Source organism: Cavia porcellus, unplaced genomic scaffold (assembly GCF_034190915.1).
Source record: "Cavia porcellus strain 051 isolate PalLab524CR breed Dunkin Hartley unplaced genomic scaffold, mCavPor4.1 scaffold_1, whole genome shotgun sequence".
Taxonomy (NCBI): domain Eukaryota; kingdom Metazoa; phylum Chordata; class Mammalia; order Rodentia; family Caviidae; genus Cavia; species Cavia porcellus.
Window position 1 is genome coordinate 203,771,064 of NW_026947484.1, and position 66,377 is coordinate 203,837,440.

The 66,377-nt window shown below is 40.1% G+C and overlaps 1 long non-coding RNA gene and 1 pseudogene across 1 annotated transcript; one reads left to right on the forward strand and one right to left on the reverse strand.

Annotated features, from left to right (window-relative positions):
- The first annotated feature begins 8,960 nt into the window (after positions 1-8,960).
- LOC134474336 (uncharacterized) lies at positions 8,961-10,548 on the forward strand. The gene is made up of 4 exons (XR_010045126.1): positions 8,961-9,074; positions 9,420-9,518; positions 10,209-10,250; positions 10,389-10,548. It is a non-coding gene; the product is annotated as an uncharacterized LOC134474336 (long non-coding RNA).
- Positions 10,549-28,000: 17,452 nt separating this feature from the next.
- Positions 28,001-51,709, reverse strand: LOC100720619 (protein lin-9 homolog; annotated as a pseudogene).
- Between the last annotated feature and the right edge of the window lie 14,668 nt (positions 51,710-66,377).

The window sequence follows — 66,377 nt, forward strand, 5'->3', positions numbered from 1 at the left end:
TATAATACACACAAAATGAAAACTCCACTTTTGTCATTTTGAAACTTTTAAATGTTCATCATAGGATAAACTTCTTACTTATAAGTATATTTAGCGTGTTTTTTATGCATCCTAGCAATACACTGACCTAACAAATGTGGAGAAGCAGAGGTAGACACATAAAAGCAGCATAAAATCTATCAACCTTGGTGATATACATACAGCAAGACAGACCCATGATTCGTTCAAAAAGAGAGCATGAAAATATGCAGTCATTACTGAAAATAGAAGAATAAAGCAGATGTGCTGTAACACAAAAGAGAAAGTTGTAGGTCTACAAAACATGAAAGTTTAAAAAAATAATTTTTGCATTGAAATACAGGAGCATCTTATAAATTCTCAGCCCTAAAACATTAAACGTTTCTTACCACATTGTTGAAATGCATTGCCTATATTAAAGGAAGATATTTAAATTGATTCTAAATCAAATCTCAAAGATCTGACTTAAGAAGATTTCACACACCATACAAATGTATCCCAACTGCATGGAAGAACTCTTAAGCATTTTGCCCTGAACACAAAAATGAACTGATATCCTCAGAACCCTGAATCATTAGGAAGAACCATAATTGAAATTTCTTGAGAGTAAACTCAAGTGAACTCAAAAGCCTCACTGAAAGGTCTGGAAAACCCATGCAGAGGAGGGCAGAGAGGAGGAGCTGATCCAGGCCTGATGTGCAAGCTCTGCTGTGGTCCATCCTGTGAACTGCAGTGATGTTGGAAAGGCACGCATTAGTGTTTTTGTATGGGAGTAAGGGGACCCAAATAAATACTCAACTCGAGTCACCAAATATGTGACAATAACATAAAACTGAGGCCCAGAAAGGCTTTTATGGAAATGCTTCTGAGGCAGTGATTAGGAGCAAACTCAGCTGTTTAGAAAGTCAAAAATGTTTGTACTCTGTTTTATAGCTATGCTGCACAGGTAGCATAGTTTGTTTTGAGCTTGGCAGAAAGAAATATTTTACTAATGTATATCCAAGCAAGGTGAGGTGACCTATGCATGTTATTCCAGTACTCTGGGAGGTTGAGGCAGGAGAATTCCTGGAATTTCCATGTCAGCCAGGGCTACATACTGTTCTAAAGCAGCCTGGACTACATAAAGAAATCACCTGAGAGACAAAAGCAACATTTTGTAGTTATACAAAATGTCTTCATTGTCCACACAGTACACACTAGAGAAGCCAGCACACCAGAGATGTGTGTATTAGAAAAATGCTTTTGCAAAACGAAAATGTCACTGAATTTATTTTTAATGTGAGAGCCTTCTTAGTTTGTGCCAAACATTAAAATCCACCAATACAAGCCAGGGTCAAAAAGAGGGAGGTGCATACAGTATAAAAAATAAGATCAGAATCATTCACATCAAGGACTCTCATCACATCTTCGATAGCAACAAAGACAAAGTAAATCAATCCTAATGAGATCACCCAGTCCATAACTGCCCCTAAGTGAGGCTTCACAGTATGATGGCAACCCAAGCTCATGGGGATCACACGGAAGTGGGCCAGTGAACACCTGACACAGACATAAGCTCTGCAAATATCAGCATTTTTGGGGTTGGCTGTCCAGTTTTACTGATGTTTTAGAGGGAGTACAAAGCTGATTTTTCAAGCACTCACAGGAAAATGAGAGTGGTCATGCAGAACTGATATAATATGTGTCTATCTTTATCTATGTCTCTGCCTCTATCTCCTCTCTATCTATGTAAATGTATAGATACATAGATTTATATATAGGTATACACGTATAGATATAGACATGGATATGGATATAGAAATAGATACGGATTTGGATTTGGATAGAGATAGATCTACAGTTCCAAGCTGACCACATGAACCAGATTACACTACATAAGATGTAAATAATACACATAACACCATAATATGTGGGAAGGGCACCACAATTATTAGCAACCAATCTAGTAGCTGCCCATTAGATTCAATCATAGAAAGGGAAACATTCAAATTTCAGCTGGCTTTCCGTTTTCAAACTTGTACATTAAAAACACATTTAGTTTTTATGTAAAAATGTATTTCCTATTTCAACATGGTATTTTTATTAGTATATGATTTCAGTTGAAAAACATTACATTCCTCATGAGATATTGGTAAATGTATACAACACATTTTAAATTAATATATGTTTAATTTTGTTGTTTATTTCTATTTGGGACTTTATATAAAAGACCTTGTTTATTTTTCTCAAGCTCTTTGTAATATTCCATTCTTCTGCTGCGTTTCTAGTACTTTGATTATTATATGCCTTAGCGCATATATATATATATATATATATACCATGTGTATTTGGAATTTTATGCACTTTATTTATTTATATGTCAATTTTGTTACCCATGTTTTACAAGTTTTCTGCCATTATTTCTGTGAGGTAGTTTTTTTCTGTGGTTGTTGTGCAGCCTCCAGTTTTGTATCTGACTGCAGTCAATCTGACATTCTTCTTGGCTTTATCATATGACTATTGGTTTGATTTTTCATGGTTTCTTGCTCTTTTGAAAATTCTTTTCATTTCATGGCTATTTTCCTCAATTCTCTATTTTAGATCTGATATGCTATCTTCCCTTTCATTTAATCTGTCATGTTTACATTCAATACTCTTTTTTAATGTTCAGAATTTCTGTTTGAGTGTGCTTTATGGGTCCTGTTTCTTTCCCATGTTGAGTACTTACGGTTTCCATGAATTCACAGAACTCCCCCATTATTTCAAACGTGCATTTGCTTCCATGTGTTCCATTTTGATGAACATTTTTTTGCAAATCAGAGACTATTATTTGCATAGCTTCTTCCATTCAATTTTTTCATTTCCATTGTCATCATTTCAGAAAATTCCAGTGTTTGACTTCCAATCTCTCCTGCCTCATTGTGCTTTGAATTTATCCTCTGTAGGCTTAAGGTCCAGGGTTGCATTTTGCTTTTATGACTTGTCATTTTCTATTTTCATATTTTTATTTCATTTTGTTTTCTATGTGGATGCTTGTATATTCCGTGTGCATGATAGCTTTATCCCTAGTATTGAGGCTTCCCTAGAAAATGTCTCTTTCTCAAGGATATCTTCTAGATGTAGATGGTTCTTGATCTTTGTGTATTTCCCAAGAATTTACTTTCTCATGTACTGAGGGTGACAAATTCTGTCTACTTGCTTCAGCACCCAGAACTTTGGTAGTGGTTATGACCGCATAGAATTATACAGTTATCATACAAGTGAGAAAGGTAACTCCAACAGGAATGATATGCTGGCTATCACAGTACAGTTAGGAATAACTATAGTCTCAAGCACAGACTTACTACTGGCAAATTGTGGTAACTATCAACCTGATAATTTTAACCATAGGACCAAATTCTACATTTAATAACAAAATCTAATCTATACGTGGCAATTTTACGTAATGATTTTCTTCTAAGTGTACTTACTTTGCTGTGTTCTGTGATGGGATTAAGAAGGATGGGGATAAGATAGAGATATGAATGATGTGAAATACAGTAGGAGCAAGGCTGGAGGGCAAAGACGGTGGCCCAAGTTTTGAGTAACTAGAGAGCACAGGAGGAAACACAAGAACAGGAAGAAAAGGAGATTTAAAGTAAATCAAAAAAGAAAAGACAATATTTACTCTGATGAAAGTATCATACAATCATATGAGATATTGGAGAAAAGCAAGAAAGAAGATAAGTAGAGAAAAATAAAAAGAAAGATATCGAAAGCATAAAAGAGAAAAAAGTCAAACAACGGAAAGCAGAAACACAAAAATGAAAACAATATAAAACAAAATGAATAGCAACAACAACACCAACAAAAGAAAGCTTCAAGTAGACAAAAAGAGGAACACCAGTCAAACAAACAGAAAGAGAAAAGTCCTAAAAGTCCTCCGGTGTCTACATTTGAGGCAGATCTAAGTCAGAGCCTCAGAATGTGTTGTGTACTCATGCCAAATTTGCAATAGGAATTTTCCTAGTTATGGGGCTGATATTCGCCTCTGGATTTAGAGAATGGGGTTGCAGCAGTTTTCCCAGAGTTGTGTAATAAAAAATGGTGACCACACCAACCCCCTTCTACTTTGCATATCTGTGTGCTGTGGCACAAAGTAAATTCACAAAATTTACCAGCTGTTGGCTTGTTCTCATGGTGGCCTTGGGTTTTTCCTTTACCCTGGAACCATCTGCCCATCATGTGTACCTAGTTCAATGCCATGCCGTGTTGCTGGCATCCTGCCTTTCCTAGATCAGCATGTGTACCCCAGCTGGGGTCTTGCTGTGTTACTGAGATCTCATTTCTCAGTGGGAGGTTGCATATGTACACAACACATTCCTATTATGCATCTTTTATTTTATTTTTATTTATATTTTGGGCTTCATAAGAAAGAAAAGCCATATGATATTTAATCATGCATGCTTGATTGACTTCACTGAAAGTATAAATTCAAAAAGTGTACATTTATCTACAAATCGTTTTTTGTATCAGAGTATTATTCCATAGTGGTAATAAAAGTACCACATTACCTTTTTCCTCGCATTTGGATATCAAAGCCACTTTTAAGATTTATCTCTTAAAATTGTGGTACCATACATATGGGTATGCTACATGCAGTGAAGGCTGTCTGTTGTAGTGGGCTAAGGCAGCTCCCTACCCACCACCTCAAGGTTGCCTCCAAAACTACTCTTGTTCAGTGTCCCTGGTATCTAGGAAGGGCCATAAAAAGCAATGATAGTGGCAATGAAGGCCCTCTTAGTACCATATGAATCCAGAACTCCAGGCAGGTCACAGGTCGATAGTCCATGGTTGTGACCCACCCACTGAGGGATTTTGGCTCCTCATTGCTTTTCCAGGTTGCTGGCTAAGCTCACAATAAGAAAATGGTCTGCCTCAAAGACAAGTCTGGAATTAGCCACAACAGGGTCACTGTGTGACACTAACCTGAAGCCAATGGGCTCCCTAGAACAAAAAATGTGGCTAGAGCAGAAGTGTTGGTTTGAATGATCACTCAAGATTCAGATCAAATACTCACACCCTGTGACCCAAAGAGAATGGTATACAGAGTAGGAGAGTGAAGCCCCAGGGGACCTGCCTGAACCCCATTGTCACCCAGCCAGTGCTCATTCTTAGCTCTCACTGAAGCCTCAGCATGCAAGTCTGTCAAACAACCACACTGCGGCCTGTGTATGTGGTTGTTAACCTCTGACGAACTGAGAAAGAGAAAAGGGCAATTTTTGAGTGTCTTTTATGTCCTTCATGCTTTTGAAAATGCAGGCCGACCTGTCAGGGATGAGAGAGGATCAGGGCATGGTCTATGGCCTGTCCTATGACCCTGGGACAGCATAGATAGGGGCTGAGTGTGCTCAAAGCAGACAACATTCTGTGGAGAATGTCCACTTTCAGGTGCACCACTGACCCCTGGTCTTTACCAGGTGTAAAATGAGCCACAGAAGACAAACTAATAGTAAGCGTTTTCCAGCTTTATTTTTGTTGTTGTTGTTGTTTGGTTTGGTTATCTTTTTTGCTTGAGTGTTTATTTTCTTTAGACCAAGTATTCCTCTGTATATTAGTCTTGATTAGAACCAACTATTCAGGTCACATTCACCTCAAAATGCCTTTTATCTCACCTTCCTTAGTTCTGAGATTGCAAATAATGTGGTGCAACACCTGGAATGCTCTCTGCCTATGTGGGTATGTTGGAGAATTCAAGAGTCCAGAGAGATAATGGGAGAAACAAGACAATTTATTTAACTTTGCATGTACATATCGCTGCAAGCCTTTATGTTCTAAAGGTTTGAGCCTGGAACAAAGGAAGTACTGCAAATTTCTACTTTTCATGGAAGTGGGTTGGTGGCAATTTGGAAATGTTAGGGTGCAAGCAAAGTCACAGAAATGAGACAGAGACAGTTATTTACTCAGTGACAGGTTTACAACTCGGTATTGAAAGAAGTAGATTTTAAAATTTTATGATATCACTCATTATATTTACAGGAACAAAGTTATCAGCTTTATACATATCTCTTGAAATAGGGAAAATTCCCTTGATACCATAGCACTGGGTTAGAGAAACATAATGGCCTGCCTTAATAGTATTAGAGCAAAGGTCACTGGATACAGCGAAGAGGATTTTAGGAGCAGTTGCTCAACACTATGAGGGAAAATAACTGCTTCCCCACTAAATTTTGCTTCAGATACAGTGAAGTAAGCTTGCCTCCCTGCACCACACACTGGACTCACAGGTAAGATGTCACAGTATCTATGAATTTCAGCTGCTGACTAACAGGCAGTACTGATCAGATAAGAAAGAGGCACAGTAACTACAGATGTGGAGGTCTTGAACATGACAAGTATGGAGGTCTAAGCCTGTCTCTCCTGCCTCATTATGGCCTGACCTTTCTCTACATTGTGCAATCCCAACTTGTGCGGAGGGGAAAACATCTTGTCACATATTTGGAAGGCCTGTGGGCTACAAGCTCACTAGTCCTGGAATTAACAAACCAGGGATCCTCCCACCCAAGGAGGGGCAGACTGGAGACTATAAAATGTTTCCACTTATTAGTCTCTCTAAGACACCTTCGTCCCTTCTACCACCTTCCTGGAGGGCAGTAGCTCTGAAGCCATGGAGCTGTTTCTCCTGTGTCTGCTCGGTATCCTCCTGGGGCCAACAAAGATCCAGGCTCAGGATTCTCTAACAACAATCACCCCACGTTCATCTTTGAGCATGTTCCCCCGGCAGCCAGATTTCCAATATAAAGAGGTAGGTTTCAGGAAGAGTGGTGGATCTGTGTGTTAAAGATTAGAAAATGAACAAAGATGATGGAGATGATATGAATGAATGCAGGGACTGTTGGGTAGGAGGACTCAGGGAATCTAAGTCCTGTGAACTTGTGATTGGGACATCTGTTGTCTTTTCTCTCCAGTAAGAACAATGAGGTTCTGAAAGACCCACTTGTCACACAGGGTCTCTCCATGCCTGACAACTCAGAGCAAACTCATAGTCGTAATCAATCTTGTTATAAGTTTCAAACTACTGCTGTCCCCTCATAGCAACTCATTCCTTAGGCTTTGTTATTGAGTGGCAGACTCAAGGTACCAGCAGAGTTAGCATGGGGCAGTGGACCTGGAGAAATCTCTGGGTTCTGTCTGTCATGAGATCCTTACAGTTGCAGGGAAAGTGGTACGTCTTGACTTCAGCAGAGGCCCCAGTCTTCAATGAAACCGACCCCGAAGGAGCATGGCAGAGCATGACCTTGGAGCTGAATGATGACAACAGCTATAATGTCACCATAGTCTGGTACAGGTAAAAGAGCCACAAATTGGGTTCAGAGGGCCATACTAATGTCATAACCAGAAGTTTAACAAACTCAGGGAAATTTTCCTTCATCTTCTTGCTTCGTATTGAGTCAATATTCCTCCCCTTTTAACTCTGTTCCTCATACACTTCCAGCTTCGTCTTCTCTGTCTTTGCAATGCTCCATGATTTTTTATTATCACTCTTTCACCCTTTCCTCCATTAACATTCCTACATGGCTGTAGGAAAAACACAGTCAGGAGTAATGTAGTAGAGAGTGGATTATTCTGGTAGGGAGGAGACATGGGCTCCCTCAAGACCAGGCCCATGCTACATCAGGAGGTATAAATGAAGTAAACTGAAAGCACTACCCTTCCTGGGATGCTAGCAGGCTTCCCCCTGAAGCTAACGCAGGAAATTCAGAAGTTTGAATTCAGCCTGTGAAAATCAGAATATACTATCTCAAAATTAAAAATTAAAAAATGGCATTATGAATGTAGCTCCGTGCCATGGGGAAGTGTTCAAACCCTTGGGCCACTAATGTGATCATCTTCACCTCCATAAAATAAAAGAAGGAACATCTGACCCAGTAAATATTGCTGGACTTGCTGAGTCAGGGAGCTTCACCTTAGGGTGCAGCAAACCAGCCAGACATCGGCCAAGGACCCTGAGTGTGGACTGATCAGCATCTGAGAAGTGAGTGCTCCCCATTCTGAATCTGGGGCATCTGACCCAATCCAGGGCCTGGACTTTGGATCCTCAAGTCAGAGAATCTTATAATCCATTGCAGGGAGGTGCTAAAAGCATTTTGAAAAATCTGTACACAGAAGATGTCTATAGAATAGGACAGATGTAGAATCAGAGAGCAGATCATGTAGTCGTCCTCAAGCAGCACATTTGGGCTCTAGTCACAGGTTTGTTTGTATCTGTAGCATTTGTAGATTGAGAGTCATGGTAACGCCTGGATCTATGGTGTATTGTTAGTTGGATTCAGGTGAGAGCTGAGTTATGGTAATGGTAACAGGCTAATGAGCTAGGTTACTGCTTGACATTCAATGGAGACTCAGGGGACATTAAAAAGGGTAGCTGCAAACTAAGTGTACTGGATCTGTACATGTGATGTGTGTGCATATCACATTTCCCTAGGGTGATAGATGAGGAGACACAGAGTGTTTAGTGGAGGGTTAGACAGGCCCTAAAGAAAGGCCATACCATGAATGTTGGCCAGATAGAAGCCCTGCCATGATGGGGCACAGGCTGTTTGAGCTTGAGGTTCAGAATCCTACTGAGGCACTCATCCTTCTTTTTGGAACCTAGGGAGACCAAATTTGTGTTCTCTCCTTGTTCACCTTGACCAATTCCACTCTTACAGCAACTCTACCTGCCTGAACCACTACGATGTTGCACTTCCAACTGGGAAGCCTGGTGTATTCACCTTTAAAAATGTAATAAGTGAGTCCTTGGTGAGGGAGGTCTGAGCTTGGTTTTGGGGAGCAGATTCTTTCCAGAAGGAACAGGTTCCCTGTCCTTCAACACAGATGTATCCTGTGCATGAACTTGATGCGATTGGGTTGGGGAGGAAGCGGAGAGTCCTTTCCACCTTCTCAGGAGAGGATGAACCTTAGCATACTCATTGTAGGTTATAAGGGATTTGAGAACTTCACTGTAAGAGTGGTAGCTACTGACTACAAGCAGTTTGCCATGGTGATGATCCAGTTGAATCCTGAAAACTTTTACTGCTACACACTTTTCATCTATGGTGAGTCATCCCTGTATCCCCTCAGCAATGTGGTTCATGGGAGCTGTAGAATGTGGCTGCGAATCTCAAGAACCCAAAGTTTTCTGCAGTTCAAGCTCTTCTTTTAGGGAAAAGTTTGTTCTCTGTACCATTTATGGAAAAGGAGGTTCTTTGTTCACTAGATTCACAGAGAATTTATGTAGTGAGCCTGGGGTGACGGGCACAACTTTCATTACAGAACTAGGTTTCCTGAGGTAGGAATTCTGAAAGTTTAAAAGCATTCTGAATGACATACCAAAACATGGTATTAAAGATTTATATGTACAGTTGTCTCTTTTGCCCCTCTTCCTGCCATCTTGGACACAGGGAGGACCAAGAAGCTAAACTCTGAAGTCATAGAACGGTGTCGCTGTATCTCCAGGTCTCTGGGACTCATTGATAAATTTTTCTTTGCTGAACTCCAAGGTAAATATGAAATAATGTGAATGGAATATTGGGTGTTTAGCTCTGATGCCACTGCACCAAGGAAAGGCCACAGCAGATACACATCTCCCAGTCTCGTCACTGGAGTGATGATGGTTTCTTCCATGTGTCCTCAGGTCTGTGGGCAACAAGTTTTCCCTGAGACAGTATAGCAAAGGCCACCCAGATGGTAGTTTTGAGCTCAGGACCAAGTATCCCTAGCCTCATTAACTTGGGACACGTCCTCTCCATAAGTTGTGTCCTGCTGATCTGAGTAACCTCCTTTCTTATGTCTTGGGTTTGTCTGTTAAGAATCATCTCTCCTCTCTCCTTCAGCTAGCTCATTACTGATGTGGGAGATAACCTTAATTTCAGGGGGCCTAGCCCAGTAGTAAATTGAAAAGGATACCACGCAGAAACAGGTAGTGCTGCTTGCTGTACAACTGATTTGGTATACAGGCCAGGACGTATCATTTCCTGAGCATCTTTGAGGTCCAGTTGACTGATTTTCCCATTCTTGAGTCTGGAGTTCAACAAACGCTTAGATTCTGAGAACAATGATGAAGAGGCAGTACAGGAGTCTTGAGCCTAAGATATGTCTCTGTCTGTCTGTCTGTCTGTCTGTCTGTCTGTCTGTCTGACTGTCTGACTTTCTGTCCACCTGCCTGCTATCATATTATTTCTCTTCCACAGAGGAGTGCATTGCTGACTGACTGTAAATGAGGCAGCGAGACAGTGAGTACGGCTGGTGGAGCGGATGGGAAGATGGTGTGGGTTGCACTGTGGTGGTCAGGCCTGCCTTTAGTCTCTCCCCCTATCTACATTCATGTACCACAGTGATTTTAACCTCTAAGGTGCCTCCTCTCTGTGCAGATGCTGTACTTCTGTCACTTCATTCCAAGTTGTGAACCAGCTTCGTCATCAGGCACAATGCCAATGAGAGAACTGGAAGACACTTCTCAAAGCATAATACTGCCAACTGTCCTTTGAAATACTACTACAATTTTGGAGCCCAATTTTATGCCCAAATACACACTTGCTGGCATTAATGCATTGGTGTGCTCCTTATATACTGGTTCATGAGATTTGGATAAGACAATGTAAACCTAATCCAGGATCATTCTCATGGTTCACCATCCCAAGAACCATTCTGATATAATGGTGCAGAAAAAGCACAAGACAAGAGTATCAGAATCCTCTTGCTTCTTTGCTGCTACTGGAAGCCTTGTGTAGGTCCTGTCAGGCTATTGTACATTCTTATCATTCCTGTTGGACAGGACACTTTTAGTCCCAGCATGCACTCCACCTCATGATAGCTTAAAAGGGTGTGGGTCAGTCCAAGAGTAGCACTGTGGAGGTCTGAACTCAAGTTCAACCAGGGACAAATTCAACAGGCCCTACAGCAGCATCACCATCAGTGCAGGGGAACTGGATGGTGGTTTTACTACAGGAAAGTCATCCCAAGACTTAACAGGATTCTGTGGATGTTAGGTGCTGCTGCCCAAAGCAGAAATAGCAAGGGCAGAAGCACGCTTCTCTTCTAGAACAGAAATGAGCAAAGGTGAAATTCTGCCCCTTTGTCTGAAACCTGTGTATGCAATGCCCTTCATTTGACCATAAAGCATGGGTATTGTTTCCATTCAAACAGTATTCACAGTTTTACCCCCAACACCATGAAGTCCACCCTGGAAGGTTACATTCAGATGCTAGGGTTTGATCAGGGAAGTTGGGAAATGTTCTTTTGGGATCCCATCCTGCTGGGAAAAGACTCAGTGTCTGACCTGAACGGTTCTTTCTGTATACTGGTGGCATTAACTGCCCATCTAAGAAAACACAGGAATCACTTCCACCCTTTCCAACTTGTCAGGGCAGCATCCAGAGCAGACAAGTTCTGAAGGACACTAGATCCCATCTTACAAGCCCAAACATGTCACTTTCATGCTGGACATGAGAGTTGCAAGCAATGACCACTCTCTCCTTGGTCCCACCAGTGAACCATGAAGGTCCAAACCAAGCTGCTGTCCTCACTATGAGTTTGGCTGGACACCTTTACTCCCAGCGCTGAAACCATAAAAGTGATGGCCAGTTCCAGATAATCACTTATGTGGCAATACTTCTTGCTCACCTGGGGACACCTACAATGGGTCCTCCAGCAGCAACTCCATCAGGGCTGTGGGACAGGAGGGTCCTGGTGTAAAAAGAAGTCAACCAAAGATTTAGCAAGATCCTTTGGGTGCAGCGTGGTGGTGACCACCACATATAGTTTAGGGCAAAATCATACTGCTTTTCTAGGCCATCTGTCAATTAGCTGTGGCCACAAACCCTCCATTTAACCCCAACACCTGGGGACTGTGCACATTCTGACTATATTCGGAGCATTTCCCCTACCGCCACGATGAGAGGACCACTATGTAGTACATTGAGAAGCATGGTCTGGGCCAGTGGATATGAGGCATATGTTGTTGTGTCCCCATCACTGGGGTAAGATACCCATGGTTGGGCCTATGGCTGACATCAATGGCCCTGTCTCCATAATTGTGACAGCAGCTAACTAACTGGTTAGGCACAAAACACACAAGTGTTTCCTGCTTCTTCTCCCCTTGTCAGGATAACAGCCAGAGTTGGCACTGCTCAGAAGAACCCTGGTTGCCCACCTCAGAGACCGCTACATGTCACTTTCGTACTGCTTGTTAGATGTCCAGTCTATGACCACCTCCTCTGGGCCACCTCCATTGAATCAGAGAGGGCCAAACCCAGGTTATCCAATCGCAGTCAGATCTGGGTCAGACTCAAGGGTGAGACACTTTTCATGGCAGTTGTGTTTTAAGTTGCAGTGAGGATAGTGTTTGACCCAGAGGGCTCCACACTTTGAGATGCGTATGAGGTTTGGTAGCCACAGCCCCAGGTGCTGGCTACTGACACAGAAGTTTCAGCTAGAATCCCTGGCTCTTGTGATAGGCTTTGTGCAGCTAGCGTTTCTTCTAATGTTGCACAAAAGAAGGCAGGTTTCTGTTGTCCCTTGCTCCTCTTGAGGAGTATTTGATGTCAAATTAACTGAATACAGCAATACTTTGTGCTTCCTTCTGGGATGATTACAGACATGAGCTACCTATTTCCACTATAACAAGTTTCCTCAAGTTACCAGCATACACTGTGTATTTATATATACTCTTCTAATTCCAGTGATGGCACCGTAACCATAACCTAATCCTGCGTTGACACGTGTTAGAATGAAATGAGAAAAGGAATAGGAGCAAGCTATGCCTGGGAGATCACAATTACACGCATCCCTGATAACTACTAGAGCTTGCATAAGAAGGTCCATCCTGTGTAAAATCTCAGGAGAAATCACAGTCACCAGTTTCATATCCCAAACACTTGGCAAAGCTCTACTTCTGTTGTGATCAAAATGAGTCTTGCTTTGTTGTTCAATGTTGATGCTACCTTGATGACTTTTTTCCTATAGAGAGCCTCAAACTGTGGTCATCACTGGGTACATCTCTACTTGTTGAAAAAAGGTACAGCAGACTGCAGAACCAATACACCAGCTTTGGCTGTATTCATAGAGTCCTTTTTCAGTGAATCTGAATCTCAGTATGTGGTAGCAGGTGCTCAGCTTGTGCTGTGTGACTCTTGTTCCTGTACATCTACTAGTTCCTGAAGTTCTCTATAGAACCAAATACATTCTCTCCAGCAGACCTGCCCTAATGCCATCCTTGGTTGTTTCCTCCATACGCTTCTCTCTGATCCTGCTCTAGTTCTAGTGTAGTTCTAATTTAAGCATCAAGATTATAGGCACAGCCTCCATTCTTTAGGGCCAGGAAAGGACAGGAAAGGTCCACCACTTGTGGCTGCTTCTGAGGAATGGACCTTTCTGTCCCTCTACCACAACCATTAATTAGAACCTAAGACAAAACATGGGAGTATCCAGAGGGTGGGCTTCAAGAATGTAGCTATATAGACTGTTGAGAATGACCCTTGAGTGTTATACAAGAAATGAGAAAGGAGGTATTTATAAACTTTTTCCACTTTCCCCTCTTTCACAATGTGAGTATTGTTTGATTGATGCCAAATATGAGGAACAGGCCAATACCAAATTTCGTGATGTCTTGTGTACTTCCGAGTCTTAAGAATTGTGACAAATAAAGATCAAATCTTAAGCTAACACAGTGTGTGTTGCTTTTGCTAGAGTATCACAAACTGAGAAGGGTGTGACTGACATGTTACTTGGAGAGAGCAGCAAACAGTTCGATTTTTACGTTCTCCTAAGTAGCAGAGAATGGAACTTCTAACACGAAAAAGCACAAACCACGACAGCCCCTAACCACTATTCTGGGCTCCGCTCATCTGCAAAGTAATCTGTGTGTCTCGCACACCTGGCCCTACCTGCTTAATATCTTGGAGTAGGTGACAAAATTAGCATACATGAATTCCTAGCAGACACTCTGGTAACATTCAAATCATAGAAACAATTCTGTCTCCTTACCCTTCTTTCGACTATGACACTTTCTGACACTTGAATTGGAACATCTTGATAGCATGCAATCTGATCTGGAAGAATGTTTTTGAACTCCATATGATTAATTCCCACCCAGACATTTTATCTTAACCAATAATAGGAAGGACTGGTTTTCAATCTCCTTTCTGTGGTTATTTTCTTCCAGTTTTCCTTCTTATCATTCTATATTTTAAGTGAATAAGAATTTAACATGGGACTATTTCCTTGATTATTAAACTTGTTCCTGAATGGCATCGTAAGTGTTGTTTGAAACATGTAGAGTGTGATTGAACACAAAAGAGGAGTCATATGCTCACACAGCATTGATGGAGTCACAAATTCAGGTAGCTGTAAAGGGGAGGTCCATGTTTGAATGTTTCTGAGAGAGCAAGACCCTGCTCACATCTTGTTTCTAACACACAATAAATACCTGATTTTTCTCTTATTACCTTGGCAAAGTGATTTCATTTTGAGTTATGATAGTGTAGCAATTTGTTGTAATAGTTTTATGACTTGCAAGATTCTTAGGCCACCCACATGATGTTGACAATAACAAAGGTATAGTTGGAAAAATTGCACTTTGGAGTCCAAGGGATGTCACCGCCAAGGAACTTTTGACACAGGGAATCAGTGACCCAAGACAGTCACAAGGAACCCCAGAGAGTGGGAATCAAGAGAACCCAACAGTATGGGAGGAGGTAGCATGGTGCAGGGAACCCCAGCTCTGTCAAGAGGAACTGGTGCACGAGAGGAGGTGCATCTAGGGATACAGATAGAGACTGAGAGTCCTAGAAATCTCAAGTCCTGGCAGTCCTTGGCTAAGGGCCTAGGGAGGGACATAGTATGTGGTATTGACTCTGGGCTTCTCAATGCCTACTTGACAATCCATTGACCCAGAGAGATAGGCTAAAAGTTTGGCCCTGTGAAATGTTTCTGGCCTGTTCATCATGTCACTAGAGCCTCATGAGTGGTGATTCTGAGAGTCATGGAAACAGAGCTTGTCACTCTGGCAAAAGGTGGGTCATTAACATGCTATTCCCAAAGGCCCCTGTATCATCCAGATCCATTACCTGGCAACTTGCAACAGGGTAATAAGCAGTCCAAGGTCATGGTGACCATGGATGTTCTCAGCACTGTGTTCCTCTGGTCCTCCCAATCACTCTACTTCTCACTCCTTCATCACTGGTCAGGTTAATAATGCTCTTTGTATCTTTCCTGATGTGAGTGAAACCTGCTCATCAGAAGTTTTTTTCCTGCAAATCAAGTGAAGACCAGTATGCATTTGAGATGTAAAATCTGAATCTCCTGGGGAACTCTAACTATCCTGCCGTAAATTAGATCTGTCCAATCCAGACTTTGGAGTTCAGGTCATCAGTGTCTCCCCATAGGGACCCTCCAGTAGGCTGATCCTAGGTCCTCCAGATTTCTCCAGGTTTCTGGTTCCAGAAAATCCCTGGAGGGAACTGATACAGCTGCAGTAGCTGCTATGGAGATGCAGAGGTAAACCTTCTGGTTTTAATACTGGTTGGTCCCCTGACAAGCTTAGCCTCAATGTCTGTAAGCTTTCTGTAATTTTTTCGTGGAAATCTGGTATTCATAATGTGCCAGCATGTGAAATGCCAGGTTGCCCTATAGGACCAGGGCAGGTCCCACGTAAGAGTCATCATAAGATCCAGGGAAGGCAGGAGAGTGTCTTTCATCCAATGCTTGGTGCAAGACTTGCAGCCTAAACAATTACAATTCCGCACTTCTAGAGAGTGTGGACTCTTGAATCCCCTCCCTAAGTAGTTCCCAGGGTATAGGCTTGGGTATGAACTGGTACACCTCCTGTTTTTTCAACATAGGAACCTGATACCTAGACTAAGTTCAGAAATAGGTCTACTTCATGGTGGTCACCAAGTCAGAAACAAATTTCTCCTGCCACTCCCCGTTGCACAGCTCTTTTCAAGCAGACTTCTAACCACAGCCTTGATGAATTCCGAATGCAGCTCATAGAATGTTACCTCTTGAACAAATCATTCAGCAATGAATGTCCTGACTCAATGAAGAGCCCACATACACCCCAGTTAGATTCTGCGCATCTCATTCTGTCATCAAACTGTGTCTGACAGCGTTTCAATAATTAAAAAGATAATTTACCCAACATTATCTTGGAGACACTATCTTCAATCATGATAAAGCCATTTTCGGGTGTTTTGTAGGAGGAATGAGATGGATTTCTTAGAGAATTAGGACACGCTTGATCGGTTAGATTAGGTATTCATAGATGAATCATACATTCCACTTTGGAACTCAGAACATTTATGTTTATTAAGTGTACATCAGGTCTTCCTGGAAGATTGGGCCTCCAAAGCTAGAAAATAAATTTTATGTGAATGAAGAGCTGGAGGTCTATCTGCCACAAACTACAGTGGAAGAGTAGTTTGATAAATAAGAGAGGGGACAACTTAACACTTCAAAGAACTCAACCAATGACAGGAAATATCAAAACTATAGTAGACTTACAACTGGGAAAAAGTGAGAGGGAAGGTGTGAGGCAAGAAGCAAACCACGAGACAGTCTTCTCCCAGGAACAGTGTCCCAAAACAATGGCATCTTTTTATTATTATTATTATTTAAAAAGAAAAAAAAGAAAGGAAATAAAATTTTAAAAAGACAAAGCAGTAAAAGGGTGCAAATAATACACAATTTCAAGGAAAAAATACAGTAAGATATAACTAGTTAATAGGTTACATATTGTCGTCTTTGAAATAGTTGTCCAAATTATAAAATTAAAGCATGTAAAGTGAACATTCATACAATGAGATTGCACACAATGCCAATCAATGATCCAACAAAAGTTCGGTAATATGGATTTCCATCCTACACACTCAAACATACATGCAGTTATATCCCTTAGACCATCTTCCTTTCCTCCTTTTTTAATAACAATTACAATTGTGGGTTTTTTATTTTTTACTCCCACAATTCTTATCATTTTTTGGAGAGAATAAAACCTAACGTGGCTACACAAAACAGAGTCAGTTAGAACAAACGGTTGGGCATAGTACATGATGTAAAAATAGAATATCAGGTGATCTAAAATGGTTACCATTGTGCCTCTTGCTATTTTTTTTTAAAGTCGCCTATATTGGCATGTATAACAGAATTAATCAAAACAGTACAGAAAAAGACCAATAAAACCTTCACTGGAGACCTTACAGGACTTCAAAAAAAGATAATAGTCAAACCATAATGGGCATCATAGTATCTCTCATTGCCTTCAAAGTGCTTGCCTATACCCTCAAACTTGATACTATCAAACAAAACAATATAGAATAATCAGACAGAACAAGATGGGGAGAGCAATACTGGGGTTCAAATCAGGTTAATAGGAAAATAAAAATGTTACAATAATATGTCCCACTATTTTTTAATTTAGTTTTCCCTTAATTGAAAAAAAAGTAAGAAAAAAATTGATTAATTTTTTTAAAAAAGGATGGGATTGAGGTAAAAGAGGACATTGTATTAGAACAACACAGGTCAGAAACGAACTATTTTAAGCATCATTGTGTTTCATCCCCACATAATCTAACATAATAGTAGTCACCATAGTGCCTCCTTCCTTGTATTATTTGAGTATAACTTCATATACTCTAGCATCAAGCATATCAAGTCAGTCTGAAGCTATTCAGGAGAATGAAGAAATTACAGAGTATTTAGAACCACTTAACAGAAAACAAACAATGGTTTCTATATTATCTCTTTGCCTATAAAAAATTTTGTTTATACTATCGCATATAGTAAAATATAATAAGACACCACATGTTAAAAACAGTGGAAACATATATACAACAGCTTGATGGGACTTCAAAGCAAGATGATATTAAATCATCACTAGCTTTTATGATGTGTTCTTTTCTTCAGAATAGCTACTTGTACTATTACCGATACTAAAATCATACAACCCAGATTAAAACCATTGCAATTAGTGATAACATTATATGGATTTAAACCTATATGATTGGTAATCATGTTTACCATATAATTTTATGTATTCTTATCATTTCTTACACTAGGGAAACTATTCGGTATTTATACATGTGAGTTTGATTTATTTCACTTATGAGTATGGTCTCAAACTGCATCCATTTAGCAATGGCACGTTGACAATGACACCTTTCCTCCTAGGTTCTCTGAAATGGGTAAACAAATTCATTCAGTGCGTACCTGATAACACGAAAAGATTGGGTTTTACAGTTTCACAATGAAAAAGATTACACTTATTTGCAGTGATTCTACAAATTATTATTTTTATGTTTCTCAAATATGAAGCCTTTCTCAACTGACCCAAAACATTCACAACTTTGTCACTATTCTAAATGGTAACTGGGCTTATTTCTATACTCAGGAAAACAGTAAAATCTTCATGTTTTCATCATACTGACTTGAATTGCCTTTCAAACATAGGATAGTCCTCTATTTCAAAATAAATTTTAAAATGAATGAAATATAACATTACAAAATAACAAAGCATGGTATAAAATGTAGTTTAAGCTTAAAAATTATTAATTTCTCATGATTATCTGTGTACTTTAAATATCGAACTATGATGAAAGGAACAATTCAGGGATGTTATAAATCTCGCCATTGTAGTTTTCACGAGGCTCATTAACAATGAGTGTCCTATCTTGTTGAATAGATGTAATGTGGAGGAACCATATGGTCAGTTGAAGCTGACCTGCTTGCCATCAGTTCATGGCCAGAGGGAAGGAGACAATGGCAAAATAGCTCTTGGGAAGTTACAATCAATGGTTCTCTCTGTGTTCATCTCTGTTCCTCTCAGCTGAAAGAATACCTAACAACAAGACTCAAGGTACATAGTGCTATTTACAGCAAAAGATATTTCCCAAATCAAAAGCAAAGGAAAAATGAGCATTGGAACATGCAGGCCTGTGTTCCAAAATTAATTGACTTCAGTATAAAAGCAAAGAAAATTATTGTCTCTCTTATCAGTACAATCAAAAGGGGGAGTTGCTGCAGTTAAGAAAAATCAGTTGATTTATACCAAAGCTAAGTGAAAAGGGAGCAACTTAAATCATCATGCATGCAACATTTAACTAAGAAGCATCATGCATACACTTTTGGAGTAGTGCTTTTCTCAGACTATTGCCACAGCTCAGGTGTATAATAGCCCTTCAATTGACACATGAAGTTAGACTGGAGGGAGCTTGCAAGCATCTCTCCACAATGCTGATTTTTATTGATATATGTATACACAAGGTACCAGAATCAGATCTTTTTACGGTATATCAAAAGAAAATTCACAGAGATCTGATGAAATAGTCCATCCTTTTTAACTTGGAAGTATATGTATGGGTCTATTCACAGAATATTACTTAGTGAGAAACATTGTTCCAGTATTCAGATGTTGTCATAGTTTCCCCATGTGAATCCACTAATGCAGGAGAAGCATCACCTGTCAGTGAATAGAGATTATTTCCTTCGATCCACTTCATATCTTCTCCATCACCAGGAGTAAGATTAACTCTTGCACTGAAAACAGATTTTGAGGCTGTACATTTTAATCTTTCAGTTAAATTTTTGGATGGATTCAGCAATTCATGAAGTTCATCTCCAGAATATTCTACTAAATCCATAAATGTAGATCTCTCATTAGATGCAGATGATCTTTATATAAACATTACAGCAAAGATAACTGAAAAACGTGTGTCAAAGATTAGCATAAACTCCACACCCATGTAGTTTATTATATTGCAATTGTACCTATCCTGATAGCCACACCATAAACACCAGAGAAGTTAGCACAACAGGCATGAGAGCACTTATAAAGTGCCCATATAAAAAAATTTTACTGTGTTCTTCACACCAGAGTCTTTGTGACAACATTATCAAAATCCAACAAGCAGCCACGCCTGGCCATAGGTCTGCAGAGGAGGAGCTGGGCAGATCTGGGGTGCCCTCACTGGCCTCTCTGCGTGTCTGGAGGACTCTGGATTTCTGCACCCAGACTGCTGGAGTTCCCTCAGGCTTCCAGGTGCAGTGAAGGAGAGAGGTGGGTTTGAGGCTTCCACATCAGCCTCCCCATTCCCGGCTTCATTTGGAGACCTGCTGAGCTCCCGATAGGTGGGCTGGCCTACACTACCAGCCTAGCCCAGCCTGTTTAGCTGCTGCGCCTGGCCATAGGTCTGCAGAGGAGGAGCTGGGCAGATCTGGGGTGCCCTCACTGGCCTCTCTGCGTGTCTGGAGGACTCTGGATATCTGCGCCCAGTCTGCTGGAGTTCCCTCAGGCTTCCAGGTGCAGTGAAGGAGAGAGGTGGGTTTGAGGCTTCCACATCAGCCTCCCCATTCCCGGCTTCATTTGGAGACCTGCTGAGCTCCCGATAGGTGGGCTGGCCCACACTACCAGCCTAGCCCAGCCTGTTTAGCTGCTGCGCCTGGCCATAGGTCTGCAGAGGAGGAGCTGGGCAGATCTGGGGTGCCCTCACTGGCCTCTCTGCGTGTCTGGAGGACTGTGGATATCTCTGCAACCAGGGAGGGTCCACAGGTTCCTGAAGCACTGCGGCCTGTGGTGAGTACCCTAACCCGGCTGCGATTGAAGAACTGTGGAGCTTCCAAGGGGCAGGTGGGCGCACAGTGTCCCTGAGGCCCAGCTTGTCTGGAACTGCGGAGTTCTGAGCAGGCAGAGGAGGGCCACTGGTTCTGTAGGTCTAATGGCTTGGAGTAGCGCGGCGCCAGAGTCCCAGTAGCTCCAAACATAGAAGGGGATTTTCAACAGATCCTGAGGAAGCTTTCAAATAACACTTGAAACACAGAAATATAGGAAAATGACAAAACGAAAGACCAAATTACAACCTCAAACCTCCAGCCCATCTCAAGAAACCCTAGGAGCGATGTATATAGAAGAAAATATATCCCATCCACCTCATATATCGGACACAATAGCCACTGAAATTGACAAGCAACTCCAGGAAGCTTTAAAGAAATTCAAACTCGAAATAATCTCCCAGATAAAAGAAGAAATGATAAAAGAAATGAAAGAGATTCTAAATATATCTAAAGAAAACACAGATAAAAAATTGGAGGAACTAAACAAAAAGATAGAATCCCTAGACGAGCAATATAAGAAACAAACAGAATACATAATGCAGATGCACAGAGATATACAGGAAATAAAAAACTCCACTGAAAGTTGTAAAAACCACCTTAATGAAAGTGAAGATAGAATTTCAGACCTTGAAGACAGGATTGCAGCTAGTGAACAGGAAAGGAAAGATCTTTTGAAAATAACAAGGAACCAGGAAACAACAATTCAACAACTGCAAGACGATGCAAAGAAGAATAACATAAGAATGATAGGGATTAATGAAAGAGAGGGAGACAACATGAAGGATGTCAGGAGGATATTTAGAGAAGTAATAGCTGAAAATTTCCCAAGCATGAGATCAGAAACTGACATCAGGATCAGTGAAGCATATAGAACTCCAAACAGTCATAACCAAAATAAAACTACACCCAGACATATAATAGTCACCATCCCAGAAATCCAACACAAGAATAGATTATTAAAAGCTGTCAGAGAGAAAAGACAAATCACTTATAAAGGAAAACCTATCAGAATCACAGCAGACTTCTCAGCCCAAACGATAAAGTCAAGAAGAGCATGGAGTGAAGTATTCCAGATCCTAAAGCAAAATGATTTCCAACCAAGACTGATATATCCTGCAAAACTATCATTCAAAATAGATGGTGCAATACGATACTTCCATGACAAAGAACAGCTGAAGAACTTCATGAACACCAAACCAACCCTGCAAAAAATATTGAAAGACAGTTTAGATACACAAAGGAAAAAACCACTAAGCAAAGCAAATAATTAAACAGAACCGAAAGATAAAGATGCAACAGCAGAGAGATAACATTCCTACAATTAACCAGCATTTAACAGTAATAACCATTAATGTAAATGGTTTCAATGCACCAATCAAAAGAAACAGACTAGCAGAATGGATCAAGAAACAAAATCCAACCATATGCTGTTTACAGGAAACCCATCTAACCCAGAAAGATACTCACAGACTGAAAGTCAAAGGATGGAAAACAATTCTTCATGCAGCAGGAATCCAAAAAAAGGCAGGAGTAGCCATTCTGTTTGCAGACAACGTGAACTTTAAACCAACAATGACCATAAAAGACAAAAAAGGTCACTACATAAGGGGAAAACTCCAAGAGGAAGAGATAACTATCTTAAATATATATGCACCAAACTCCAGAGCACCCAGTTATATAAAACAATTATTAACAGAAATGAAAACTCAAATTATCAGTAACAAAATTGTAACAGGAGACCTTAATACACCACTGACACCAAGGGACAGATCAACCAGACAGAAAATGAGCAAAGAAATAACAGAACTGAATCACACCTGTGAACAAATGGGTTTGATAGACATATACAGAATATTCCACCCAACAACATCAGAATACACATTCTTCTCAGCAGTACATGGATCATTTTCTAAAATAGACCATATATTAGCTCACAGAACATATTTAAGCAAATGCAAAAGAGTTGAAATCATCCCTTGCATATTATCGGATCATAGCGCTCTGAAATTAGAAATTAATGACAAAGGATACTGCAAAAATTCCGCAAACACATGGAAACTAAATAACACACTCTTGAGTAATCAGTGGGTCACAGAAGAAATTAAAGAAGAAATTAAACAATACCTAAAAGAAAATGAAAATGCAGATACAACTTACCGGAATCTGTGGGATGCAATGAAAGCCGTTCTGAGAGGAAAATTTATTGCACTGAGTTCCCACATCAGGAAAACAGAACGAATACAAATAAATAACTTGATGCTACACCTCAAACAGCTAGAAAAAGAAGAGCAAGTCAAGCCCAAAGCCAAAAGAAGAGAGGAAATTATAAAAATCAGAGCAGAAATCAATGCAATAGAGACTAAGAAAACAATCCAAAGAATCAACGAATCAAAGAGTTGGTTCTTTGAAAGAATAAATAAAATCGATAAGCCCCTAGCCAACCTTATTAAAAAAAGGAAAGAAAAAGCTCAAATTCATGCAATAAGAAATGAAAAAGGAGAAATCACTACAGACCCAATAGAAATACAGAGGATCATCAACACCTATTTCGAAAACCTCTACTCTCAAAAGTTTGATAACACAGAAGAAATAGACAGATTCTTAGAAGCATATGAAGTACCAAAGCTAGATCAAGAGGATATAAAACTGTTGAATAACCCAATCTCTGCTAATGAAATTGAGAATGTAATTGGGTCCTTGCCCACCAAGAAGAGCCCAGGCCCAGATGGATTCACTGTAGAATTCTACAAGAAATATAAAGAAGACCTAATGCCGACACTCCTCAAACTATTCAATGAAATTGAAAGGGAAGCAATCCTTCCTAAGTCATTCCTGGAAGCAAATATTACTCTAGTACCAAAACCTGAGAAAGACCCAACTATAAAAGAGAACTATAGACCGATCTCCCTAATGAACACAGATGCAAAAATCCTCAATAAAATATTGGCAAATAGGATCCAGCAAATCATCAAGAAGATTATACACCATGACCAGGTGGGATTCATCCCAGGAATGCAAGGATGGTTCAACATACGCAAATCAATAAATGTAATCCACCATATCAATAAAGCCAAAAATAAGAATCACATGATCATCTCTATAGATGCAGAAAAAGCCTTCGATAAGGTCCAACACTTATTCATGATAAGAACTTTACAGAAAATTGGAATAAATGGTCTTTACCTCAATATAATAAAGGCCATTTATGACAAACCAACAGCAAGCATCATACTAAATGGCCAAAAATAGAAAGCCTTTACTTTAAAATCGGGTACAAGACAAGGATGTCCTTTATCACCACTCCTATTTAATATAGTACTGGAAGTACTAGCCAGAGCAATTAGGCAAGAAAGAGAAATAAAAGGGGTAAAGATAGGAAAAGAAGAAGTTAAATTATCATTGTTTGCAGATGACATGATACTCTACATAGAAGACACCCTAAACTCCATTGAAATACTCTTAGATACAATAAATAAATTCAGTAATGTGGCTGGATACAAAATCAATACTCAGAAATCAATAGCATTCCTATACACGAACAACAAAATTACAGAGAGGGAAATAAGAGAAACTGGACTATTCACATTACCAAGCAAAAAAATGAAATATTTAGAAATTACTCTTACGAAAGAAGTGAAAGACTTATACAGTGAAAATTATAATACACTGAAAAAGGAAATTGAAGATGATCTCAGAAAATGGAAAGACATCCCTTGCTCATGGATAGGAAGAACAAACATTGTGAAAATGGCCATTCTCCCAAAACTGTTATACAGATTCAATGCAATCCCAATAGAAATACCATCAACATACCTTATAGATCTAGAGAAATCACTCCTAAATTTCATCTGGAACCAGAAGAGACCTAGAATCGCAAAGGCAATTCTAAGCAGCAAAGACAAAGCAGGAGGCATCACAATCCCTGACTTGAAGTTATACTACAAAGCAACAGTAGTAAAATCAACATGGTATTGGAATCAAAACAGAGCTGAAGATCAGTGGAATAGATTAGAAGATACAACCACAACTACGAACACACTCAACCACCTTATTTTTGATAAAGGAGCCAAGCAGGTTCACTGGAAGAACGACAGTCTCTTTAATAAATGGTGCTGGAAAAACTGGCTCTCCATTTGCCGAAAACTAAAGCTAGACCCATGTCTATCACCATGTACTAAATTAAATCTAAATGGGTCAAAGATCTGAATATTAAAACAGAAACACTAAATCTATTGGAAGACAAAATAGGTAGAAACCTTGGAGACATAGGAGTAGGTAAAGAATTCATGAACAGGACTCAAACCGCACGGGAAATACTTCCCAGAATCAATAACTGGGACCACTTCTTATTAAAAAGTTTCTGCATGTCAAAAGAAATCTCCAGCATAGTGAAAAGAAAACCCACAAACTGGGAAAAGATTTTAGTGAACTCTCTCTCAGACAAGGGCCTCTTGTCTAAAACATACAAAGAATTAAAGAAACTCAGACCTCCGAAATTCAAAGATCCAATCCAAAAATGGGCATCTGAGATGAATATGCAATTCTCAGATGAATAAATGCAAATGGCAAATAAATACATGAAAATATGCTCATCATCATTGGTCATTAGAGAAATGCAAATTAAAACCACACTGAGATACCATCTCACTCCTGAAAGAATGGCCAGGATCAAGAAAACCAACAACAAATGCTGGAGAGGCAGTGGGGAAAAAGGAACTCTCCTGCACTGCTGGTGGGAGTGTAGCCTGGTACAGCCTTTGTGGAGATCTGTCTGGAGATTTCTCAAAAAGTTGGGACTGGAAATCCCATTTATTCCAGCTATTCCACTTCTAGGCATATTCCCAGAAGAACTGAAAGCATCACACCACAGTGATATATGTGCACCTATGTTTATAGCAGCACAATTTGTAATCGCCAGATCTTGGAAACAACCCAAGTGCCCATCAACTGAGGAATGGATAAAAAAGTTGTGGTATTTCTATACAATGGAGTATTATTCAGCTATAAAAAGGATCACATTGAGATATTTATCAATAAATGGGCGCAGCTTGAGACCATACTCATAAGTGAAATAAATCAATCTCGCATGTGTGAATACCGAATAGTTTCCCTAATGTAAGTAATGATTCAAATATATAAAAATATGTGGTAATCATGATTCCCCATTAGGTGGCCTTGAAGCCTTATAAAGTTTTCACTCATTAATTAGAAAGGCTTTATTCTGGGCTTCTTGATATGAAAATATTTGAAGTTAGAGTATATGAAGTTTTACCCAAATATTTCAAGGAAAAAGACACTATGGTAACTACTATTAAGGCAGGTTATAAGGTGGTGAAGTACTAGGTTATTGAAACAGTCATGCTGTGACCTCTATTGTTATATTGTTATGTCCTGTTTTATCTCAATCTCCCCCTTATTGTTTCAAAAAAAATTATTTAGTCATTTCTTATGTTTGTCTTAATTAAAGAAAAAATTCAAAAAAATTAGGATATATAAATAGTAACTCTTTTCGATTTCCTATTAACTTGTTTTGAAGTCCTGTAGTACTCCCACGATCTTGTTTTGACTGATTAGACTCTGTTCCATTCTATATGATAGTATCAAGTTTGAAGACATAGGCAACTACTTTGAAGACAATAAGATTCACTAAGATACCCATTCTGGTTTGACTATTGTCTTCTTTGGAAGTCCTGTAATGTTTACAATGCCTAAGTTTTATTGGTCTTGTTCTCTACTGTTTTGTCCAACTTTATAATATCTAATAAGATAGACAATTCTTTTTAAGGAAACAAGGGACAACGTTGATAACCATTGTTGATAAACTTGTACTCTCTTCTACATCATGTGCTATGTCTATCCTTGGTATTGACTGACAGCTTTGTTTTGCCATATTTGACTGTATTCTCCCCCCCCCAAAGAAAGTAATAAGCACTAAGGAGTAATAAAATCCATGATGTGTAAATTTTGTTGTAAAAAAGAGAGGGAAAAAAAAAAGAAAAAGAGCTCTAACGGATATAACAGCAAGTGTGTTTGGGGGTGTTAAATAGCTGACTTTATCAATGTTTTTGGAACATTGAACACAACTGTTTGCAGTCTCCCTGTTTGAATGTCCACCTTGTGTTCTTTGATACTGTGATTTGAGGAACTATTTTCAAGAAAATTGTGTGTAATCTACTAGCAGGTAATTTCTTACTGTTATGTTTTTTTGTTTTGTTTTGTTTTGTTTTGTAGTTCTGTATTGCATGTACCCTTACGCCGCTTTGGTTTGTTTTGTGTTTTTCTCTTTTTCCTCTTAAATAAAAAAAAAATCCAACAAGCAGCACTTGTGCAACTAGTAAATGACGTAGAAGGAGAAAATACCTGATTTTTCTGTCTCCACACTGCTGCCAGCACTGGTACAGACCACAAAGGACCTTTGAGGACAACAGGAAAGCAGAGCACCCATGCAGCACATGCTTGAGTGTCACTGTTGCTGGCCCAGGTCTCATGTGACTTTTGCAGCAGTCAGTACGTGATAGGACCTGTACTCTCATAACCCAAGCCAGCAGTCTTAGGTTAATTTCAAGTGACCTGCTTTAGAAATGAGGAGACAGGCCAAGCTCTAAAATACTAGCCTGTTCTATTTCTACATTTCCCCAGGCAGAGGGCTAAACAAAGACCACCCAGATGGCAGTGAAGACCTGTGCATTGGAGGCATGCCCCCTGCAGGGCTGAGGTATTCCCCTAGCACACAATCCAGGTTAGTCAGTCTTGGAGAAAGGTTTAGAAAGGGTGAGAGACGAATAGCAATCTACTGGGATTGCCTGGGAAGATCAGGATTACTGGAAGAAGATCATAAATAAAATAATAGGACTGGGAATATAAGCCATGTGATGTAAGAGGGTTTATCTCCACTATCAACAGCTCCACCAATGGGAAGGGTCAGTGAGGTTGAGAATATACCAGAGCAAAGTGAATTCTGAATCACAGAGCTTCTCCTTAGGAAGAAGACAGGCAGACCATTGTCAATTTGGGCTACTGCTTAGGGGATGATAAGAAGGCAGGAAAAGAAGGATCAGATCTTGTGCTCCTGCATAGCCCAGACTGTGGTTACATGTGTAGCAGAGGAAGTGTGGAGATCCCCAAGAGTATTATGTGGGGTTCCCAAGTGGGAGATAAGAGAGGTGGATTAGATGAAGTCATGTATGTAGGAGTCGAGGCTCAGACACCTACAGTGAGTTCTGGTTCCTTTCATTGGGTGAATTGGATTTGGATCACTTATGAAGCAAGCAGCAAAAGGAGATCAGGTCTTTTTCCTTTTATAGAGGGAGTTCATGAGTAGTGTGGAAGGAGCATAAAGCTCAACTGTGGGTAGCTTGGCACAGAGCCGACTAAATGATCAAAGGAATTTGCAAATAGACATGAGAAAGAGAGCAGCAAGATAAGAGCAGGGGTCAGTGCCCGGTATCTGAGTGTTGGACAGGCAGCCCCATCGCTGGTCTGGGAACTGATCTGTGGCCTGAAGCCCCTGATCTTGAGCAAGCTCCTAACAGTACCACTGAACTTTCTGCAAAATTTTGTCTAGATCCTTGTTCAGATAGTTCAAGCTCTAATCAAGTGTAGCGTTTCTCTGCTGAACTTCAGTGCCAATGAACACGGAATAGATATCAGTTTTTCTGCCTCTGTGTCTATTTCCTGTTGTTTCCTTATATGTTCTCCCTGAATCATGAGAAATTTGGATAATCTAGTCACTTGAATAAGGCATTCTACTGGAAAACCACCCAATATTTCTGTGTCAGAGCCAGAAATTATACTTCTCCGAGGTGACTGGCCTTGCAAAGGACCACAGTCTGTAATCAGTGACTGGAGATGGGAAGTGTAACACAGCCATGATGGGGTCACAAGAAATCAAGAAAGCCACTGTTTGTTTCCAAAGCATGGGCATGGCTTCATCAGGCTCATTACTAATAAATTCATAGTCAGGGATGGTAAGAATGTCAAAGTCGGGGCTGGGGATTTAGCTCAGTGGCATAAGCGCCTGCCTTGCAAGCAGGCAGTCGTGAGTTCAATCCCTGGTACCGATAAAAAGGAAAAAGACAAAAAAAAAAAAAAAAAACAAAGAATGTCAAAGTCTGCTCTATCAAAGATCATCTTTAATACAAGGAGTATTGAGAGGGTCCATGACATCTGTGTGTTCTGTGAGTAGAACACCATGTATGACACACAATCGGGCTATAACTTTGGTCCCCATAACCAAGGGCAAAGGAATTTCATCTGGTAGAACTTTGAGTTGTGAGGCATGTGTCATTTCCTTTGTTGTAAGAACCTTGTTTTCTGTCATTTCAGTTTAAATGTTGATCTCTCCTCCTCAAACAAAGTGGAGAAAATCTCTATGGGTTCTCCATAAGATGTCTGATTTTTCCTCATTCTACTCTTATTTACTTTCTTACTTTCAAATTAGGAATAAAATCCTTTAGACATACACAGCAATCATCATCTTCTTCAAAATGTGTTTCATCTATATTTGAATAGAACCACTCATGTATACACCGTTTCTGTGTGCTTGGAAGCATGAGTAGGTTCTGTAATCTTCTGTGAGGCTTTGGCATCTGTTGTTCATATTTGGGCTGTAAGAGTCTATGGAACCTTTGCAACTCCCTGACTTCGCATAGGTGATCTTGTATTTGTTTGTCTATCATCATCCTCATCAGAAAAGAGTTGACTTCAGTTTGAATTTCTGAAATGAATTTCTACAGCAGGACTTACATATCTGTCTTTCCCACCAGGGGTTATCTGTAAATCACTTTTCATTCCATGTATTAGATAAGCTTTCCTTTTTTAAACTGATGAGAGTTTTGCTGAAGAGCCCTCATCAGCCAACTGGTTGATCTCTGCATCTTAAAGAAACTACTCAACTTTTTCAAAGGCTATCTCCTGCATAAATTGTGGGGCTAAGTTTCTCTTCGTGAGGGAAGTTCCAATGCAGAGGCCTTCTGAGCTGCACTTCTTCTGCCCCTCCCTGCACACGATGTATGGCTGGCACACCACTGTCCCAGGTATCTGCACCAGGGGAACTTCCTTGAGAGCCCAGAGGCTAGGGCACAGACTGTGCATTAGCCTGGAGAGGACACCGTCAGGAGTCCTGTATACCCATGTTTCTAGCAGTACACTTTTGTGTTTGTAAAATCTTACAAACGATAACAATATCCATGAATTGATGAATGGATAAAGAAGAGGTATTTTTTAATAATACAATGGCATCCTACTCAGCCATAAAGAAGGGTAAACTTCAGATATTTATATCTAAATGTGTGGACCTTGAAACCACATTCTTAAGTGTACTAAAGCAAACACACATGTATAAATATTGCTTTCTTTGTTGTGAGAAGTTAAAAATGTAAATAAGGCACAGAATATATACTAGATATAATAAAATAGAAAAAGCTCAAATGGGAAAGTGTCTGAGTTACTTTTCTCTCATTGCTGAGACAAAGCACCTGCCACCCAAATTTAAAAACAGCAGCTTATTATTTCACAGTTTGGAGATTTCAGTCCATAACAGACTGGCCCCAAAAGAGAGAGGAACATAGCAGAGAGGCAATAGTTCATGGCCCTGAAATACAGAAACCACAATAGGAGCAAAAGAGAAAACAAGCCTCTTTCCACCCCATTTATCTTGTCTGAATACTGGGGTTAGGATGGCACAAAACTTGTCGGTAGCCTTATCCAGAAATCCTTCACCTTTAATCCTGAAACCCTTAATCACAGCATTGCACTATGCATCAGTCAAAGACTCTAGATTCACCTAATTCTGAAAAGACCCATCAACAGCTACATGTACCTTTGTGAGACCAGTTAAAGACAATCATAATAGAAGGAGAACTTGGATGGAGGGACCTGGAAAGGAAGGAATGAAAGAGAAAAATGAGAAAGATGGAAAAATGGAAATGCAACTCTCTAAGAGGCAAAGAGGAGTTGAAGAGAGGAAAAGGGAATGGGGAAAAGCACAGGAGTAAGATAAATCATGTACAGATAAAAAAAATTCTTGTTGTGAAAGTGATAATTATGTATATTTAAAATATACCAATAAACTTAATTTATAAATTTCCCAATTACTGATTAGAGAATAAGTAGTGAAATATGGTTGAATAGTTTAAAAATAATTACAAACTCACACACGTGAAATGTGTGTGATTACATTCATTTTTTGTAGTAAAACAGGCAATGGCAAGATGAAATCCAAGGTGCAGTTATGATTTTCACAAGGCTCATCAGGAATGAGTGTCACAGGTGATGACATAGGAATGCTCTGCAGGAGAGAATGGGTGAGGGACAACAATCTGCTCCCTGTCAGCATCATCTGTATGCATGGTCTCAGGGGGAGGATCAGGCAGAAGGAATTTTTAGAAGTAATACAAACTTCTCTCCAAATGAAGTACCAATAAACTTCATTGAAAACAGAAGAGTGTCTTTTACCATGAATCTGGTTTCATTTGTACAAGACAGAGTCACAATGTAAGTACAGAATACAACCCTTTTCCCCTATCTTATATCTGGTCACATAATCTGCATCTGAATTTGCTAACACAGGAACAGTTTCATCTGAATGAAGAAGGAATGCTTTTCCATTCACTTTAAATATTCATCAAAATTAACAGAGTAGTTTTGGTTGTTCCTTGGTAACTCTATGAGGCTTATAATTTATTGTTTCACTTACATCTTAAAATGAAAGTTTGAGTTGCTCAATGTAATATCCAGACTCAGCGAACACATTTCTCATCATTTGTAGCTTCTCATAATTTGTGTGTGGTGAGTGATGAGAGCAGAGGAAACAGAACCTGAACAGATCACCAAAAAAAATCTGGAGATATGCATGAAGGATTTATTCACTCAAACACTTTGAACCCAGCCTATTTTATTGAGTTTACAAAGCCCTCTTCCTCATGGGTATCTAGAACTTGCCACAGTTTGATTGGCTCTCTGGGCTGTCATTCATGGGTCCTAGGTCAAGTCACTCTAAACCAGGCACACCTGGTATTGAATGCTATCAGGGATGTGACCTAGATCCTCAATCTCCCAAACAAGTACATAGCAAAGGCTTAAATAAATGAGACAAGTGGCATGATTTTAAGGCTCCAGGAGAATCAAAACCCTCTACAGAGTACAAGACTCAGTGGGCTAAGTCAGGGAATGTCTCTGGGTGGCCCATATTTATTTAGTGTTCACACAAGGAAGGGTTTAAATGGAATATGCAGGAAACCTGAGCAGTGCCCCTTCAAGCAACAGGCTGTGCTAATTAAGTAGAACAATCCTAGGAGAAAGTCTCCAGGTGAATCTGGCTACAGAGTGAAATGGCTGTAGCCAAAACCTCCATCCTGTTAATTGGGGTTTGAGCTAGGTGTCCTCAACTGTGGCCTATCTTGCTCTTTGAGGTATCACTATGTTCTCAGTTCAGCCATGCCCTAAACCTGCACATGTATTCAGCGTCAGTGGCCCAACAGTGCACATTCTTTTTGGTGGGCTTTGTTTTCATATTTTCCTCTCTGTCCGTCCTTGTCAGGACCTTACCTCTGTTTTCATAGTCTGGGTATGAAGATGATCACAAAAATGCACCCAAGGCTTAGTGAATTCAACAAGGGGATTGTTGTGTATCTAGTGCAGTAATTTAGTGACGCTAGACTGAGAAAATATGTATGTGTATGACTGAGCATATATTTTATATATTAAATAAGGATATTGATTTAAATTAGATAAACCCCTCCATCTTTGGTCTCTTTTGCACTTTATTGAGGGTCGTGAGGGGTAGCTCTCTTGATTCCGTGCACTTGGTTGTATCCATGACATGCACAGAATCTCACTCCCTGATTGTTTTTCGTAGGTCCTTATGCCATTTTTCTTCTCTGGTGACTTTCTGTATCTAACCTTATCCTTTTGAGTTCTCCTTCCAGGAAAGTATTAACTCTTCCTTTTCAGGATTTTTAAGAGAGCATAGTAAGGCCACTTTGTATTATTTTGCTTCCCACAGATTCTTTTCCACTGCATTTCCCCCATCCCAATACATCTGTCCCTGATGTTGGGGAAATGAGTGAGGAATGACATGGAATCTTTAAGCTGAGTGATGTCATTTTTGGGCAGGGAGAAGTGGGTGGAGGTTTCAGCATACAGTTTTTTCAATTGTATATTGTTAAAAGGAAGAAGGCACCATCTGGGGATTCAGTTGAAGCATTGAAGTTAGTTTTGGTACTTTTATTGTTTCTGTAATACAGTCAGAGAGAAACCTGAGACTCTATAGCCTACAAAGCATAGCAAGAGAATGGTCGCTAAGAGGCCTTACAATGCAGCAATCAAATGGTCACACAAGGAAGACATTGTCTAACTTGCTGTAAGTCCTGGGATGTTGGGGAATCTATAGCCTACTGTCCATGTAACTATTAGGCTGTTTGGCTGATTTGATTATCCTACAAGATAATGTGAGCCCCGGTTTCTACCTGGTGGGAAGTGTTACTTTTTGTGCAGCATCATTTAGTCTTGTACAGATGGCCCTTGGTGGGGAAGCATTCGTGCCAGAATTTGATGATATTCCAGCAAGATTTCTGAAAGCAAACTGCAACAAATCTTGACATCTTACAAATTACACAAGTCTCACAGCATTCTGGGGCCAATCAAAATGATTAGCATTGAAGTTGGTTATCTGCAACAAATTACGTATTACTCCATATGACTTTACTTAACAAGGTGCTTAAGACTAAGTGAATTTGACACCTGCATAATCAAATAACCTCTTGCTATATATCAGTGACAATGAAGGCATTTTGAGGTTTAGTTTGGAACTATGTACACAGGCAATCATTTCCTCTGTGTAGGGAACCAAAATGGATCATGGTCTTGTGTGATCATGTGACATCCTGTGAGGCATAAGAGATTTTTCCCTTAGGTTGCCTTCCTTTGTAGCACCCTGGACATTCGTGATTTCTTTGTTCTGGGGTGCAACAATCCTCCTGCTTACCAAAGCTCATTACTCACCAAAGTTTGGGTAACGCATCAAAGTTTTCAGATGACCTAGAAAGTATTTTATTATACCATGGGTCTTTTAAAATCTTGCAGTCAGAATACTGACTTTTCTTTTTATTTCTGTTATCATTTTAACTCTGGCCTCCAAACCTCAGTTGTTGAACTCAAAGGAGATCACTTACACCAGTATTTTAGTGGGAGCACTGTGGTGAACTGGATATTCCTCTCTGGATATTAATAATCTTGAAATATCTAATATACTCAAACAGCTGTTATTTCCTTACTAATAATGGTTGCCTTAGAGTTTGAAGCCATGTAGAATGTTAAAAGATAAGTCATGTAATGTTGTACAGGGAAAATAGAGATCAAGAGCAGCATAACATTTTAGATTAACAATTTTGATGACACTATTATATTATGTATGTTTAGATTATTAATTTTTAATTTCTAGAGTGATATTATCTTGACTGCATAGTGTTTGAGGTCTAAATGTCCTAACATATACATAGCATAGATATAACAATCATATAAGCAGGGATTGAAAGTCACATCTTTTGACTGGCCTTTCAGTGCTGGGGTGGCATGCACATTGCATTAGCTGAAATGTGAGTGAGTGGAAGTCAGATACTTGGACATGAAAAGTTTACCATTATAACCGTTCATAGTCACCAGTTTGCAAAATGGTTTTCAGTTTTGTGTCTTTAAAAATCTGTACACTTGGGAAACATGCAGCCTTGAATATAACGTGAAGTCAGCAATGTCCTGCTACAGGAATACAGAAATCTATGTATGTGATATTCATCTACTTAATTTTTACTCTTAAGGTGAAACCCACACTCTTTTTAACAGATTTTACAGTGTGAACTTCACTGACAAGGTTCCATTTCTTCAAGGCAGTGTAGGAAGTTATTGTCATATGCAGACATCTTCCTAACCCCCAGGACTGGTTTGAGCCTCGGCAGGCATTATGTCCCCAGGTTAGCTGTGAAACCAGTGAAAGATTTTGGGTGAGTGAATGCTCAGGGATGTAATGGGACCCTCATGCTCCATATTTCTCTGCTTCCTTTCCCAAGAGGAGAATGAGCCTGACAGAGGTAGCCGAAATAAAGTGAAATTGGGAGAATTTACATTTGGACTTTCCAGAGACAGTGGAAGATATTCCTACACACATTCCATTTTTCCCCTTTTTTTGTTTTAAGAGATTAAGGCAAAACAGGACATAACAAAGCATATCAGAAAAGAACAATGTAAACAACACAGAATTTCACTAGAAGAAAACCCCTAATTAAAGGTAACTACCACAATTCTCTTTCTTTGAAATAATTGAGTATAACTGCACACACAATACTATCAAACATGACAAAATAGTATAAAAAACATTTAGGAGAATGAGAGTATTACAAGGCCTTTAGAACCAAATAACTGAAAACAAACAGTGGCTACTATAATATCTCTATTTCCGTACAAACTTTGTTTATACTTTCAAACGTAATACAATCCAATAAGGTACAACATGATAGAGCCGATGGAAACAGAAGAGCAAAAGCATGGTCAGACTCAGAGTAAGATGATATTATACCAGTACTGGCTATTATAATGATTTCTATCCCTCAAAATAGCTGTTCACACCATCGGGTTTAGCTCAGCAGCATAAGTGCCTGCATGGCAAATATGAGGTCATGAGTTCAATCCCCGGATACCAAAAAAAAAAAAAAAAAAGAAAAAAAAGCTACTCCTATCCCTGTGATGAATTAATGGAAGAATGTGCCCAAGTGTCATCCAATGAAAACTGGAGCCTGAAGAGCTAAAATTTCCCACTCAAGATTGGAGTATCACACTGAATGAGAAACGGCTCAGACAGAGATGTCTCAATAATCCCTTCCACCAGTGCAAGGGGGAAATCAGGCCAGATTCTACACAGCCCTTCTGAATCATGTACTTTTTGATTTATGACAGTAGCCATGCTTGTGTTTTGTACATGGATGGGAATGTTTTGTGTTTTGGTACGAAACGTGTTGTTCCCACTGTACACCTTAATCTCTCCGCAGCTGGAGAAAGCGACAGAGAGTTTCCAAAAAAAGAAATTATTGCAATAAGGACAAGAGAAAATAAAGAGGCATCAAAATGCATCAACACATAGAATTCCTTCCAAATTTATTGGCATTTTGTAATTCTGAATGCTTTGCTGTCCACATAGACATTAGAGTATCCAGAACACCATATATGAGAACATTTATAAAGTGCTTCTATAATGAAAACATCATTGTGTTCTTGCATAGCATTAATACCATCATAGATTGTGCCAAACTTATCAAAATCAACCAGTTCAAGCCAGAGTCAAGGAGGCAGAGAGAGAGAGGAATACTTCCCAAAAGAGTCAGTCTATAGCCACCACACCTGCAATAGACAGGACAAGAGAAGACAGGAAGCTTCCACACTTGGGCCGAGTTAATAAACTGGATCAGCTATCAGATGGGTCCCAAAGTCCAGGAGGTAGTGTGAAGGATCTGAGTCCTTGCCCAAATTGTGAGGCTGTGGCAAGCAGCCTCCTAAGAGCTCCTTTGAAGCTGAAGTCAGGCAGAGTGCCCATTCCTAGGGTACTTCCTGGCTACAACAAGCAGGCCTCCTGATAGCTTCTGCTTAGCCTTGTTCTCAGGCCTGTCCTGCTCCCTGGTGGGCAAGGTAGAAACTGTCATTGTTTGGGAATCTCCTTGTTCACCATCCAGTGTGACAATGGCAGTGTGAGTAAGGAGAGTGTAAAGCCAGGGTTCTTCATAGATGCACCTGCTCTGGCTGCTGTGCTTATAAGAGAGGAAGAGGCAAAAGAGATCCCTGTGCGTCATGCACTATGGGAGGGCATAGTGGAAGACCCTAGATGCTGACAGGCTGAATTCAGGTCCAACATGTGGCTTCCCCCAGGTGACAGTCCTGACACCATATTCCCTCAGTTCCCCTTATCTGGCATGGCTTCAGAATGTACCCTCACATCATCAGGATTTCATCATGCTGGGAGGCTTCATTTGAATAGCTTCAACATGGACACCACTCAATGAGATTAGAAAAATGGGCACCAGCTCCGTAGGTGGACTACTGAAGGGCAAGTGCATTCTCTTGTCCTAACTGGAATAGTCCTCTGCCTCTCTACTACCCACTACACACTTTCTTGTCTTGGAAGCCATTGTCTCAATCCACAGGGTCTGGTCCACAGCCATAATGGGACTATTGCAGTAGGACACATTGCAAGCAGCTGAAAGCTGAAATAAAATTTGGTGGCTGAGTGCATTTGCAGGGGGAAGCTCCCCTCTCAGATATTTCCAGAGGTGGGTCAATGTTTAAGCTTATTTGTGCCCAAAGTGGGCATTATTTTTCTCAGGATGGTCTCAGAGTAGCCTATAGCAACAATGCTGTTAGGGACTTGGAGTTCTGTACCTTCTCTCAGCACCTTGACATGAAAATGCTTTCTGAGAACAACAGATCCTGGGTTGTTGCTGGTGTAAGCCCTCCCTCGGTCCTTTACCCATCCTTGTGGACCAGGGCACAAGGTAAATCACTTGGAATCCCAGAACTGATTGCTTATTTAGCAGAAAAAGTAGGATCTATCTTTGGAGTGGATCTGGGTGACTTAAGTGCGTCAAGGTTTCAGTGTAAGATTCTTCCAGGACATGCATTGGCTTTGCGGACTGTGGGGCAGCCAGATACCATGTATGGTAGAAGTGATATGAAGAACATGGCGTGTAGAAAGGGGAGTCATATGAGATGGGATAGCAGAGGAAAGATGGCTGTGGATTAAGGTAGGCGAAGTGTAGGAACAAAGGCAGGCTGAAGAGCCCCATCGTGTCATCCTTTGGCTTTCAAAAAGTCAGCCATACTCAGTGTGATTAGTCTACAATTCTCTTCTGTGTGGGAGATAGAACATCAGAGCAGGCAGGGGTGTGTGTGTGTGTGTGTGTGTGTGTGTGTGTGTGTGTGTGCGTGCGTGTGTGTGTGTGTGATGTGTGTTGTGTGTGTGTGTGTGTGTGTGTGTGTGAGAGAGAGAGAGAGAGAGAGAGAGAGAGAGAGAGAGAGAGAGAGACCAAGGGACGCCTAAATGCTGAGACACCTGAGAAGCCCTTGGATGTTTCAATTTCGTTTGGCTACACAGTATTTAGGGTCTCTTTGCATCCAGTGCATAAGGAAGGGATTCTCCCAATGCTGTATCTCAGGGCAGTCAGTACCAAGGTTACTGATGTGTTTAGACAATGACCCTGGCTCCTCCTGAGCCTTTGCCCCAGGGGAATGGGAATGGGGGAACATAATCCTGGATCTGCAATTGTCATCTATGAATGTTTTGACTAAACTTTCACAAAAACCATTTGACCAGGGTCCTTGGGGAACCCGCAAACTCCAGGGTGAGAGCCATTACCTTCCAGTGACTGAACCTGATTCCTGTGTACTTCACCTCATAGGGAGGCCTCATCCTGGACAGACCCCAGATCTAACTTTCTCCAGATCTGGCTTTACCAGAGGGGTCGCCTGAGACTGTGTCATCTTCAGTGAGCTCCAGACATCTAATATGTATTGAGGTATTTCTTTGGTTCAGCGCTCACTTCCTGTTTCTCCATGCAAATGCGATGAACAGTGAGTGGCCAACAGGAAGGCATCCTACAATTTAAAATATTTAATATTAAAGAATCAAAACAGAAAAACAGTTAGAAAAAATCCAATGTTAAAAAAACCCATTAAGAAATCGACACTACTTAATATATAGAATATTGTTGTCTTAGAAATAGTTATTAAGATTACAAGATCTGGGCATAATGATGATCAAGATTTTTGAGACGAGGTCTTGATACATAATTCACGCTAGGTCTAAACTCCCAGTCCTCTTGCCTCAGGCTTGACTGCTGGGATGAAAGACAGTACACACTGGCCACATGACCCTAACTCCAGCACTCACTGTCTCTTCTGCTGCCTATCTGGGGCAACAGCCCCACATGTGCACCGCAGTCACTGACCTCTGTTGCTATCTTGATGCTCCTCTTTCCTATGTCTCCTGGCCAGCGCCTCTGAGCCTCAAGTCTGTTCCATGCCAAACACTGTCTTAGCCCTTGCTCCTCACTGATTCCTGCGAACTTGAACCTCAAATGCTCTCACGTCAACCCTTCTGTGCACAGTGCCAGGTTGCATTGCAGGTGGATCAATCCAGGCACCTCTCCATCCTCCTCAGGCCTCATCTGCCCCATCTGTGTCATTTCCTTTCTCAGATTGAAAACTTTATCATTGAACTTCTTCCCACCTCCCCTGCTACAACCGTCCCCCAATCCTTGCCCCTCAGTTGACCCAAGCCAGGCTATCGCTCAAATGAGATGCCCCAGAGACTCATCTGGGAACACTCCTCTCTTGGTTTCTCCTCAACCCTGCTCAGGTATCCACATTCCTGGGTGGCTGCTTTGGTGCCTCTAACACGCAGTTATGTTTCTCAGAATTCAACAACCCCTCATGTGATGACTATACCTCCTGCTTTCTTTGATTTAAAGTGTCATGGTGGTAGCAGTGGTAATACTGATTGAAGTGAGGGGCACCAGGCTGAGCTATATCCCCAGTCCTATATATAGTTTTACTTTGGTGTGGGTTCTCACTCAGTTGCCCATGGTGGCTTTTACATTTCAATTCTTCTGCCTAAGCCTCTGTGCTGATCTTGTTCTGATTATAGGAAAAATGACTCCTTTAAGGTCATTTTTCTCTAATCCGTTGATAGATGCAGTTAGTGGAGTTCCAGTTCACATATGGAGTCCCTTTTTCCCCTCTTGGACACTTGAGTCTCTGTTTTATTGTTTACTGACTGTGTCTGTGATGAAGCCACATTGAATGTGGTTGGAAATAGATAGGGAAGAGTGGAACAGGGATAGGAGATGACTGACAGTGTCTCTCACTACTTGGATGTGGCATAAGTCTGTGTCTTTGACTCCTAGGAGGTGGCAGTTTCACTTGACTAAGGTGGAGGCAACAATGTAGCTGAGATGATTTTTCTGCTCCTATGCGGTGTTGGGCATAACATGGTGACTTTGATTTCCTACTGTAAACACCAATCCTAAGGTGAACCACTTGGCTACCACTGCAAAGGGCTGAACACAGGCACTGTTCCTGGTGGGCACAGAGCTACCCCTTTCCAAGTGTTTTAGGGGACAATCTCAGAAGCACTACCTCAGCTTGGGCCTCTCTGAGAGGTAACAGGAGTTGCAATTCTGCAGGACCATAAGGTTCTGTGCATCAGGATTTTTGCACTGAGATGTCAGGGACATAATCCTGTGGTTGGTGGGCCTTCTGGTTCCATAGATTTCTAGTGTATGAAAAGGGTCCAAAGATGTGTCCCCTTGCCATGGTTTTGGAATGATCTCTGTGTCAATCTACTCCACCTTGCCTTGGTGCCTTTTGTCTCTCATCATCTATTATCCCACACACTCTACTCTTAGATACCCCAAATATCTGCCTTTCCAGAGCCCTTACCTGATTATCCTGGGAGTCTGGCTACAGAGGGATCAAGCTCAGAGTTGGGATCAGAACTACACGTAGAAGTGAGTCCAGGACTTGGGAATTCAAGGCCACCAGCAGGGTGATATCAGCCACAGGAGACCCAGAGCCATAGATTCATGGCAGTGGCTGAGCTGGCAAGTTTCAGAGGGCAAAGAGGGGTTTAGGGAGACTAACCAGGAAAATTGTATGTGACCACCAATACTCCCCACCACCAGATGTGCTGATCCTTCCTTTGGTAAGTCTAAGAATGGACATGCAGTTTCCAGCATCAGTTTAAGAAATGTGTGGCAAAATACCTGCTCCCATCCCTTCCCAGCCAGAATTGTGTCAGGTAGAGAAAAGGTAAGGCAGCAGAAGACAGGAAGGTTACTGTCAGAGCTCCACAGTCTGGCAGGCACAAGGAATCTATATCGGTGTTCCCTCTGCCTGTTCCTTTCATTGGATCATGGCTATCTGTCAGTCATACCACAGCTCTGCACAATCTCTCCCTTCTGACCCTGTGAACCTAGGAGAGGTGTTTATGGCAAGACCCTCCTCTCCGAATCCACAAAATTCAGGAATGCCCTAGGTACACTTTCCAGTATCAGCAAACTGAGACTGAAGGGACAAGAGGCAGGAGGCTCACCAAGAATTTGGGGAAGCCTGGATGACATACTGAGTTCACAAACATCCAAATTGCAGAAAAGCACCATATAACTAAAAAAAGAAGGAAGATGGTGCCTGCCTGTAATACCAGCCCTTGGAGGCAGAGGCAGAAGGATCACGTGAGTGCATGCCATTCTGAGCTACAGAGCAAGTTCAAGGCCCATGTGCACTTCAAAGCATTACCCAAAACTATTACTTAAAAACCAAACAAAAGCAAAATGAAAGGGAATGCAAAGAAAAGAATGTGCTGTACCCACAGGCCCTGTGGTGCTTCTGAGGTTGGAAAATAGGGAAGGGTTTGATGTCTCATGAGGGCTCACGGTGCCCAGATCCAGGGTATCACAGGATAGCCAGGCTTTCAGGCAGGGTGAGATGCTTTGAGCTCTTTGCATTCTCTATGCCCATCCTCCAGTTTACAGTTGCACAGGACAGAGGACAGAGATGAACGTGGATATATGGATGACAGATGTGGCTTCTCATCAGAACAGTGAATGCTGAGACATAGATGCAGTTTGCTGGGGAGCCCTGGCAGGGGCATCATGTGTGTCAAGGTGGACTGAGTTACACTGCTATGTACAACAGTTGCTTTGGGTCACAGGATGCCATAATTTGGCATTAGGCTTGAGAGCTCCTTGGAGAGGGGACCTTAGGGACTTTGGGAACAGAGAAATTCATCCTTGTATATCCTCTTGCCTTTTCATCAAATTCCTTCAGAGCACGCCATGCATTGGAGATGATTATGAGGATCATGGGTAGGGAACAAAGAGTCACTGTTCCAGCAGTCCAAAGACTGTGTGTCCAGATTTCACACTCTACTGAAATCCCTGACCTACCTTCCTGAATTGAAGCTGCTAAGAGACCTAAACCAGGCCAAGAACAAGATCTCTGTGGCTGCTTTTGGCTCTGTTCGCCTCTGTTCTTTCCCCAATATCCTTGTCCCCCATTCCATTTTCCCTGACCCACTTTAGCTTTGCTCTTGTTTTCTTCATGATAAGGTGGAAGAGTGCTCTTGTGGTCTGCTTCTGGTAACCAGACCAGGGGTCAGAGTGGATTCCCATGATCTAAAATGTGAATCCCTAGGAACCTCATACTGGGCCAAGTGTAACTCACCAGCCCTCTCCAGCCCTCTGATTATAAGAAATAGAGTTGTGGACAAGATCTGGCTGTGGCTATTGTGAAATAGACCTACAAATGGACAAGGGGTCCTGAACTCTTGCTTTTCTCATCAGAGAATTGTCCCAAAGCTTTTGCAGAGGGATTCTGAGGGATCACTAGCAGGTGTTTGGAGTTCCTAGGAGAGACTGCAGGGGCTGGTGGGTGTATGCCTGCAGGACAAAATAAAGGCCATTATGGAAAAAAATTACAGGACCGAAATTATTGACTCTGCTACACTGCCACACAACATGAGTAGGTAACTTGGAGTGGAGTCCTCCGCTGCTCCTGCCATGTCAGAAGCTACTGTTGCATGTTTTTGAAAGAAAGGGCATGCTGGCTTGGTGAAGGTCAGGGCAGGAGGAATTCTGACCCATACTTTCCATACCGAGCCCAACTGATAGCTTTTCAGAGGATTCTTTGCTTCCCTCCTTTCCACTCACTGACACGAACTTGCAGATTATGTGGAGATCTCTGCTCAGCTCTTCTCCGGTTAGAGTAAGAGTGATCTTCCAGTGTTGATCCCACGTGCACAGGCCCTGTTCACATAAACAGTGGCTCTGATATTTATGTAAACCTTCTTGTGAGTGGTAGTGTTCAGTCTATAAGTCCTATCAGTCCACTCAGGATGCATACACAGAGTGATCATTGCAGAGAAAAGGCAATGGATGTTAAGACATTTTAGACCTTTATCCGGTAAAGACCAGGGGCAGATACCAGCACCTATTGGGGTCAACCTATGGTACCCACGATAAGATAGCTTGAGAAAATGGGTCCTGGTGGCAGCAGAGTCTAGCACCCTGTAGAGATAGACCAGAGTGTCCAGCAAAGGTAGCACTAGTGCAGACAAGAAAATAGAAAAAAATATATTGATCTTCGCACTATGTTCAAGTTTTGAAGAAGAACTAAAAACTCACCAAAATAGAGACAAAAATTGAGATTTTAAAATTGTACTTTTATGTAAAATAGTGGCTTCAAGATACTAAAGTTGGTCAAGCCTTTTTTCCCTTCCTATTTACTCATAAATAATCTTAAGTAACGTTTTACAATAAGCCTGTACACAAAACTTCTTTAAATTGTCTTTTCCACCTGTTCATCCCAAGGAAGCAGCAGTATTGGTGAGCAGCATATCTCAAGTTCAGGGACATGTAGATGGCTTGGATTGTAATCCGATAGTGAGAAAACATGCCCTAGATCAACCACCTTGGAGACACACCATTAAATAAATGTGACACAGAGGAAATTCAACTCTCAATTTGCTGGGAGTCAGATACCCTGTGCTAGTGTCTCCCAAATTTGAAGAATGAATTCTAAAGAACAGCAGATGTTAAGAGTAGGAAAAACTTATTAAGAGATTGCTCCTAAGAGAGTGGAGCAGACCCTAAAATAGATTGTCAACGAGGCCACCTCTCTTTAGACTATTTTATAAAGCAAAATCACGAGGTGGATGAAAAATTGTAAGGTAAATACAACATGAGTCATGTGATAATCATCCAACATTATTATAAATGTTATCAGTTTAGCTATTTTCAAAATAACAGGGAGGCAGGTCACAGAGAAAGAGTGCATGGAGAGAACAAAGACATTTTGGGGAAGGAATGCATCTAGAGATTATGGTTAACTACCTGTGTGACTGATGTCTATCTGGACTTTACTGGGCCAGGTGGTATCAGTTATGATAATCACAAGTTATTGTTTATATTTAGGGAAGCTTGTGTGCTGAGTCATTCCCTCTTCATCTTGAGGGCAGGGCTTGGTGAGAAGTGCTTCCAGCTACAGATGTAATATGTTATCTTCTGCACTGACTCCCTCAAGGACACTGGCCTGGCTGACTTATCATAATATGTATACTTAGCTGTCTGTAGCAAATGTACTACAGTCTGGTTTGTAACATGTCTCATTTTTCTGAGCACCCACTCTCTACTCTTAAGTATGTCCTAAAATAAACCCTTCTCATATCTTTTTTTCTGACTTATCCTTAAAATTCATTTTCTGTGATGGAAGACAGCTAAAGTGCAAGCATTCCTTAAGAGGGTGATTTAGCTTCCTTATTTCAACCCGGGGGCCTCGTAGGCCCAACCCAGTGATATTTATCTTGGATATCATTGAGGGACATAAAAGACATGAAAAAAGCGGAAAGCTTCAACCTAGTTGGATCAGACCAAAAGCTTTATATTTTTCAATTTTTTATGCTCTACATCTCAAATGCTGTAACTTTTCCCCCTGGTATTATCAGAAAGAGGGAGATAAGACAGAGACAGATATATATCTACTCGAGAATTGCCTGTTCTGGCATGGCTGTATGTTAAATGAATAATGATCTCCAGGCTGACAGGCTGGTGGTCATAGATAACATGGGAGCAAGATGCAACAGAGAGATAGAGATGACACATTGTAGTCTTCGTTTTGATTTCCTGGTCCGAGAACCAAAGCTGTGTTATCCAGGGCAAAAGGACCATTCCTCCACTGGGATGAGAGACTCACTGGGTTTGAAGCTCAGTACCAGCAATCAATTGAAGATACTGGTTTTAACATGTTGTATCTTACTATATTTCACTATATGCGATAGTATAAACAAAATTCTTTATAGGCAAAGAGATAATATAGAAACCATTGTTGGTTTTCTTTTAGCTGGTTCAAATACCCTGTAATTCTTGCATTCCCTTGAGTGGCTTCACACTGTCTTGATATGCTTGATGCTATAGCATATGAAGTTACACTCAAATAATTCAAGGAAAGAGGCACTATGGCGACTGCTATTATATTAGATTATCTGATGGTGAAACACAGTGATGCTTAAATTGTTCGGTTCTGACCTGCATTTTTCTGTTACAATGTCCTCTCTTATCTCAATACCCCCCCTTTTTAAATTAATCTATTTTGTCTCATTTTTTTAATTAAGGGAAAACTAAATTTAAAAATAGCGGAACATATTATAGTAACTTTTTTGTCTTCCTATTAACCTGATTTGAGCCCCAGTATTGCTCTTCCCATCCTGTTCTGTCTGATTATTCTATATTCTATTTTGTTTGATAGTATCAAGTTTGAGGGTATAGGCAACCACTTTGAAGGCAATAAGATATACTATAATGCTCATTATGGTTTGACTATTATTCTTTTTTTGAAGCCCTGTAAGGTCTCCAGCGTAGGTTTTATTGGTCTTGTTCTGTACTGTTTTGATCAATTCTATTATACCTGATGATATAGGCAACTCAATTTAAAAATAGCAAGAGGCACAATGGTAACCACTTTTGATCACCTGGTATTCTATTTTTGCATCATGTACTATGTCCACCCTTCTGTTCTAACTGACTCTGTTTTGCTTAGTCATGTTTGGTTTTATTCTCTTCAAAAAAAGTAGTAAGAGTGGGAATAATAAAACCCAAAATGTCTAATTGTTATTGTAAAAAAGAGAGGAAAGGAAGGTGGACTAAGGGATATAACCACAGGTATATTTGAGTGTGTAGGATGGAAAATCATATTACTGAGCTTTGTTGGATCATTGAACTGAACTGTCTCCAATATCACTGTATGAATGTCCACTTTATATGCTTTAATTTTGTAATTTGGACAACTGTTTCTGGGAAGATAATATGAAACCTATTAACTGGGGATTTCTTCCAGTATATATTTTTCTTGAAATTTTGTATTACTTGTACCCTTTTACTGCTTTTTTATCCTTTCTTTTTGCTCTTTAAATAAAAAAAAGACACAACTTTGTGAATATAGATTCTTTACCAGTAAAGAAATAAAGGAGATGATATGTAGCTACCCTAATAAGAATCATGGAGGGGGCTCTGGAAAGATGGAGTCCTGTGGGGCCTATGGGACTGAGTGATTTTATTTACCTGGAACGTAGCACAACCTGATAGCTTCACTGGGCTGTCTGGATTAGGCCAGGCCTCCTTTACTGTATTTTTTTCTTCCAGTGATCTATGTGTAATATTTTTCAGCTCTTTATTTATTTGTCCATGACAGGACCTTACTTGTGGAGTGGAGAGCAGGTTTGCCTGAAGTTTCCTTGTTTATACTTAGCTTCAGGTTAATAAAAGTGTGTGAATATCTATTTTAGTAATACAGTCACCCTAAAATGTTTCCATTTCTATGCATACATACATAAATATGTGCATGTATGCATGTATAGATGTGAGTATATATTTATATGCATTGAATAGGAGTCTTCTTCAAAAAGAATCAGCTTCTACTTCTCTTTCTGATTCCCCTTCAATTTATTGGAGATGGAGAGAGACAGATTTTTGTATTCATGTACCAGGTTCTCTGTGCTCCAACTGTTAAGTTCCTAAAGCCCCATGTATTCTCTCTCTTTTTAAAAAATAAAGTTTTTTCTTCTTTCTCTGTCCTGATCATTAAGCTGGTCCCATTGAAAGGTTTCTACTAGATTTGTGTCTCCTTCTTGTCAGATGTAGCTAGAAAACTAATGAAACTCTTGTTCTGTTATTTTCTTGCCTACAGACCCTAGCCCAAAAGGCACACCCTGTTTCTCTAGAGTCATGTGAAGGGGCAGAAAGCTCCATCAGGTAAGGTGACTGCTATTAAATGCATGCATTATTCCTTACCAAATCTACAAATCTATACTTATTATTTTAAGAGTGAGGTAGTATATGGTGGAGGAGAATTTCAGGGATAAATAAATCATCCTTTGTAACTGAGGCTAGAAGTATTTCACAGGGATGTTATACCCTGTTTTGTGTCTCACACCATCCACCATGTGAACACAGCACAGGGTGATAAAATTGCGGAGATTCTGATACTGAGCCTTCTGTGGTCTTGTAGACTTCCCAGCCTCCCAAACTATGAGAAATAAATTTCTTTATTTAGAAGTGTCATATATTTCACTCTTTTATTTAGAACTGCATAAAGAAACTGAGACAGGCGTGCAGCTGGCTATTGCATTGGGGATAACTTGGAACACCTATTGAGGGTCTCAGTTCAAATATGTAAACAGTGAAGCATCCACCTAGAGAAATCCCCAAAACTGTTTGTCCCAGAGCCCATCAGGGTCCACTTTTATATCTGATTCCCTGTGAGTCTGGATTATATCTTGATCTACTCTCTAAATAATTCACAGTGGTTATGAAATTTCCACACAAGACTCTAAGTGACACCTATAACATAAAACCACACATATTATCAAATTTCCTTGTCTCTTTCAATAGAGACAATTTCTCAGAGTTCCCATTTTTAATGTCCTTGACACTGTGGCATTTGTTTTAGCAGCCTTACCTGGGATTCACTGTGTTTAGCTTGAAGACAGGTTTCCTAAATTAATTATGAATTTTTCCTCTATTTTCTCTCTTTTGTCCATATTTCTGCTTTAAATTTCCCCATTTCTAAGTCTGCATTTTAAATAATTCAAGGAATTATGTGGGTTAAATTACTGTGTTAATCCAGTTACAATTTCAATGTCATCTCAAATCTCCTTTGGGGAACAGGTGGATAAGATGAAGCACAGAAGAGACAGCCATGTGAAGACAAAAGATGTGAGTGATTGAGTTATGATGCCAGGGAGCTGGACAAGTTCTATCTTTGGGGACTGGAAAAATCAACCTTATTTCCATACCTTCATTCTCACATAGTGATCTGCTGACTTGGGGCTTCTTGCCTTTGGATGCTGCAGTTTCGAGCCACCAGTCTACAGCAATTTATGGCAATAATTTGATGATTTGGAAGATTCTTAAATGGTCCAGACTGCAGTGGCTAATGACTGTAAGAAATGGGCTGTTGTGAGAGCTGCTCTTGGAAGTCCACAATTGTAACTCACAGAGGAGGACCTGTGGATGTGGGGCTTAGGAGGTACCACACTGGTAACCTGAAGCAATCGTGAGGAAGGGGCCTGAGGGAATGAGCACAGCAGTATATGAAGAGGTATCAACATGCATGTGAATCCATCAGTCTCATGAGGAGTTGCCCAGGATCGCTAGGAATCCATAGTCTAAGCATTATACAATGAATCAGTCAAAAACCCTGATTCTGCTCCATCCATTAACTGCATAAGACTCTGGAGGGAAATCTAGATACAAACCACAACATTCCATCCCCTGGCCCTCAAGGACTCATGCACAACACTTTATGCAAAAGGAATTTTAATCTATCTCTAAGAACTGCCAAAGTTCTAACAATGCAAGAATTAATAAATCAGAGCTGTTTTTAAGACAATAAAAAACCAGATTAACCTGCCGCCAACCTTATCAAGAAATAGAAAGAAAAATTTCAAATTCATACAATAATGAAAAGAGAGAAATTACTATAGATACAATAGAAACTCATAAGATAATAAATACCTACTTTGAAAATCTTTACTCACATAGCATGTAGAACACAGAGGAAATGGACAGATTTCCAGAAATTACCAAAGCTCAATTAGGAAGATATAACGATTTTGAGTAACACAATATTAGTTATTGAAATTGAACATGTAATTAAAAATTTACCAACACAAAAAAGCCTTGGTCCTGATGGATTCATGGCTGAAATCTACAGGAAATTTACAGAAGATATAATACCAATACTCCTTAAACACTTCAATGAAATTGAAAACGAAGCAATCCTTTCTAACATATTCTCAGAGCCAAGTTTTACTCGTATATACCAAAATGAGAGAAAGACTCAACCAAAAAGGAAAACTATATTCCAATCTAACTAATGAACATTGATGCAAAGATTCTCAATAAAATACTGGCAAACAGAATGTGGCCAATCATCATGAAGATTATACATCATGATCAAGTGGGATTATCCCAAAAATGCAGGGATGCTTTAGCATATGGAAATCAATAAATATAATACACTGTATCAATTAGAGCCAAAAACCAAACATTACATCATCATCACAATAGATGTAGAAAAAGCTTTTGTTAAAGTCCAAAACTTGTACATCATAAAAACTCTACAAAAACTCAGGAGAGACAGTATCTACCTCAATATGATAAAAGCCACCTGTGACAGACTAACAGCCAAAATTATGATAAATTGATGAAAAGGAAAAGCTGTCACTCTAAAGTCAGAAACAAGACAAGGATGTCCATAATCATCACTCCTATTCCATATAGTTCTCCAAAAATTAGCCAGAGTCATCAGACAAATGATAGAAATAAAAGGAATAAGGACAGAAAAAGAAGTTAAACTGTCACTATTTGCAGATGACATGACACTGTGCAGAAACCCTAAAAACCTCATCAAAAGACTACTGTATTTAATAAGCCAATTCAGCAGTGTGGCTGGATACAAAGTAAACATTCAAAACCCAATAGCATTCCAGTACACAAGCAACAAACTCACTGAAAGAGAAATTATGGAAATGACACCCTTTTCAATAACATCCAAAACAATAAAATCAATGTTAAGAATCAGCCTAACAAACCTAACAAAGGATGTAAAAGATCTACACACTGAAATCTGTAGTAATCCATTAAAGCAGATTGAACAGGATGTCAGGAAATGGAAAGATATCCCTTGCTCTTGGTTAGGAAGAACCAATATTGAGAAAATGGTCATACTCCCAAAACTGCTATATAGATTTAATACAACTCTGATTAAAATGCCAAAAGCATACCTTGCAGATCTAGAGAAAACATTCCTAAAATTTAATTAGAAACATAAGAGACCTAAAATAGCAAAGGTAATCCTGGGAAAGAAAAGAAAGGCAGGAGAGTCACAATCTCAAACTTGAAATTAAATTACAAAGCAACAGTGATAAAAATCAGCATGGTACTGGGCAAAAAACATACCTGAGGATCAATGGAACAGACTAGAACGTGAAGACAGAACCACAAAGAAAACTTTGCCGCTTTATCTTTGACAAAAGGGCTGAACACCACAATGACTCTTATCACACCTTCGATAGCAACAGAGACAAAGAAAATCAATCCCAGTGAGATCACCCAGTCCATAACTGCCACTAAATGAGGATTCACAGTGTGTTGGCAACCCAAGCTCACAGGGTGGGCCAGTGAGCACCTGACACAGACATGCACTCTGAAACTCTCAGAAGTCTTTGGGTTAACAGTCCTGTATCATTGATTTTTTAGGGATGAGTACAAAGCTGCCTTTTTAAGCACTCGGGAAAATGATAAGGGCAATACAGAACCAATATATATATATATATATATATATATATATATATATATATATATATATCTGCCTCTGTATCTGTCTCTGTCTGTTTTATCTATAAAAATGTTTATCTAGACATATAGATATGTATGTAGATACATCTAGATATTAATATAGGTATAGACATATAGATATAGATGCACATGTATATGTAGATGATATATAAATAGAGATCTCCAGTGCTAAGCTGACCACATGAGAAAGGGTACAATTCATAAGATATAAAAAATAAATCACCATATAAAATGTAGGGAAAATAACAAAATCATTAACAACCAGTCTAGTGGCTGCCCATGAGATGCAATTATGGAAAGGGAAATTCAAATTTCAATTGGAATTCTGATAATATCTGTTCCTCAGGGATGTATTCTACATATACATGGATCTTGGCCTTTGTATCTATCCCAAAAACCTACCTTCCTTGAGGGTGACAAGTTTCTGTCTGTTTGACCCAGGACCTGGAGCTTTAGTACTAGGTTATGGTGATGGCTATAATCTCACACAATTATACTGTTGTCATACAGGGGAGAAAAAAATATTAGAAAATGTATGACATCTTAAATATAAGAGCACAGGCAGGAAAAATAAATCTCAAGCGCAGCCTTGTCAATGACAAATAGAGGTAACTATCAATCTGATAACTTTAACCATAGGACCAAATCCTACACTTACACACCAAAATCCAAACTATCTATCTACTAGGAAATTATATACAATGATTTTCTTCTAAGTGGAGTAAATTTGCTCTGTTGTGGGAGGGCTTATTTGTATGTCAATTTCTTTATCAATATCTTGAAAGTTTTCTGCCATTATTTCTATTTCTAAGAAGGATGGCAACAAGATACAGAGTTGAATGCTGTCAAATATAGCAGAAGCAAAGTCATAAGGTAAAAGGTTTGAGTACCTGGAGGACACAGGATGGAAAAATGGGAGAAGAAGCAAAGGAGGATTAGAGTGATTCCAAAAAGAAGACACAGTACTTGCTCCAGTGAAAGTATCACATATGGAGATATTGGAGAAAACTGAGAAACAATACAAGTAGAGTGAATCACAAAGGGTAAGATATCAAAATCATGAAACAGAAAAGAGAGAGATAAACCATGAGAAACAAAAATATCCACAAAAACCAAAACAATATAAAAAAAGCAACATCAAGAAAACACCCAACTGGACAGAAAAAGGAAGACTTGTCAAAGAAACAGAAAAAATAGTAGTAAAATTCCCATGATATTTACAGCTTGAGGTGGGTCGAAGATCTGGAAAATGTGCTGTGTACTCATGACAAGTTTGTAATAGGAATTTTCCTGGTTATAGGGTTTACAGTGGCCTCTGGATGCAGGGGCTGTGGTTTGTCTTCTGTAGCTGTAGTTTTTCCCAAGTCATTTAATAAAATATGCTGATCCCACCCTATTATTTGTACTCCATATGTCTGTGTGCTGAAGCACAAAGCAAGTTCATATGAGTTACTAACTGTTGGCTGTGTTGTCCCTGATGTTTTGAGTTCCACTGCTTTGGAATCATCTGCCCATCAAGTGTACCTCTTCCTGGGCATTCCTGGGATGCAAGAGTCTCACCTGTTCCAGGCCAGCATGTGTACCCCATCCAAGACCTTGTTGTGTTGCTGAATCTCACCGGGGGGTGCCAGCACGTACATCTCTGCTAAGCCCTTTGGGGGTCACCAAAATGAACTTATTTTAAGTAAATTGATTTGTGATTCTCTAAAGACATTTTACTATTTCCATGCTTTACTTTTTCTTAGTACTTATTTGCAGTATAGAATGATTAAATCCCTCCATGAAAGGTTTATATGTATACAACGCATTTCCTAATATGTACCTTTTATTTGGTTTCTATTTATATTTTGTACTTCATAGGAAAGAAAACTCACATGATATATAGCCATGAAAGTATAAATTCAAAGCCTGTGCATTTATGTACATGTCACTAGAGGTTCTCGTTCTTTATGGCAGAGTAGTATCCCTGAGTGTTAGTAAAACTATCACATATTTTTCTATTTTCATTTGGATACCAAAAGTCATTTTAAAGTGGGCAGATTCCTAGAAACATATGAACTCCTAAAGCTGGGTCAAGAAGATGTAAAATTGCTGAATAATCTAGTTCCTATTAATGAACTTTAAAATGTAATTAAATCCTTACAACAAAGAAGAGCCCATGCCCAGATGGATTCACTGCAAAATTCCACAAGAAACACAAAGAAGAATTAATGCCAACATGCCTCAAACTCTTCAATGAAATTGAAATGGAAGTAATTCCACCTAAGTCATTCCTGGCAGTAAATATTTCCCTAGTACCAAAACCTGAGAAATACCCAACTAAAAAAGAGAACTACAGGCCCGTCTCTGTAGTGAAAAAGATGCAAAACTTCTCAGTAAAATTTTGGCAAATAGAACGCAGCAAATCATCAAGGAGACTACACACCATGACCAAGTGGGGTTCATCTCAGGCATGAAGAGATGGTTCAACATACATAAATCAATAAATGGAATCCACTGCATCAATAGAGCAAAAAATAAGAATCACATCATGATTTCTATGGATGCAGAAAATGCTTTTGATAATGTCCAACACACATTCATGCTAAGAACCTTACAGTAAATTGGAATAGATGGCCTTTAACTCAGTATGATAAAGGCCATTATGACAAACCAACAGCCACATCATATTAAATGTCCAAAAGCTGAAAGCCTTTACCCTAAAATCAGGCACAAGACAAGGATGTCCATTATCACCACTCCTATTCAACATAGTGCTGGAAATACTAGCCAGAGTAGTTAGACAAGAGAGGAATAAAATGAGTAGGGATAGGAAAAGAAGTTGCATTATCATTATTTTCAGATGACATGATCCTCTACATGAAAGCACCCAGAACTCTCTTGAAAGACTCCTAGACATAATAAATGAATTTAGCAATGTAGCTGGATACAAAGTCAATACAGAAAAATCATTAACATTCCTATAAACTGAAAAAAATCACTGATAATTAAGAGAAGCCACACCATTCACAATAGCGTCCAAAAATGAAATATTTAGGAATCAAACAAAAGAAGTAAAAGATCCATTCAGAGAAAATTATAATACACTGAAAAAAGAAATCAAAGAGGACCTCAGAAAATGGAAAGACATCCCTTGTTCATGGATAGTAAGAATAAATATTTTGAAAATGGCGATTTTCCCAAAATTTTATACAATTTTAATACAATCCCAATCAAAACACCATTAGCATACCTCATAGATCTAGAGAAATCTCTCCTAATGAGCCTAAACCCTATGGCAATGTCCCACATGTGTCCAGTTAAAAACCAAGAGCTCAGAACAAAGCCTCCCATGAGTCCAACTGGCGGTCCAGAGCCCACAAGAAAGACTCACACCAGTCTCTTTTACGTATCCATGCCAGGATGACCCAAGGTCAGCGGTGGAAGCGAGAAAGTCTATGCCAGCAAGATGAAGGAGCTGTGCTAGTGGGATGAGGGTTCTATGCTGCAGCCTAGAAGTCACACTCTCAACAAAAAGCAGGGTTAGCCTGAAAGGCACCACAGCTCTCCTCAGCGACACGGAGGCCCCGAGCTCCTCTAATGACAAGCACAGTCAGGTACGTGCCAGGAAGCAGCGTGAAGAGTTCATCCTCTTCACAGAGACCAGGCAGCGCACGTCTTCCCCTCCGGAGCCAGGAAGCAATGCTCAATGTGAAGACCAAAGCTTCTCCAGGAGAACCAACAGCTCAGACAGCAACTCGTAGGAGAATCCACAATGCCTCATTAATGCCTCTCCCTCTATACCTCCCTTCTTCTCCACCTATTTATCCTTGCAATCCTCCTCAGATGGAGTATCTTCTCTCAATGCATGCTGATGTAATCCAGCTGGCATTAAGTTGACCACCGGTTCTCAAACCATAACACTCCATGATCAGCACTGGGTACTGTAATGTCTTTTTTTAAATTTAATTTAAAGAAAGACTAAACAAAACAGAATATGTGGACAAATAATACATAATTTCAAAGAAAAAATAAACAATAAGAAATCACTAGTTGATGATTAAAAATCGTCTTCTTTCAAATAGTTACTCAAGATTCTAATGTGGAGCATATATTCAAGATACTAAAGTGGAGCATACAAATTGGGGATTCAAACAGTGAGAGTGCAACCAATTCTCTTCAACTATCCAACAAAAACTTTAAAAAATGATTATCGATACTATACACTTAAACATACATGCAGTTATCCATATCTTCAATTCTGCTGAGATTGAATGAACCCAACCAGGCTAATATCACTCTGAATAAAGAGTAATACTATTGCTGGGTGTTACATTATAACACTCCAGGATCAGCACTGGGTATTTTACTGTGTCTTTTTCTTCAAAGTATGTGTTCATTTCATCATCTACCATAAGATCAGTTCTCATAATCTGTTTATAGATTCTACACATGCATGAGTTAAGACATGTGTTTCTATTCTTTCTATATTAGAGGGAGAAAGAAAACAAAGCAAGACAAAACAAAACATATTCCTATTAAACCTTGAAATGAAAAAAAAAAAACATGTAAGACCATTGTACATAGAGTTCTACCATGGTTCCTGTGTTGTCTCTTATTGTCTTAATAGAATTGGCTATATCATAAGACATAATATAATTGAATATATCAGTACATAACAGTATTATTAAAAACATAACTTTGTATATAGTATAGAACTTCCAAAACAGGCAGTTATCAAACCAGAATGTATACCAGAGAGTCTTGTCATCTTCAGTGTAGTTGCCTATACTCTCAGACTTGGTATTATCAATCATATCAATTTTGAATAAACTCTGTTAATACCAAAAAGCAATCAAACAAACCAGATTTAACTAATATCCGTTATGATAAAACAGGATAAGTCATACAGGTCTCCACATTAAGGTAATAGGAAATTAAAGATGATTACTCTGCTATATCCTGATGTTTAAGGGATAGCTGTCTGTGCCCTCAAACATAATGCAAGTAGACAAACGGGGACAGAATAAAATCTATCAGAAAAATAGAATAAAGCGGACTTAGATTTAAGCAGACTAGTGGGAGTAATGTGGGTTTTAAATCCTGATACACTATTAACAATATCTTCTGCCATCTTTTTTTAAGACTTTCTCCCCGTTCACTTCCCCAGGGTACACTGTGCATTTTCGGGTCTGACAAAGACCCTTGGTTTTAATTGGGGAGAGGGGGATCTGCTATTTATCTAGGTGTTTCTGAACCTTTGCTCTCTTGGACTTGATCTCTAATTGTATTCCTTTACCTATTAAAGCCTATCTTTCCAATGTATCCACAAATAGTGGTCTAAGTTGCCCCTATTACTCTCTTGTTCTCTGTCACATGAAGCATTGTTTTCTCACATTTGATTTTCAAGCCATGTACTCTTTTTGATGTGAATTATATTTCACATTAATAGCATCTCAGTGGACCCTGCCTCCTGATCTACTCCACATATAGTTCTTTTTTTTAATTCAGTGTATCAAAACCACCTCTATTACAGATAATCAACTTTCTCTGCCTAATATTTGTTGTGCTCTTTATTTCCCATTAGTTATCTGCTTATCTTCTTCATTCTGTTTTCAGCTCTATTCACTAAGGCCTCTCTGCCACTGTTCCTGGAATCCTAGTACTTTTCTCTCTCTCTAGAATGCCCTGCACTATTCTCTGTAGAGTTGGATTGGTGGTTGTGAATTTCCCAAGTTCCTCTTTGTCTTGGAAGCATCTTATTTCTCCATTAATTTATAGAGACAGATTAGCAGCTATATCAATCTGGGATGGAGGTTATTTTCTTTCAGGGCTTGGAATATTTTGCTCTAGGCTCTTCTTGACTTGATGGTTTGTGTCAAGAAGTCTGCTGTTATTCTGATGGACCTTCCTTTATACGTTATCTGTTTCTTGTCTCTAACAGTTTTTAATATTCTGTTCTTGTATTGAATTTCTGCATCTTGATTATTATATGCCTGAATTTAGCTCTGTTTTGGTTGTAGGTGGCTAGAATTCTGTATGCCTCATATATCAGAATATCGTTTCCTTTTCCTATGTTTGGGAAATTTTCCTTAATTCTTTCAGTGAATAGTCTTTGAAGTTCCTTTGTTTCTACCTCTGCTTGTACATTCATATTCTTTATTCTTAAGTTATAGATCCTCTTGTCATCTTCCAGCCTTTGTATTTTTACTGCTTGTTTCCTTGTTATTTTAAAAAAGTTTTCCCTTTCATAATCACATAAATGCAAAGCTGTCCTCCAGTTTGGACAAGCTATCTTTGGATTCTTTCAAGCTGATTTGCCATCTCTCCATAGAGTTTTCAATTTCCTGTTGATTTCTTTGAATCTGATTCATGTATTCTATATCTCTTTTATATTCTTCATCAAATGGTTCTCTCCTTTGGTTGATTTCCTCCCTTCTTCCCTCTGTGTATGTTTGAGTGGTTCTTAGTATCTCTTTTATTAATCTTTTTACATCTTGCTTTACTTGGCTAAATATTTCACTTTTGAACTAGTCTATGAGGTCCTGAAGATATCTCTTTATGTCCACTGGTACCATGTCAGATATTGCATGTTTGCTGTTCTCATTCTCCTTTGTGTTTACCTGTCCTGCGTCAGTGTTCTCAGGATTGAGACCTGGGGACTATTTGTTTTTGCTTCCTCTTCCCATCTTTTTGCTTCTTCAAGGAGGCCCTAGTTTCTTCTTTATTGGTTACGATTTTTGTGAAGTGTGCTGCTAGATGACCCTTCCCACTGCCATGTGCTAGTGAGTTGCAGACATGGACAACGTATGCTGTCCCATTCTCTCTGGATCATTCAAGATGCTGTGACCTGCACTGTATTACTTTGCACTGCTTCCCCTCTGAGGCAGTCAAATTTCTGAGGCTTCACTGGGTTAGTGTCCACCACTGCCATAGGGACTTGATTTCGGATAACCTATAGGGTCTCAGCCAGGTAACGTGACCCAGGCCTAAACTAAGTAAATATCTCTGAAGACCAATGGGTCAGCACAGAATTCATGAACAAGAATCAAACCACGTGGAAAAATACTTCACAGAACCAATAAATGGGATCACGTACTATTAAAGACTTTCTGCATGTCAAAAGAAATCCCCAGCAGAGTAAAAAGAAAACCCACAAATTGGGAAAACATCTTACTGAATGATCCGTCAGGCATAGGACTTCTGTTTAAAACATATAGAGATTAAAAAAAAAAAAAAACTTACTCCCCAAATTCAAAGACACAATCCAAAAATGGGTATCTGAGATGAATACACAGTTCTAAGATCAAGAAATACAAATGGCAAATAAATACATGAAATACTGCTTAGCATCATTAGTCATTAGAGAAATGAAAATTAAAACCACACAAAAATTCTACCTCACTCCTGAAAGAATGGCCAGGTCAAAGAAAACTATGAACAACAAATGCTGGAGAGAATGTGGGGATCAAGGAATATTTCTGCACTTTTGGTGGGAGTGCAGACTGTTGCAACCTCTATGCTTGTCATTCATCAAAAAGCTGAGATTGGAAGTCCCATTTGATCCAGTAATTTCACTTAGGGCATTTCCCCAGAAGAATTGAAAACATCATACCACAGGGATATATGTGCACCCTTGTTTATAACAGCACAACTTGTAATAGTCAGATTTTTAAAACAACCTAAGTATCCATCAACTGAGGAATGGATAAAAAATATATGGTAATTTTATACAATGAAGTACTAATAAGCTATAAAGAATGATCATATTGAGGTATTTATAAATACATGGACACAAATTGAGACTGTACTCATAAATGAAATAAATCGAACTCAGATGTATAAATACCATATTGTCTCCCTATTGTAAGTAATAGCAAGAGTACATAAGACTTTATAATAATCATGATTCCCCATTCTATTGCTTTGAAGGCTTATAATAGTTTCATTCATTGTTGGAATGGTTTTATTCTGCTTTGTTTTATTTTATTGTGTGTGATGGTATAAACAGCTATTCTGAAGAAAACAAGACATTATGGAAGCCAGTGCTGATTTATTATCATCTTACTTTAAAGTCTTATCATGGTTTTGTTCTATTTCCATTGGTTCTACCATGATGTGTCTTATTGAATTTCAATATAGGTGATATTATAAACAAAATTTTAAGGAAAATGAAATACTATAGTAGCCATTGTTCATTATTGGTAATTTGGTTTTGACTGTCCTATAGTACTTGCATTCTCTTCAATGATTTTATACTATTTTGCTATGTTTGATACTATTGTGTGTGAAGGTATGCTCAACTATTTAAAAGAAAGAGACATTATGGCTACTATTGATATATAGTTATCTTGTCATGAAATGCTGTGTTGCTTGCATTGTTTTGTTCTGATTTGCTTTGTTCTGTTCTCTTTTGTTTTATTCTTTTTAAAATAAGAAAAGAAAGTGAGGTAAAGAGTAGGAGAGTGAAGCCCATCTTCCCAGAGTAGCTGTCTGATCCTCATTGTCACCCTGCCAACACTGCATTCTTAGCTCTCACTGAAGCTTCAGCATTGGGCTCTGTCAAATCACTACAAGTATTTCTTGTGCATGTGACTGGTAACCTCTGCCTAAGAAACACAGAGCAAAGGGCAATACCCTGGGGACCTTTTATATGTTGTCTGTTTCTGAAAATGAGAATAAACATGTGTGGGAGGATAGGGGATCTGCGCATGCACTAAGGCCTGTCCTATGACCCTGGAGACAGCATAGATAGGGGTTCAGTGTGCTTAAAGCAGGCAACATGGACATCCCTGTCGAGAATATCCAGTGTCCAGTGCACCACCATCCCCTGACCTTTACAAGGTCCAAGATGAGCCACAGAACCTTGAGTAATAATGGCTGGTTTCTAACTTTGTTTTTTCTGTTTTCTTTGATAGTTTTATTTGCTTGTGTTTATTTTCTTTAGTCAGGGTATAACTCTGTAATTTAGTCTTGTTTAGAGCCACTTGATGGATCACATTCCCCTCAAATTATCTTTAAATTCAGCTTTCTGTCTTCTGGGATGACAGAAAACATGGCAGAATACATAGAATGTGCTCTATTTATGTGGGGATGTTGCAGAATTCAAGAGTACAGATAAATGATTTGGGAAAGTGGAGGATTTATTAAATTTTAGGTGTACACACGATTCCAAACATTTGTGTACAGAAAGATTATTCTCAAAGGAAGTGCTGTACAATTTCTACTTTTCTTGGAAGTTGGTTGGTGGGAATTTGCAAATGTTAGGGTACAAGCAAAGTCACTGAATGTAGAAAGAGTCAATTATTTACTCATTGCCAAGTTTACAAGTGACCATTCAAAGAAAGTAGATTTCTGGAATTTTAAAATGTCACTGGACTGTCTTTACAGTGGCGCAGTTATATTTATCTCATATAACTCATATCACAGTAAACTTTATCTCATATAAACAGCATGTCCCATGATATCCTAGCACCGGCTTCAGAAACACGGTGGTCTGCTTTAATAATATTAGAGCAAATGTTACTGGATACAAGGAGAGGATTTTAGGAGGAGTTGCTCAAAACTAGGAGTGCAAAAAGGCTTTTCCTCCAAATTTTGCTTGACATACAATGAATTAATACTGGCTACCCCACACACCCTCTGACTGGGCTCACAGTTCAGATGGTACAGTATCAATTAATTACAGGTATCGACCAGCAGGCAGCACTGATTAGATAAGAAAAGAGGCACTGTAAGTACAGACATTGAGGTCTTGAACATGACAAGTATGGAGGTCTGGGCATCTACCTCCTGTCTCATTTTGGTTTGTTCTTTCTCCATATTGTGCAATTCTCACTGGTAGGGAAGGTAACATCTCTTGTCACGTATTCCTGAAGACCTGCTGGCTACAAGCTGACTAGTTCTGTATTTAACAAAGCAACGATCCTCCCATGCAAGGAGGGTCAGACTGAAAGTTACAAAATGTTAAGGCTTCTTGGTCTCTGCTAGATTTCTCTTTCCCTTCCAACACCTTCCAAGACAGCAATAGCTCATTAGCCATGGCCCTGCATCTCTTGTGTCTGGCTGGTAGCCTCCTGGGGGCCCTGGAGATCCAGGCTCAGGATTCTCTACCAACTGTCATATCAAGACTACCTCGAAGCAACTTCTCCCTGCAGCCAGATTTCCAATATGATCAGGCAGGTTTTTGGAAGAGCAGCTGAACTATGTTTAGAGATAGGGAGTTTAGAAGAGGGTGGGGATGATATGAATGGATGCAGTGACGAGGCTGGGTGGAAGGCCTCAGAGAATGCAAGTCCTGTGCATGTATGGTTAGAACCTCTGTAATCATTTCTCACCCATAAGAACAACTAGGTTCTGAAAGACTAATTGGACACACAGGGCCCATCCATGCCAGAAAACACAGAGCAAATTAATAGTCATGATAACTCTTGTTCTTGTAAGATTCAAACTATTGCTGTCCCCTCAGAGGAATTCATTTTTTGGACAATGTTACTGGGTGGGTGGCCCAAGGTACCAGCAGGGCTTGTGTGGGAGTGGTGGACCTGGAGACAACACTGAGTTCTGTCTGCTGTCATAAGATTTTTGCAGTTCCAGGGGAAGTGGTACTCTTAACTTTGACAGAGTTCATATGTGTGAATAGAAATTGAAGTGATGTAGTGATCCAGAGCATAAACTTCAAGCTGAATGATGACAACAGCTACAATGTCACCGTTGCATTTTACAGGTAATGCTGCCGCAATTTGGGTTCTGAGGGGCATATCAATGTCATAACCAAAAGTTCAACAAACTCAGGGAAAATTTCCCTCATCTCATTTCTCTGTATTGAGTAACTATTCCTCACATTTTCACTGTGTTTTCCATATATTTCTGGGTTCCTCTTTTCTGTTCTTGTGTTTCTCTATACCTTTCTTCATTCTTCACATTTTCCTTCTTCTCTTTTAATCTTGATATGTGGCTAAAGCAAAACACAGCCAGTAGTATGCAGTAGAGAGTGGATTATCCTGCTATGGAGGAGTCATAGGCTCCTGCAAAGACCTGGCCCAAGCTACATTAAGTGATTGAAGGGAAGTAAACTGAAGGCCCCACCCAGCCTGTAATCCTAGTAGGCTTCCATGCAGGACCTTTGGCAGGAAATACAGAAGTTTTAATTCTGTCTGTACAAATTAGGACACACTGTCATAAAAATAAAAGTAAAAATGTTATCATGAATGAAGCTCGGTACCATGGCCAAGTGTTCAAAACCTCAATGCTAGTATGACTATCTTCACCTCTAAAAAAGAAGAAGGAACATCTGTCCCAGTAAGAGCTGCTTGAATCTCTGAGTCAGAGAGCTTCACCTTAGGATGCACCAAACCCGCCAGACATCAGCCTGGGGCCCTGAGAATGGATTGATCAGCATCTGGGAAAGGAGTGCCGAAGTCCAGAATCTGGGGCATCTGATCCAATCCAGGGCCTGGTCTTTGGATCATCAAGTGAGAGAATTTGAGGATCTGATTGAGGGAGGTGTCAAAAGAATTTTAAAATTCCACAGGTAGAACATGACAGAAATAGGGCAGATGTAAAATCAGAGAGTTTATCATGTAGGCATGATCGTGCAGCACATTTGGGCTCTCATCACAGGTTGGTATGCAACTGGAACATTTGAAGATTGAGAGTCATGGGAAGAGAGAAGTAAGAGCCTCGATCTATGGTGCAAGGGTTAGTTGGACCCACGTGACAGGTGACTTTTGGCCAAATGCTAGTTTACTGCTTGACATTGAACAGAATGGAGGCTCGGAGGAAATTTCAAGGAGAAATTAGAAAGTGTAGCTGCAAAGTAGGTATATTGGATCCTTACATGAGATCTTAGTGAGTAATACATTTCCCTGGGGTGATGATAAAGGAAACAGAGCATGCTTGCTGGAGGGTTAGACAGACCCTGAAGAAACCAGGCAGAAGATCAGTGGGCAAAGGCCACACCATACAAGTGGGCCACATGGGACCTTGCCCCATTGTGGAACAGTATGGGTTGGGATTCTGTTTCAGAATCCTACTGCAGCACTGGTCTTGCTTTTTGTAACCTAGAGACACTGAGCTTCAGCCCTCTCCTTGTTCACCTTCATCAACCACACCACACCTTTCTCTTTCTCTTACAGCAACTTTACATGTAAGCAACACCAACATGTTTCACTCCCAATGGAGGAGCCAGGTGTATTCATCTTTCATAGTGTAAAAAGTGAGTCCTAAGTGAGGGAGGTCTGAGTTTGGTTTTCAGGAGCAGAGTCCTTCCAGAAGGAATAGGTCACTCTGTCCTTCAAGAGAGATGCGTCCTGGGGGAGAGGCCTATGTTAGTGGGTTGAGGAGGAAGGGGAAAGTCCTTTCCACCGGGTCAGGAAAGAATAAACCTTGGCTTCCACATAGTAGCTGGTGATGCATCACAGAATATCAGCATGAAAGTGATGGATACTGACTACAATTGTTTTGCCAACGTGATGTTCCGCATGATTTTAAATAACACTGAAGTCTTTTTGTTTTCATCTTTGGGGAGTCACTGCTGCATCCCCTCAGGGATCTGGTTTATGGGACCTATACAATGTAGTCCCAACTCTCAAGAATCTGAACCTTTCTCCAGTTCAAGCTTCCCATTTAAGAGGAGGTTTCCCCACATATAACCTGTGGAAAAGTAGACTTCACTCATTCATACATAAGGGCCTAGGCAGTGAGCCATGGCATGTAGGCAAACCATCATTACTGAGGAAGACTGAGTGAGGCATACATAACAAAACATGATATTAAAAATTTATAAACAGAGTTGTCTATTTTGCCACACACTCTGCCAACTTGGACACAGGGAGGACCAAGGAGTTAAGCCCTGAAGTGACAGAGCACTGCCGCAGTGTTGCCAGGTCTCTGAGCCTCTCTGCTGAATTCACCTTCACTGACCTCAAAGGTAAGTGCCATCTGGAATGATGTGAGTGGAATATTGAGTGTCCAGCTATGATGCTGCTCCACCAGGTGTTGGTCACATTAGATAATCAGTTTGCTGATCTCATCACTCAAGTAATGATGGCTTCCATGTTTTATTTTTTTGACTCCACAAATTTTGAGCATCAAGTGCTTCCTGAGATAGTTTATCTAAGGCCTGCCCAGATGGCAGTTTTTAGCTTGTGACCAAGTATCCCTAGCCTCATTAACCTGGGTCAGCTCCCCGCCATGCATTGTGTCCTGCTGATCTGAGCTACCCCCTTCCTTATGTCTTGAGTTTGCTTGTTGAGAACCATCTCTCCTGTATTGTTCAGCTGGCTCATTTCTGACATGGGAGATGTCCTTACTTTCAGTCCAAACCTGGAAACAGGCATCACACAGATCAGGTAGTGCTGCTAGATGAACAGCTACTTTGGTCTACAGTTAAACAGGCCACGACTTACATTTTCCTGAGCATCTTTGAGATCCAGTTGACTTTTTTCCCATTCTTGGGCCTGAAGTTCAAGGAACACTAAGATCCTGGGAATGATGTACCAAGACTGCGTGGGAGTCTTGAACTCAAGTTGTCTATCTGTCTGTCTGTCTGTCACCTGCCGGCTCTGACATTATTTCTCCCCCAAAGAGGAGTGCACTGCTGACTGACTTGCTAATGAGGAAGTGAGAAAGTGAGTATGGCTGCTTGGGGCTGGTGGGAGGACAGGGTGGGTTGCACTGGGGGGTCAGGCCTGCATTTTCCCCTCTCCCCTAATGCATACATTCATCTACCCCTGTGATTTTACCCTGCAGTTTCCTCCAAGCTTCCTCATGTCTGTGCAGATGATATTCTGTCACTTCATCCCAATTTGTAAATGGGCTTCATCACCAGCCACAATGCCCACAAGAGAGCTAGAAGACCCTTCTCAAAGCACAGTGTGGCCCATTGTCCCGTGAAATGCTACTGCACTTGTTTGGCCCTCTTTTATACCCAAATACACACTTGCTGATAGGAACCCAATGGTGTACTCATTGTTACTGGCTCATGATATTGGGGAAAGACAGTGCAGGCTCACGTAACAGCATTCTAACATTTCTCTGTTTTGAGAAACATTCAAACATGATCTTGCAGAAGAGGCACCAGGCAAGAATTCCAGGTTGCTCTGGCTCCTTTCCTGCCATTTGCAGACTTGAGTAGGACCTGGGCAGAATGCTGTACATGCTCCTTATTCCCCGCCTGACTAGGCACTTTTGATTGACACCCAAATTCTACCTCGGGATAAACTACTTGGGGAATGTCAGTACATGAGAAGCACTGCTGAGATCTCACATCATGTTTACCCAAGGACACATGAAAGTGATCCTAGATCAGCATTCCCATCAGTGCTGGAGAACAGGAGGTTCATGATGTATGAAACAGTTACCCCAAGACTTATCAGGATCCTGTGTCTTCTGGGTGTCATTGACCTTGGCAGGATTATCCAGGGTAGAAGCAGACATCTATAATAGGCATGTAATGAGAAAAGTGGAGCTCTTTACATTAGGCAATTACCTGTGGACACAAACCCTCCATATGTCCTCAATACTTGGGAACTATGCCCATTCTAACTGTGTGCAAGTTTTCCCTAAACCACCACAGTTTGCAGACTACTTTAGGGTGCATTCAGAAGCAAAGTCCAGCTCAAGAGATTTAGGCATATGCTGTTGGGACTGCCTTTTGCTCAGAGAAGGTTCCCATGCTTGGACCTGTGTCTAACCCAAATGGCGCCATCTCCACAAGAGTCACATCAGCTCCCCATCTAGTTAGGCACAAAATAGAGCAATTCCTTCTGCCTCCTCTCCCCTTCTACCCTGTCAGGGCAACAGCAAGATTCAGCACTACTCTGAAGGACCCTGATTTCCCACCTCACAGCCCCTTACATGCTACTTTCATGCTGGCTGTTAGATTTTCAGCATATGACCACTTCCCATGGCCTCTGACGACGGTCCAAACCAAGTCAATCAGTGGCTGTCAGAAATCTGGATCAGATTCCAGGGGGAGACCTTTTAGATGGCAGTGGTGTTTTAAGTTGTTTGGGGATGGTTGGGGACAAATTGCTCCTGGCTTTGAGATGCACATGATGTTTGATAGCCACAGCCCCATGAGCTGGCTAATGACACAGAAGTTTTAGTCAGAATCCCTGTCTCTGTTGATACAATCTGCATCCTGTGTTTCTTCTGATGATGCACAACGCAAGGCAGCTTTTGATTATCCCTTGCTCCTCCTAGGTTTTTTGCTTCTTTCTGGGGTCACTAGAGGAATGAGATTCCTACTGCCACTGTAACAATTTTCCTCAAATTACTCTGAGAAACAACTTACTTACACTAATCTAGTTCGGAAGTTGACTCCATTACCCTAATCCAATCTTGAATTAATATATTTTGAATGAAATGAGAAAATGAATAGGAACAGGCTCAGAAGTTAGCTGTGCTGATTCCTGGGAGATCCCAATTACATACATACCTGGTAACTACTAGACCAGCATAAGATCATTCATCCTATGCAAAATTTAGGGAGGAAACACAGTCACCAGGTCATCAGGGCAATATTTGTCAAAGCTCTATTATTGTAGGGGCCAAGCTAAGTTTAGTTACTTCTCAGTATTGATTCTGGCTTGCTGACTTTACGCCTATAGAGAGATTCAAGTTGTGGCCAGCGCTAGGCACTTCTCTGCTTGAGGAAGGGTGCATCAGACTTCAGGACCAAGGTGACAACTTTGAGTGAAATCCCAGATTAATTTTTCAGCAAATCTGAATTCCAGTATGGGAGAGCAGGTAGGTGCTCAGTTAGGGCTGTGTGATGCATGTTCCTGGTATCCATCCACTGGCTCCAGACACTCTCTTTGGAACCAAATACATTCAGTCCATCAACCCCACCCCAATGTCATCCTTGTCTCGACCCCCATACAATTCTCCCTGACCCTGCTCTTTTGCCAGTGTAGCTCTGAGTTAATAATCATGCATGTGGGCACAGTCTGCTCTCTTTAGGGTCAGGCAAAAAACAAGAATGCTCCTTTAGGTGTGCCTGCTTCAGAGCAACAGAGCTGTCTGTTCTTCTATCAAAGCAATTAGTGGAAACTAAGACAATACATGGTAGAATCCAGAGGTTGGGCTTCCAAGAAGTAGTTAAACAAGCTCTTGAGAATGAGACTTGAGTATTGTAAAAGAGGTACAAAGTGGAAGCAGTTGCGGCCTTTTCCTGTTTCTACTCTTTCACAATTTGAGGATCCTTTCAATGATGCCAAATATGAGGAACAGGTGAAACACCAAACTCCCTGATGCCTCGTGGATTTATAGCCTCAAGAACTGTGAGAAACAAATATCATCTCTTAAACTAATGTAGGCTATAGT